This window comes from Opisthocomus hoazin, unplaced genomic scaffold (genome assembly GCF_030867145.1).
Source record: "Opisthocomus hoazin isolate bOpiHoa1 unplaced genomic scaffold, bOpiHoa1.hap1 HAP1_SCAFFOLD_192, whole genome shotgun sequence".
NCBI classification, from domain to species: Eukaryota; Metazoa; Chordata; class Aves; order Opisthocomiformes; family Opisthocomidae; genus Opisthocomus; species Opisthocomus hoazin.
This window is the reverse complement of record NW_027448873.1, coordinates 1-67,367: the sequence shown is the minus strand read 5'-3', so window position 1 is coordinate 67,367 and position 67,367 is coordinate 1. Positions and strand designations below refer to the sequence as shown.

At 60.6% G+C, this 67,367-nt stretch overlaps 4 protein-coding genes across 9 annotated transcripts; 2 read left to right on the top strand and 2 right to left on the bottom strand.

The window, feature by feature from the left end:
• Positions 1–28,888: 28,888 nt before the first annotated feature.
• LOC104337247 (ammonium transporter Rh type B-like) lies at positions 28,889–35,440 on the bottom strand. The gene is given in 13 exon segments (XM_075412091.1): positions 28,889–28,954; positions 29,222–29,295; positions 30,920–31,041; positions 31,245–31,378; positions 31,558–31,695; positions 31,917–32,083; positions 32,400–32,547; positions 32,683–32,833; positions 33,246–33,432; positions 34,745–34,952; positions 34,955–35,032; positions 35,035–35,197; positions 35,367–35,440. Coding segments are annotated over 13 exon segments (1,710 nt in total).
• A 2,015-nt stretch (positions 35,441–37,455) lies between these two features.
• HAPLN2 (hyaluronan and proteoglycan link protein 2) lies at positions 37,456–40,742 on the top strand. 2 transcript variants are annotated; one of them, XM_075412090.1, is made up of 6 exons: positions 37,456–37,791; positions 38,029–38,142; positions 38,397–38,747; positions 39,052–39,168; positions 39,294–39,479; positions 39,617–40,741. In XM_075412090.1, the coding sequence occupies exons 2-6, from the start codon at positions 38,055–38,057 to the stop codon at positions 39,898–39,900; spliced, it is 1,026 nt and encodes a 341-aa protein (XP_075268205.1). In that variant the 5' UTR covers positions 37,456–37,791; positions 38,029–38,054; the 3' UTR covers positions 39,901–40,741. The 2 variants fall into 2 exon arrangements, with proteins under 2 accessions (XP_075268205.1, XP_075268204.1); XM_075412089.1 differs by lacking the exon at positions 37,456–37,791 and adding an exon at positions 37,856–37,982 and having other exon boundaries at positions 38,078–38,142; positions 39,617–40,742.
• A 440-nt stretch (positions 40,743–41,182) lies between these two features.
• On the bottom strand, positions 41,183–60,260 carry BCAN (brevican). 5 transcript variants are annotated; one of them, XM_075412080.1, is made up of 15 exons: positions 60,178–60,260; positions 53,403–53,495; positions 52,898–53,290; positions 52,542–52,716; positions 52,314–52,441; positions 49,786–50,079; positions 48,021–48,278; positions 47,118–47,306; positions 46,515–46,946; positions 44,292–44,399; positions 43,505–43,663; positions 42,478–42,560; positions 41,971–42,115; positions 41,568–41,750; positions 41,186–41,475 (listed from the first exon to the last, which is right to left on the bottom strand). In XM_075412080.1, the coding sequence occupies exons 2-15, from the start codon at positions 53,485–53,487 to the stop codon at positions 41,450–41,452; spliced, it is 2,658 nt and encodes an 885-aa protein (XP_075268195.1). In that variant the 5' UTR covers positions 53,488–53,495; positions 60,178–60,260; the 3' UTR covers positions 41,186–41,449. The 5 variants fall into 5 exon arrangements, with proteins under 5 accessions (XP_075268196.1, XP_075268193.1, XP_075268197.1 ...); XM_075412078.1 differs by having other exon boundaries at positions 41,184–41,475; positions 46,515–47,306; XM_075412081.1 differs by lacking the exon at positions 48,021–48,278 and having other exon boundaries at positions 41,183–41,475; positions 46,515–47,306.
• Positions 60,261–65,229: 4,969 nt separating this feature from the next.
• Positions 65,230–67,088, top strand: LOC142359599 (tanabin-like; the record flags this gene model as incomplete). Its single annotated transcript, XM_075412077.1, has 2 exons — positions 65,230–66,110; positions 66,964–67,088. Coding segments are annotated over exons 1-2 (938 nt in total), but the record flags the coding sequence as incomplete, so codon positions are not given.
• Positions 67,089–67,367: the final 279 nt, after the last annotated feature.

The window sequence follows — 67,367 nt, the reverse complement described above, 5'->3', positions numbered from 1 at the left end:
TTCTTCCTTGTGTTGAGGGGATAAGCGTGCTCAGAAGCTGGGGAGAAATGGGGTTATACCTCTTCAAAGCAAGACTTATAATTTTATCTGTATTTGAGATATATTCCATAGCATTTTTGCTGCTGTTCAAGCTGGAAACCACCTATTCAACCTGGTTCTCTAAGGAAAGGGATGTGCGTGACCAAATACTCCTCGGCCCGCTTCTCCCTGGCTTCCAGAAAACCCCAATGGGACCCATTGGCTGCAGCCCTGGATCTAGCCCATGGCTGTCAGCAGCAGTGGGGAGGAACGGATGGAGAAGAGCAGGACAAGGGAGCAGGGAGGGCTTTACCCCCACAGTTTTCTCATATCTGCTTTTTTTTAATTTTAAAGAGCATTTTGATGCTTCCTCAGTGGTGTTTGGGGCCGTGGAGAGAGAGGAGGCCAGAAGGTGAGGGCTGGTGGGACACAGCAGTCCTTCCCAGGGTTGTGCCGCACTTGGGGAGGGGGGAGATGCAATTCCAAGTACAAAATGAACCAGAGAACGACCATCTCCTTGGACAGAGAAAGCGAAGGCACAGGCACAAAGGGGTGGGCTTTCTTCTTCCCCCTTTTTTTTTTTCTGGGGGAATACAATGTGATGAATTCAGCGCGAGGGCCAGCGCCACCCTTTAATATACTTTCAGCTAAACAGGGGTTTCTATGGCAGCCGGGAGAACCAGGCGAGCCCTGAAAAGATGTTTGTGCAGAGCTTTGCCAATGGCATTTGTGGCGAGGGGCACCGGTGCCAGACGGGTAACGCTGCGCAGCCACTCATCACGCGCTGACAGCCTCCCGGTCCCCCCACCACCACCACCCCCCCAACGCTGCTGGGGTTTTAATGCCCTCAGACAAAAGGGGCGGCTGAGTTCGCCCGGGATGCGGCTGGCATCGACCCGGCACCGTTGCCCGCGCCATTGTAGCGGCTGAAAATCTGCTGGGGAAGCGGCCGTGTGCCGGGGGGAGCAGGAGGCAGCGCTACCCCCAGGCAGGTGCCGGAGGGTGGGATGGAGAGGAGGAGCAGGGGATGGAGTCTGCCAGGGCTTGGCCATCCCTCCGGCTCTGTCCTGTTTTCTTTCCTACAGTCGGAAGCGTTATCCGAAAAAAGACAATCTGAAAGGGCTGGTGGGGATTTTTCCCTCCAGTTGGGTTGGGTGCCGGCGTGCCCGGTGCTGACTGCGCGTAGAGTGGTTGGTGTGGAAGACCAAGAGCCTCCCTTGTCCCCACTGCTTTCTGCTGAAAGGAGCTTTGATGTGAGAAGGTGGTGATGGCGGCTCTCTTCGGGGAAGGGAGAGCGAGCCTCACCTCTGCCCTCGGGGATGCCGCAGCATGACCGGCTGCGGGGCTCCGGGTCATTCCTCTTCGCCCTGTTTGGCAGCAGATCTCCAACATTTCGTGGCATCCTCCTGCGAGGGAGCGGGCTGGGAGCAGCCCCCGCTCAGCCACTGCAGGTTGGGTGGCTGCTCCATCTCATCCGCGAGCCCTTTCCTGCTGCTTTTCCTTGAGATGATGATTTTTTAGCGTAGAAAGGCTTTGAATTTGTTTTTTCCCTGGAGCAAAGCTGCCCACTCTGGCAGCATCGGCTCCCTGGACCGCAGGGCCAGAGCCTGTGCTCCTTGATGTAACCAGGGTCAGAAGTGCTGCTGGTGGGGCAGATCCTGGGCTGGTTTCGGTGGGGGAAATCGGGACCGCTCCCACTGAAATGGGTGCAGGGGAGGAGGTTGGGCGCAGCCTCAACGCGCTTCGTCTGGTGCCGCTCTCCATGATGTTGCGTTGGCTCCAACAAGGAGTTCCAGATGCTCCCTTCCCCCATCCCACGGGACCTTCTCGTGCTTGTCCCGCCCCAAAAGCTCCATCTCCCCAACCAAAAAAAGTGTTCTCAAACTTGCTCCTCTCCCATGGGCACTTCCAGTCCTAATCTTTTTCTGTCATGGTGGAGAAAACATTTCAAATGTGATTTTTCCTGAGTGGTGTTCCTATGAAATGAAGACTGATCTCATTAAGGCAGCCGGAAGGGGAACGGGATGTTTTAAATTCATTGGCAATTCTTGAGGTTTTTCTTCCCTTCTCCTTCCCCTTTTCTTCCACTTCTGAGGAAGAACAAGAGCCGAAACGTCAATGTTTTTCTAGGAGTGAAATTGCGAAATAAATTACGTTAGACTCTATAATGTGAAATATTAAAATGAAAAGTGATTTTTTTTTTAAACAAGCTCAGTGTTCCTTCTTGAAAAGCCCAAAGCAAAATGTGTTGATCTCATTTCAGTGCTTCTCCCCTCCCAATTTCTCTTTCAAAACAAACTCTTTGTAGAAATGGACTGTGTTTAGGCATGACAACCTGCTTTTTGATGAACTGTCATTTTCCATCAGAAAAATGTCCAGCCCGCTCCACCCACCGAGCCATGTGTTGGTGGTATCCCCAACTGCTTCAGTCTGTGCACAACTAGAGAGACGAGCTCTTCAGCCCCCCGGTGAAGGACGGCTTCCACCCCTGGGCTGGTCCAGAGGGTCCGATCCCCCCAGCTGACCCCAGCAAAAGCCAAGAGAATGCCAGGGCAGCTCTTCTGTGCCGAGGTTTGGCCAGGCTTGGGGTACTTGTGTGCAAACCCAGCTATTTTTACCCCTGAATCCAGGCTGTCCCTCGCTGTCCCCTCTCTTCTCCATCCGAGTGGGGCAGCCTGGGATGCTCAGCTTGCCCCAGGGTTGCGGGATATGGTTTTTCCCCCCTGCCTCTACCAAGGTTTGGGGAAAAGCTGAGCAGCTCAAGGAAGGTGATTTCTGAAGGTTTTTGTGCTGTTCTTCTTTCTCCGATGGGTAAATTGGTTACCTGGGTGTCGTGTCCCCCCCCAGCATGTGAGAGCCCCCCTGGGGCGAGCAATGCCTGTGGGGTTCGGGGTAGAAGGGCTGAGATGAGGCTGCACCCATTTTCTGCCTGTTCTGGCAGCTCTGAGCACCCATGGTGGGCAGAGGGGGCTCATTTGCCCACTCCAGCAAGAGAGGGCCCGGAGTGGTGTGTCCTCCTCACCACCCCCCCACCCCCCCCCCCCCCAAAAAAAAAAAAAACAAAACCCAAACCAAAACTGGACATGGAGGAGGTAAAAGCTGCAAATAAATCACCCGGCACCCCCAGAAATCAAACGGCAGCTCTCGGAAGGAAGGCCCTGTGCTCTTTACGCTGTTCTTGCCAAATGCTTGACTCGGCACAGAGAGGGGTTATTTTTTTAAAAGCATAATTGTTTGGGTTTTCCCCAGGAAAATCAGGTGGGGAACAGATGGGGTTGTGCAACAGCCCTGCCTTCCCCTGCCCTAATATTTGAGCCCTATGGCTGACGACAAGAGGTTGATGAAAAGAGCAAGGAGAAGCGCAGCAGTGGTGGCTTTGCCCCATCGAGGAAGAGGATGATGGATGCTCGTCCTGTGCTAGGCACGGGCAAGTTCCCCCACCCCAGGTGCACCCCTAGAGCCAAACCCGCTGGTTGCATGGGTTAGGTTAGGAGCAGAAAGCTGAGCAGGCAGGCGGCTTGATGGAGGAGGCGAACCCCTCCAGTGCCTTGGGGACTGGGAAGGTGCCGGAGCAGCTGGGAGCATCGGGCAGGGCTGAAAGCAGCTCCGGGAGCCTCTACCGGCACCGGCCCTGGAACTGCAGTGCAGCCCCGGCACCGCACCGAGAAGCGTTGCAGAAAATGCGAGAGAAAACGAATGCCAGCCTTGCGTGGTGGTGGGCCAGGCTGGCAGGGACGAACAGCCCCAGCTGGGACGCGGTGACACGGGGCAGGACGGGCAGCCATGCTCTTGGTGGAGCGATGGGCTGGGGGCCGGATCCTGCCCTCGCTGGGCTTGCTCAGCGCTAACCAGCACCCTGCTGCAACCCAGGAGAATGAATAGGGTTAAAATTGGAACTATTTTAATGGTTAAATGGCTTACAAAAAAGGGATTTGGTTTTGGGTTGTGATGCCTGGGTGGGAAAAGGGGACGCGCTGGCTCTGTGATGAGCATCCCCTGGGCAGGGCGGTGCAGGGCATCCCCGGGGCTGGGGGCTGCAAACCTTGGCCCTCCCCGTCCCCGTCCTCCACCAGCCGCTTCGCAAAAGCAGCAAAACCACCCCAAGCTGCTCCTTCCCCCTCACCCCTGGCCAGGGCCAAGAGGGAGAGTGGGAAGCGCCCTATGGCTCTGAACCAGCCAAGGGACCCTGGGGCTGCCCATCAGGACTCAAAATACTTTTAAATATATTTTATTTGCTTTGTTCTGGGCCCTTCAGTGAGGAGGGGGAGGACTCTGCTCAGCAGAGCCCGGCAATGGCTGCGGGAGGGCTGGTTCGTGTTTCGTGGTGGAATTGCTGAAATCCCTCACTCTGAGCAGGATGGCAGATCCCTGCAAAAAATTTTGGGGAAAAAATAAATGCCATAGAGGAGAGCGGGGATATCTGTTAAATTTTTTTTAAGGGAACATGTGAAATCTTTTAAACATTTGTCAAGCAGAAATCAATAGTTTCTTATATTTAAAGTGGGGAAAAAACCCATCTTTCAGTAAACTAGTTTTTTTTTAAACCGGAAAAAACCCTCTTTCAATGAACTAGATTTTTTTTTTTTGGTCATGAAATATCCATACAGTCACAGTTAGCATTTGACAAAAATATGGCAGAGACATCACCAAAAAAATATGCAAAAAATATGCTAAAAATATTTTTACCAGCTCTGAATTTAGCAAATTGCTCTGCAATTCCCTCTGTCCTATAGGTAGGACAATAAAAAAATCTAATTTTTAGATGTGAAGAAATATTAATAAACCATCAAGTTGAGTGTCACATAGTTCAGCTGGTCTTGAGGCTTAAATTTGTGGCACAGAGCGGTGTGATGCCTTGTCGTGATAATCCTGGTGCCCGTATCTGCGGCGGCGGCTGCCGCTGCCTGCCGTGGCCGTAATGTCAAATGGACCTCTCATAAATACACTATCGCAGAGTAAACGAGGAAATACATTTATTAAGGCAAAAATTACCCATCTCCCCTAAATGAAAATAAATCCCTTTTCAACTGTGCTGGCGTTTTTAAAAGGGAATATTTGTCAGAGCGGCTCAATGTTGTATTAACGTGGGGGGGGGAATGTAGCGGTTCAGCTGTGAAGAGACTGTTTATTTTCCATTTATTTTCTGGACGTTAATGGCAATAAAACGCCAGGCACCCCCGCTAATGGGCTGGGAGACAAAGGGCTGCTGTGCGGCAGCAGGTATGGAAAGTTGGGATGGGAGACGGGGCTGGGGCTGGGAACCACCCTGGGCATCGCCCTGCGAGCCAGCCGGGCTCGAGCGCCGGGGTTTTTGCTTGTTGGGGTTGCGGGGTGTTTCCTGATGCTTTCTGTCGCAGCTTGCGGCAAGCGAGTGGTGGATACTGGTCCCTGTATGAATTCCAAACTGGCCGGGAGGGTGCTGGCAGCTGCCTGTGGTACAGGTGAAGTGGGTTGGGGTAAGACCCGATGGACGCTGCTCCTGATCAGGCAGGGACATAAATCCCAATTTCTATAAAGCCCCGGTTGGGTACATCCTTAGCTAAAATCATAACTGAAGCCCCACGGCCTGCGTGCCAGTCTCCCTCGGGTCAGCTTTTATGAGAGACTTAGGCATATAAATAAATTTGGATTCCTCTTTTTTTTTTTTAGTCTTTTTGTGCCTGTGACTGGCGCGCATCCTGCGCCTGCCTCTCTCCTCTCTGAAACCTGTTCTGGGTGAGCGCTTTGTTAATTGGAACAATCTTATTTAAAGGAAGATGAATTAAAAAAAAAAAAGAAATCATAATCAGCAGCCAGCTGCCCCCATCGACCCCCCCCCCCAATAAATGTCATTGCTTCGGCGCTGCCTGGCAGCTGCTGCCTGCTTTTCTCCGTGGTGTGTGCCAGGGCACGAGCTCTCTGTTGGCACTGGGAAGCACTGGTGGGTTTTAGGGGGGAAGAAAATGGTTTAGGTGGGCTTTCAGGGTGGTGGCTGCTTCCCCTCTGTCTGGCTTTTGGGGTTTTCCTGGGGTGGGGACCGAAGGCTGCCCCGCTGTATGGATGGGACCTGGGGGACCTTGCTGCAGGGCCGGGTGTCCTTGTGGGGAGGGGGATGCAGGAGGGTCCCCCGGTGCTGGTCCCCAGGGTCAGGGTGCTGGTTTGGCTCAGGGCTCGGCACAGGACCCTCGGTGAGCCCCATCCCTGCCCGGTGGTGGCAGATCCAAATGAGAGGATGGATGGACTGACCCTGGGTTTTGGGGGTCACCGGACAACCCTCCACCCCACCCACTGACCCTGCTTGAGCCCTTCGCTCAGCTGAGCGTAGGGACCCGTCTGCGAACTCGTACCCAGGTCCCAGCCCGGGGGTCAGGGGAGCTTGGTGAGCCAGATTCGGGGCTGATCATCAGGGTGAGCACAAACGGGCTCCTCCGAGCTGAACACACGGGCGCGTCGCCTCTCCCAAGGTTTCGGGGTCACTGCTGCTGTGCGTGTCCCCCTCTCCTCGGCCCCGGGCAGCCGATGGCTTTACCCTGCCCGTTTGCCGAAGTGTAATGGGATTAGCGATCTCAGCAGCCCTTGTGCGCTAAATCCCGTAACTACTGCCGGAACCGGAGCGCTGAAGGAGGGGGGGGCAGGAAAAAAGCCCATGTAGCGAACGCTAAACAGATCCCTATGAAATCTCAGGTGAAACGCCACCCTGTTTGGTGTAAATTGTCAAAGGTTTGGCTTTATCCATCACCCAGCCGAGGTTCTGGCGCTGCCTCACGCCAGCGAGCTGCTGCAAGCCGGAGAAATCGCGTTCGCGGAGACCTCCCTCCGATGCCGGAGCGAGCGAGGGCGGGCGCAAGAATCCCGTCTGCCTCGTTGCTTAGCCGTGCCCGCACTCAAAAGCGCAGGTTTTGTCCGTTTTACTCGCGGCGATGCAAAGGAGGAAGGATCAGGCCTTGGCTGGTCCTGTGGCGGAAGGCGATGCCTTAGACACAGATTGAATAAAAGTTCTCAGGATTAGAAAGAAATGAAAAGCTGTGACAATGTCATCAGAAATTGTAGATATTAAAGGATATGCATGTATGACTTTATCATTTGGAAGCTGAAAATGGTTTTTTAATTTTCTTTCTGATGGGGGATTAGGAAGAAAACGGCGTACGGTGTACATAAAACGGGCGCCAGCAGAGGAGTCATCCGGTCTGCCGGACATGAGAACAATAACGTGGTGTTCTTGTGGTTTCTCAGGTAGTAGATGTTGGCCTGAAATCTTCCTCGCTGAACGTGGCGGGCTGAGAGGCGGCGTCTCGGCGGCGTGGTCCTGCTGCGGTAGCTGCGCCGGGGGCATCATTCTTTAGCACAAGGTCGAAACGCTTTCCTTTTTGAGGCAGCGTTTTATAGAAAGACAAACAGGGTTCAGGTTGACCAGGCTGTGTGCCCACGTAGCTCTGGGGATTTTTGTGTTCTGGGTTTTGGTGTTTTTAGGGAGAAATGTGGGCTCTGCTTTGGGGGGAGTGACACGACCCACCCCAACCTGGCTGAGCTCAGCTTGGCAGTGCTTGGCTTTGGAAGCCACTTCTCGGTTTTATTGGCTCGAACAAAGTTTCAAGCTCCTGAAGAAAATATTAAAATACATCCTTAAATTGCCAGAAGTTCTGGAGGTGCGTCCTTTCTGGTGCTCCCCTAAATGACACTTGCTGATTTCTCACTTCCAGTGCAACCCTCTTATTCTGAAAACAAACATTAAGTGTAATTTATAAGGGCTCTAAGACTTTTCTGTTGCAAAATTAGTCCTGTTGGGAGAGTGATCTCCCTACCTGGGAGACCGCTGGCATTGCTGGACCTGGAATATATCATTTATTAAATTTTTTCCCCCCTAAAATCTGCATATTGGTGACACAGAAGATGGGTTTGATTGCAGCAGGGAGAGTACAAGGGTTAGGCAAGGGCAGAGCGGGTAAAAACAGCATGCGGGGCTTGTGGCGGCTGCCGGAGCGCCGGGTCGCAACGCTGGCAGTGCCAAGGGGTGGTTCTGCGGCAGCGATGCCGTGCTGGGGTGGCACGAGGGGTGCAGGGAGCAAGCCGACGTGCTGGGACCTCTTACCCCTGCTGGGAGCTGAGGTTTCTGGGGAAAAATCTTCTCTTTTTTGCTGTTTGCAAGAGAGGAGTGAAAATAGGAGGGTCCTGGCTCTTGCCTGTGGCTCCTGGGGAAGGGGCAGCAATAATAAGCAGCAATTAATATATTTAGGAAGATATTTTCCACCCTGAAACACCTGGATTGTTGGTTAAAACTCTGAGTTGAAGATGAAAAGCTGTCCAAGCTTGACAGACGACTCGAGTCTGGGACAAATATAAAATACTGCAACGCGCCCTGTGCATGCGTGCGAGTGCGTGAGCATACGTGTGCGCATCCAGGGGGCCAGCGCGACCGCGTCCGCTTCAGCGAGGGTTTTATGCGGTGGGGGAAGAACTTTCCATCAAATTTAAACATCATTTATGCGATAGAAAATGTGTTAGCTTGTGCCCTGTTTACAATAAATCTAATCAAATAGTGACTGCCCCGTTTACAATAAATGTAATTAAAGAGTGAGTGAGTGTGCCAGCAGGTAAGAAGGAGAAATCTAAAGTTTAGAAAAAAAATAAAATGGTTGCAGTGCTTTAACAGAACCGTGGTGTAAATTAAAAAAAAAAATACAATATTTAAACTCTATGATTATAAATACAGGAGTTGTGTTTAGGTATGCAGAATAAAAAAAAAAAAAATCATTAAACCCCAAAAATTGATATTGGAGGATAAAGTGGAAAGCTTAAACTGCACAAATGACTTGGTCATTTTCCAGGATTTCCAGTACTTCTGTACCGCCGTAGCTGGACAAACTGGCAGCGCGCTCAGAAGTTGAATGCGTTTTGGTATTTTATTTTTTCAGACTCCAGGTTTTTTTGGGGGGCTGCGGTTGGGATGCAGCCTCGGGGGGGGATGGACGGACCCCTCTGCGCCCGCGCGGGCGGAGGCAGCTCTGGGGTCTCGCAGGTTTTGGGGCACTTTTTAAGCTGCCGGCGCTCGGACGTTGCTTTTCCTTTTGCTGTCTCTTCTGCGGAGCTGCGTCATGGGCTAAAATCCGTGGGTCTGTATTTTTTTATTTTAAAACAAGGACTCGTTTTTCATCTCCCAGCCATTCAAACCTCTCTTTTGTTCCATGGTGTGGGTTTTTTTTTTTTTGCTGGTTTTCTCCCCAGAAGCGATGGGGTGGCAGACAGGAGGGGGGAGCCCAGCTCGGGGCTGAGAAGGGGGGGACCCGTGGGGCGAGGGGGCCCTGACGGGACCCTCCATGCAGGGATTTCTCCACTCTTTTTTTTGCAAAGAGGTGCCCCAAACCTGCCCCTTCCCGGCTAAAACACAATGCAGACCAAACAAAAACCCGCCATGCTCGCTTTGGATATTTGCAATTTATTGACGATTAGCCCCAAATTTAGCAAAGATGACAGATTGCAGGGGGGAAAGCAATTCAATTAATTTGTAATCTTACATTTCATTAGAAAATGCAAGAATAATGATCTCATCCAGCAGGCGGGGGGGGGGGAATCATAAACGGAGATTTCCCCCTCCCAAATCAGATTATAAAATAAGCTTTTTTTAATTAAATTAGTTGATACGCAGTTGATCAGAGTAACCCCAGATTTCCGAGTGAAGCAAACAGATCTAACAAACAAATGGGAAGCACGAAGAGCATGAAGTTAACTCTTCTCCCTGTTCTTTCTCTTGTTCTTTGATGCCACCTCGGGGGGGGGGTCCCGAAGGGGGGCAGAGGGCTGGCAACAGCCGACCTGGGGCAATTAATTCGTTTGCAAACGGGGTTCTGCCGGCTGCTGGAAGCTCCGCGCCGAGCTTGCAGGTGCCAAGTTGTTTTAACCCGCGATTAAAGCCCCAAAATCTGCAAAAAAAAAAAAAAAAAAGTCATTGGGGGGGGGAAGCCGAAATCCCCCCTCTCCCCCCCCGCGGTTTCATCACCTCGGGCTAAAAGTGCAGAGCCCGGCTCGTCCCGCTGTTCCTCGTTTGGAAATATTTAATGACATTTCTTTTTTTCTCCCCCCTTTTGTTTTTCCCCATTTGGTCCCGGGTGGGTTTTGACCCCCCCTCTGCCCCCCTCGGCGGCTGGGCGGGGGCGTGGGAAAGCCCCCAAAAGCCCCGATTTCCCCCCATTCCCCCCCCCCCGCCAAACTTCATCTCCCTTTGCTTCAATTCCTCCCAACGTTTTTCCATCCCAGCAAACGGGCAAAAACCTCTTGAAATGGACTCGACTCATTTTTTCTTTTTTTTCCCCCCTTTCCTCTGAAAATCGTTGAATTCTCTCTTGAAAAGCCAGAAGTTTGGGGTAACATCGTGCATTTCTGGGTCCGGTCTCGGCTCCGTGCCGAAGTGTGAAATCTCGCCTGCCACACGTCCAGACAAAGCCGCGTTGTTACCCGGGATTTGTCGGGTCAGGCAGGATCCCGTTTTAAGCCAGTTACTAAATGGAATTCTCCCACTTCGCCTCTCAGTTTGGTAAAACGAAAAAACACTTTTCTGCTGGGGACAGAAATGGTAGCGATCATCTGCCCCTGTAAGTTAAAAAAGGGGATTTTAGCTATATTATAATTATTACTGCCACTAATATTTGTTCATTCATAGAATGAACAACATTTGAAAAACTTATGCACACACTAAAATGTCAGAATTTTATTAGAAATTGTTCTGATAAAATATTGTATTTTAAATTACAATTTTAAATGTCCTCATTAAAAAAAAAAAAGGGTTTTACAGGGTCCTGAGCCAGTGGGAACTAATTCAGCTCTATTGTGTAGCATCATCCCAGGGTATTTCCTATTATTCTTGGGAATTTGGATTGATCCTTTGTTACAGACTAAACATTTTCTTAGTGTTCCCTTTCTTTTCCTGCAAAAAAAAAAATTATAAAATATTAAAAACTCTGAAGGAAAATGTATCAAAACAAGAGTGTGTGTTTTCTGCCACATTCAATGCATCCACAGAAATATGAAGTCCCAGGTGTGCGGCTAAGCAAGAGTTTTTAAACTTGGGTCAATCCTGCTCAAAACTAGTTTTGATTGAAAAAACAGTCCTTGAGCCTATCAGGTATAAAATCTCCATTGGTTACAAAGCTGGCTGAAATTTTCAGACTTCTGATTAAAGCAAAAGAACAACGAGTGCGGTGAGTTTTCACTTATTAAAGATAAATAGTGTCTTTTCACCTTCCCTGCTTGGAGGCATTCAGAGCCAGCGCGGCTCGCGCAGCAAAGCATTTGCAGCTCCAGCATTCCCTTCTTGCAGCGGAGCTGTTAAAATTGCAAACACTTTTATTTCTTGTTAAGACAAGAGGGGGGAGCAAAAAACAAAAAAAAAAAAGGTTTTGAGAAAGCTCCTTAGAAAAATGCAGGTATTTCTGGGGATTCGGTTGGGTCCTCACTCCAGCTAGAACTAGCTGCCTAGAATAAGAAAAATACTTGATTTATATCGCACACCCTGGCACCATGGAGGGGCTTTGGAAGGGATGGGTGGCTTTGGAAGGGATGGGTGCTGGTGCCCGCTCCCATGGGCAGGGTCTCGGAGGCTGCAGCCCTTTTTCCTCTACAGGCTTTTTAACCAAATTCCAGGTCACTCTCCTGGTGTTTCGCAGCTTGTTGGGTTTTACCGTTGCAAAAGGTTCTCAAAGCTTCAGTGGGCTTTGGGCAGAGGCTGGTGGCTTCCAGTTGTCTCTGGGTTTGTGTTTTACCTGGCACAAAGGGTCCCCATGGCGGCTGCGGCCATGGGACAGCAGCAAAGCTGCTATTGCCACTGCCGAGGATGAGGATGCTTGTGAAAAATCTCTCTGGCTAGGTGCAAGCGCCCCAGCTTCGCACGCAAGCAAGGCTGAAGGATCGTTAATGCATTTATTATTATTTTTTTTTAATGTGGAAGGCGGAGGTGTCCTTAAAAGCCACCCTGCTCCCCCCTGCCCGCCTCGATCCCCCACCCTTGCGCGTGGTACCGGCGACCGAGCATTGTGCGCCGCTCTCCAGCCCCGCTCGGCCTTTTGTCAGCCCCCTTTTCTGTGTCAATCAGATGGCTTTTGTCAGGTCCCAGACATGTTGTGTCCACACGCACACAAATATCTGTGCGGGGAATGCGGCGCACATTCAGATCACGGCGCTGCACCCTCCCCGGGTGCGGACGCCCGCCCGCGGGGTGCAGATGCACGCTGAACAGCCGCCATGTCCTCCCCGGGGCAGCCAGGGCTGGAGCTCGGGGGTGGCTGGAGCGGGAGCCATGAGGGTGCTGGTTCCCCAGTGCTGCAGCCGGTGTCCGTGTGTCCTCGGGCGCTGCCTGTCCCGCTGCCGGCACCTCTCTCCCTGGCTTTGAGTTTTTCTCCATCCGTTGCTTTGAGCTGTTTTTCTTCATTTTTCCCCCACGTTTCTCAAGCATGGGGTGAGTTTGATCAAGTCCTTGAGCTGTGGCTACAGAATATACTTTTTTTTGGTGCTGTTTTTATGATTTCTTGTGTAACTAGTGACACCGGGTGACAGAGAAACCATAGCTTAGGCTCAGGGTGGGGAGGATGCCACCCATCCCGTGTCTCTTCTCTCACAGACTCCTGGGCTCCTCTCCCTCCCCAGCCGCCCCAAGCCCCCCCCGCCTCGTAGTTGCTGTTGGGACCCCAGCTTGCTGCAGCTCCGAGCCCGGCTTTGGGTTAAAACCCATCCCTTTGGCGACTCTGGCAGCCTCTGCAGAGTAGGGCTGGGGTCCCACACAGAGGTGGCGGCTCCGTTGCTCGGCTGCTGGGATGGGGCCGTTTTCCAGCTGGCTCCTCATAGTGTGGTCCCTGCCAACTCCCCGGCTGAGAGGAGGCTTTTACCCCATCCCCGTGGTGCTGCCATAACCCCAGGCCGGACTGGGCCTGGTGCAGCCATAACCGCAGGCCGGGTTAGGCCTGGCCAGGCTGCTTGGTTTCTTAGCCACTGCTCAGGCCTTGATGGCGCCCGCAGGCCTCGGTGGCACCTGCAGGCCCTGCTGGCCCCGCAGGCCTGGCAGAGGGAAAGGGGGGATGAAGAGGAGGCAGGAGGACGACATGGCCACAGGCTCTACGCGTGGAAGAGCCCGCAGCAGCAGCCGCCCTCCCCGGGCATCAACAAAATGGCGGCAGGGCTCCCAAATGGCGGCGCCCGTCCTCTGGGGCCTGGCGGGGAAGGCTCCGGCGCGGTGCCAGGGCCGCTCCGGAGGGCACAATGACTGGCACATAACGGCCCCTCGCCGCGGCCGCCCCTCCGCTGCGGCGGTGCCAGCTGTAGCCCCCCTCCCTCTGCCTTGGCACGGGCAGGCGGCCCCGCCATGGCCGCCTCTGAGGAGGATTAAGGCCGCAGTTGTGTCTCCCTCTTTCTTTCCCCCTCAGTGGCTGAGAACAGGAAACATGAACCTATCTGAGACTAATTGACTTGCAAATTAATCGTTTGTCCCTGTGCCTGATAATTAGTGCTAACGATTTTTACACACAGCCCCCCCCCCTTTTGCTTTCTCCTCCTCCTCTTTATTTTAAAGGGGGCTGTTTTCCCTTTCTTTTTCTTCCCCTGCTCCTTTTTTTTTTAAATCCAGTTCTTCCCTGAGCCTCCCCAGCTGCACCCCGCCATGGGGTGGGGATGGCACCGGCTCTGGGGGCGAAGGGGCCTGGCAGGGCGGACGCCCGGCTCCGGCACCCACAGCTGCTCGTTTGCTTCCCACGACTTGATGCCAGCCTCCGTGTCTGCCCTTGAAGGACAATAAACGGGGCTGGGAGCAGGGGGACAGGGCTTGGGGAGCAGGGGGGGCTGCGAGGCAGGGAAGCGGGGCTGCCTAGAAATGTGGCATCGCTTCGGAGGTGGCGGCAGCCGAACCCATGTTTCTGAACTTTCCCAATACCCAGAAAACAGGTTTAAAAAAAAATTAAAAAAGAAGCAAAACTTGGGAGCTGTTTTCTTCAGCCTTCCCTCTTCCTCTGTCTTTATCCCAGGGATAAATCTCATTTTTACAAGTCGGAAGAGGTGTTTCTCCTAAAGGAGGGCAGCTGAAGGTGGATATTTGAGGCTGGTGACTGAAATCATGAGCCTTGGCTGCTGTGGCTTTGTCCAAAAGCCTCACCTGAAACCAAGGGGCTGCTGGAGTGCGAGGTGAATGTGGGAGACGGGGGGTAAAAGTGGGGTTTTGTGATGGTTTCTGGGGTCTCTGGGCAAAGTCCAGTGGGCCACGTTTGTGCCTGAGCCTGGGAGCAGCTGAAGGAGAGGACGCGTTCAGTGCGTTGGCGATAGATCAACAGGAAAATGCAGTGTTGTTGAAGTCAACACGTTTTACAGGAACGTGTCCCTGTCAGCAGCAGAACAACCTCACCAATACGTTATTCCGATGCTTTTAATGAGGGCTGGTAACACAAAACACCACAAAGTACCTTTCATTTGGTTGTTTCATTTCGGTAAACTTCTGCCATGCATCGTGGTGTTGTCCCAGCAGTATCTCTAGTGACTACTGTGTAAATAATTGAAAATTCTGCACGCAGTTACCACGTTTTGATGCATTTCAAACCAAAATTCTTTGTTCCTACACTGGAATTCTTGAGAAATTCCACATGGCAAATTTATTTTTATTTCCCTCCCTGGTTTTTAGGAGGAAAAGATGTCACTTGGGGGGGGTGGAAATGCACTGGGGGGGGGACGGGACCCTTTGTCGTGTTGAGCTCTCCTTTTCCTCCTGGCTGGCTGGGGTTTGCATCCTTCCAGGGCCAGGCAGGGCAGGAGGTAAAACTGCCCCTCTGTGCCCGTGCTCAGCCAAGGGCTGTCCACCCTCACCATTCCTGACCATGAGCCAGGCTGTCCCATGTCCAGCTGTCCCACTGCTCCCCTCCAGCTGCGAGATGCTTCTTCCTCTGGTGCCCAACCGTTGATAATTAAACGGATCCTCTCCTTTGCATCTTTTCTCCCCAAACGCTTCTGGTGCCTGACATAATTTGTCAGCTGTACCCCTGCTCTAATCCTATTTTTGCCCCCCTCCCTGCCCTGCTTTGTGTCCAGAGCTCTCTTTGCCTCTCGTTTTGCAGCTCCTGCTGCTCAGGCGTTGCTGGTCCCCCTTCCCTTGGAGCCGGGAGTCTATAAACCCCAACGATGCTCTTAAACTCCATGCTCATGAACTCAGTCTGTTTGGTTTGACCAGAGTTAATTGCGCACAAACTCCAGCCCGTCAGCACACAGGGGCTCTTTGTTCCCACAAGAATCACTTGCCCTTCGGGGTCGCTGCGGCCGCGACCTGCCGTCCCCGAGGGTCACCCGGCCGCCATGCACTGTCAATTTGATCCCCGCACCATGGCAGAGGGTGGAAGGGTGCAGGTTGCTGTGGGGAAAGAGCCGAAATGGGGATGGGGTGGGAGGAGGCATTGGCAGAGGCTTTTGGGTCAGGCTCATTGAAATAACATGATGATTAGCAATGATCGTTGAGCTTTATGGCTGGGGAGGGGGAGAGAGGGTGAAAGAGATGTTAGGGGTGGATTAACCCCCGTCAGACCTGTACAAGAGGTTTCCCAGATTAAATACAAGTTCAGTGGTCTGTAAACGTTCCCCTTTTGCCGGGGTGCCTCGCCAGAGCAACTCTGGAGTTAATGAAAGCTCTGCAGCTTGTGTTCAGGGACCAGACTTTCATGGCATCTCAGTTCCCACTTGCACTCTCTGGGCCCATGTCCTTTCAAAGGGAGGTCGGGCTTAACTCCCCGGAATTAACACCGCTGTGTCTTTAGAGACCTGAGCCCCCAAGTGCCAGATTAACCTGGGTGCTTTGTTCCCATTAGCTTTCCAAGCTGCTCAGAAGCATCCAGGGAACTTCTGTCAGGCTCGTGGTCCCCCCAGCAGGCTTTGGGTGAAGGTCCCATCTATATGGCGCTGGCACCTTGGGGCGAGGGGCTGCAGCAGACGTGGTTGCAATGTGCCTGGCACTCCACGGCAGCAGAGGCCCTGCGGTTCTGGGTGAAATCTGGTGCTGCTCAGAGCCAAGAAAAACAGCCAGGGACAAGTCACTTTGCTCTCCTGCCAGCTCAGACCTCCATGAAGACCCTTTCTAACCTGCTTCCCACCCAGCCATGTCCTTCTCTGCTGCTGCTGGGGAAGGTAACCCCTTTTCTCTTCAGCATCCTTCAGGCTCCATCAGAGTGAGAGCAAGAGATGAGCTATAACTTGTTTCAGAGGGTGAAGGGGATGATAGCTGGCAGCAGCAGTGGGCAAGATGCCCCTAGAAGCTCTCCAGAGGGGCTGGGCGCTCGGCAGCACTGGAGGGGAGGCTTCCACCGAGCATCTCATCCCTGGGTCCAGGCTGTGGCCTTGGGCAGGTGGGAACCGTCCTGGAGGTGGTCGGCTCTGTGCAGACCCCTCTGTGCTGAGCTGGGCGGGCTGGCGAGACGCTGCCTTGAGGCGGTTTCCCAATCCTGCGCACCTGGTACTCTGTCAATGCAGCCACTTGGCTAAATGTGGGTCATTGTAGGAGGGTGCAGCCACTCGAGCAAACAAGCCTCAATTGCCCACTGATTGGGGTGGCTGAGAGCACCATCACTGAAATTTCTGAGGGGGGAGGCATTAATAATCCCCATTCTGTCTCTGCAGCCCTTGCCCCCTTGTTATTTCCCTCTTTGTGTCTTAATTTGGCCCATTATTATTATTTTATAAAAGGGCCTTTTCTCCACCCCCTCCCTCTTGAAGACACTCCTTAGACCGATGGGAAAATGGCAAGGAATAATTATGAAAAACATCAGTGGAGAGAGGGCCATCTGAGAGGGATTAAAGGATTACAATTAAAACTCATTTTAGGGAGGTGATGTGACATTAGCGTTTTCATTCTTCCCCCCTACCCCCCTTCCCCAAACACCCTCCAGGCTATCTGGGTCTAAGTTGATTAAATGACAAACTCCAGCTCAGAGGGAAACAACAACAAATTAAAAATAGAGTAAAATGGAAAAACAACAACCCAAAAATGATTTACAAAATTAAGTGAAAATGAGGTCACTGAGAATTACTGAAAGTCTAGCAGCAGCTGGAAAAGGGGTGAACAAAGCTCCTGCTGCTAAGAGCAGGTTTCTGAGGGTGGGAGCATCTCTCCTCTGCCTGGTCCAGCAGGCAGGTGAAGATGTCCGAGGTCTCTCCTCTGGGATACGACTTGAGTTTTAGTTGGGCTTTTGGCAGCTTGCGTTGCAGGGTTGGTGCTCGCCATCATGTTCGTTAGCCCTGCGCTCTGCCAAGGCGACACGGGGCCTTGGGAAGGGAGAGCAGACCCTGTGCTCGCTGCGCTCTTCCTCCGACAGCCTAAAGCAGATTTGCAGCGGGAGAGCACAAACCCGGGAGGAGCACCGGTGCAAAACTAACGAAGCCACGCTAGCCCTCGTTTCTGCCTCGGCGCATCCCTTGCTGGCATGGCTTTGTGGCCCATTTTCTCAGGTTTTTATTGCTGCTCAGACTCACACTTTGCAGCTCCTACTAGTGGCTGGAGCCAGCCAGACCCTGCCTTGCTGCTCGGACAGGCTTCGTGCTGGTTGCGGCACGATTCCCAGGGCTGGAGGTGTGCTCCGGCTCTCCCCGACTAGAGCAAAGCAGAGGGTGATGCCTGTGAGACCTTCCCTCTCTCCTCCTCATCCATCAGGGCTCACAAAGGTTTCTGCCCGTTCCTCCTCTGGCACGGAGAATCCTGACGGGGCTCCCGAGGATGGGAGCTGCTTATCGTGTCGTTAAAATTCAGTGCCGTCATAAATCAGGGGCGGTGGGAAAGGCAGCGGGCTGCTGTGGGGAGCTGGAATTTCCAAATGGAAATGCTCACTGAGCTGGGGCTTTATTTCGGTAAGGAAAACAAATTATAGGATGATTGCTGGCCATTTCAGCTAATGGTTATGACGCTTGGGATGGGGGATTTCCCTTTGTAAAAGTAAAATATCTGTAAATCAAATTATTCTGATGATTTGGACACCTAGACCCCTGATGACAGCTGTGTTTCAAGGGAGGAAGACGGGAAGACGTGGAGGCAGAGGTGTGCGGCTCAGACTCTTCAATTTGCGGTGCTCAGGAAGTTTTGGCTAACGGTGTCCAATCTATCAGGGCCCCGATAGTGACAGTGGGATGGAGTCTGTGTCCTGCTTTGAAAGCACCGATCTTACTGCCTAAACTAAACCACGAAATCCTGTGAGCATGCAGCCTGGGAAGGATTCCCCCCCCTAGTGCGTGCGTTTTGGCAGAGCACGGAGCTTTGGCTGCACAGGTCGGGAGCAGAGAGGGAGCTTCTCTTTCCGGCATTCCCCCTGTTCCTGCGGCCAAGGGGCTCGGGCTGCGAACCCAGCCTCTCCGCTCTCACCTCCGTCCTGCAGCCTGGCATAGCTGGGCATCCCATCACGTGGCCGTGCACGTGGCCACGAGCGCTCGTCATGTGAGATGCCATATCGTGTCTCATATTGGGAGAGCTGCAAAAAGCTTAACGGAAGGGAAACTCCCCCTCCTCCCCTTCCCTCCCCCCCCCCCCCCCAGATCCAGCCTATTTTCTTCCCTTTCCTTTTGTTCCTGATTTCCGGAACTATGCGGCAAAGCAAAGCGTGGGGAGAAGAAAGAGGCTGAAGAGAGCTGGCATCTGGCAGGGAAAAGAACAAAATAGCAGGGCAGGGCTTTTCTAGGCAGGAGCAGCGAGGGCGGATGGTTTGAACCGGTGCTTGAATTTTAGCCTGCTCGTGGGCATCTTCCTGGCTCCCCCTGTTCACGGCGTCTATCCCTTGGTCTCCCTCCCACCACGAGCTCCATCCACCAGAGCATCCCCAGGCCCGCCTGTCCCAGCAGTTAATTCCCCAAGGAGATGTGCCGCACCTCCGGCACAGCAGCGAGAGTCCGGCGTGCAGGAATACGGCCCCGTCCTGTGCTCTACTCCCAAAAGAGAGGAGGTCGAGGCAGAGGCGGTTCTCCCGCAGCCGCTTTGTCCGTGCCCCAAATGATCAGAGCAGCGCATTCCTTTCTGCGATGTCCCTTTTACAGTCAGGGCTGGGAGATGCCTGAATATATTTTATTCCTGTTTTTTTTTCCCTCTGTCCCGGCCAGTACAGAAAGAGGTCTTTGCATACAGACCCAATGAAGATAATGTTAATTAGGTAAATTAATTAGGACCAAGATGCAGTGTTTTCCCCCTGAGGAAGAAATACAGTAAACTCCATTTTTGTGAGCTGTTTACTCAGCCAGGGGGGTCGAAGGAGAATAGCGGTGTCAAAGAAGCTGCCATTTTCAAGGTCCTTGTGTCCCTTCTGCGCCGCCCTAGAAAGGGAACAAAACTCTGTTGACAGCAAAATCTCAGCAGGAGCCCCTGGGCTGAGGGGCACGGGGAAGCGAAGTGGAAAGGGTGCCAGGTTTCCGAGTGCCTGGAGGGAACAGGCTTTGGTCTCCGGCGTTTCAATGGGCCGGGGAAAGCAAATCAGCCCTTTCAAGGCCAGTCATGCTGTTCTGGAAGGCAATGTGCCGTTGGCAGCCGGGCGGGGGGAAAGGGACTGGGTGGCTATGGCAAGGGTGAGGGGAGCAGAGCTGCATCCGTCCCACCTCCTCGGAGCACTTGGAGAGGTGCTGGGACCTCCTTAGCCCAACGCATCGGGAATAGCCTGAGGAGGTTGTTGGGCTGGGGGAGAGGGGGCACCCGTGGGTGTTTCTCACTATAATTTCTGTGTCCTTTGAGATGCCCGCGGCTCTTCCCTCTCCACCAGCACGGTCGCATCTTGCATGGTGAAGGAGTGCTAACGCACCATGCTTGCTCGCTGACCCTCAGCCCGCTCCAACCTTTGGTTTCACACCTTTTAATTCCTTCCACCCTGAAAGCCTGTGAGCGGGAGAGCCTGATCCCAGCCCACGCGCTCGGTCCGGTGTCTTTCCCGGACGCGGTGTGTTTTTGGGTAGGTCAATACCCTCCCTGAGACACGGTGTGGGACAGATGGGTTCACGGCTGCCATTGAGCGTCGGTGGGTTGGGGTATTTTCATGCCGGGTGCTGCCGTGTCTCCTTGAGAGGAGCAGGGCTGATTTTTCCAGCTCTTTTGCAGCCTCTCCCAGCCCAGCGCTCTGCCCACAGCACCATCTCCCGTCGGCATCGCTCCGGCTCGCAGGTGCAGTGCATCCTGGGAATTTCCTTCCCCAGTGCCAGGATACCTTCACCCCAAGCCCGATCGTGCAGAGGATCTTCCATCGTCATATTTAACCCCCCCTCCCCATCACTGACCAAAGCCAGGATGAAAGCGGCGGGGTTTTTTCCCCTCTTTCTTTCTTTTTTTTTAATGGCGTTTCATTAGCCTCCAAATCAGACAGGCTAAACAATGGTGTTCTGTCAGCGATGGGCTTTCGTGCTGATTTCATCTCCTCTCTCATCCGTATGCAAACCAGCCTCCAGCAGGCTTTGGCCATGCCATGGAAACCGAGGTGCAGGCCCGGAATGGGGGTTCTCGGAGTGAGAAATCTCCTGTTCGCTTTTTCCCATTTGCATAATGCAACTTTTCTTCCCCCAGACACTGAGGCGCTTTGTTTGTAGAGAGCCGAGAGAAAGGGGGATGCTGGGGACAGAGGAGGACCGCGGGGAGGGGGGAAGCGCCCGGTGGGAGTGGGGAAGAGGAGGGCAGCTCTTGCAAAAGAAGAACGCGCCGAGAAAAAGCGCGGGGTGACTGGAAGGGAATATATATGAGGATGGGGACTGGGAAATGGGGCTGGGCCAGTTCCCCGTGATCCTGGGACCCGTGCGCTCCTTTGGCCTCTCCGTGCCAGCCGAAGGGTGTCGGGGGGACTTGGCGTGGCAGAGGATCCAGCTGGGAGCCTGGATCTGCCCTGAATTCAAGCCGGTTGTCATGAGAATGCATCCCAGAGGAAGCAGGAGCCTTTTCAAGCCCCACATGAAATACCTCAAAGGGTTTTGTGCGAGGAGCCCCTAAGAACCTGAAGTGATGGAAACCGAGGGTTGTTTGGGGGAATAGTGACCCGCAGGGTAAGCGGGAAGGTGGCTAAGTGACAGCCAGCCAGGCGTAAGGACCCCGTGTCCTGGGAGGTGGGGAGAGAAACTGAGGAGGGGGGAGTGTGTGAAATCATCCCAGATTTATTCACAAGGGGGTGTGGGGCTGGGAGGGTGAGGAGGCTGGAAAATTGCAATCCGTTTCTCTCCTTTGAAACGTTGCAGACTCCGAGGTTGCACGGAGAGGCGTGAGGACGAAGGGAGCAGACAGCCCAGTCCCCACCAGTGCCCCCAGTTTATTGGAGTCACTGGTGGCGAATGACCCTCCCGCCTCGTACCTCTCCTCCTCCAAACTGGTGATCCGGTTCTCTTATGCAAACCAGTCTGAGATCTACTGGTGGAGGAGGTAAGGGGTTGCTCTTACAAGCCCCATCATCTCCGATGGCTGCAGCTCCCGCAAGCGAACCCTGGTTATTGCTGGCTCCGTCCTCGTCATCAGGGTGCCTGATTCACGAATTAGATGGCTGCACATTTCATAGTAATAATAACAATAACAGCAATGAAATGTATTAATCAGTGACAGATGCCAGGCACGAAACCTGCAGTTAAAAGTATTTTGGGATATGTAAAAATCCCTGTAAATGATTTGCAAATGAGGTACAGACAGTAAAGCAGGCGGCAATTTATTGTTTTATTTTTGGGTTTTGCCTCAAAGTGGGGCCGCTCCGTTTTTCAGGTGCTTTAGTGCGTGTCGGGTGTACGGGCGTCTGCTACCAGGTGAACGTCTCCTGTTGGTACCGTAAAAATGTCATCAGTGCTCCGAAGCGTGGGACGCCTTGCCAGAGCCGGCGAAGTCCTGCGGGATGGGCTGCAAGGGCAGGGCCGGCAAAACCATGGGCTGGAGCCTCGCTGATTTACGGGCTTTTGCCTGCACGTGAAAATTGCACGGGTTTAGACTGGAAATGGTCAAAGCCCCACTTGTGCCATTTGTGCTTTGGGGCTCTGGTTGCACGTGGGACCAGACATTACTCCATCCCCTTTAGGGAGCAGCTGGGATTCATCTTGGATGCTCTACAGAACCTATAATATTAAATATCTACCTGTGGGCAGGAAAATTCTGCAGTCTGATCGCAGGGTCTGACGATTACGGTGTTCTGGGATGGGGAGGAAAGTGAAGGGAAAAGATTTGCGCTCTGGAGGATGGTGCTGTGGCTCCGCAGAGTCCCGTCAGCCAGCAGCAGTGCCCACCTGGACGTGCAGCTCGGGTGCAGAGGTACCTTCGTGTAGCGCAGCTCTGCAGCGCTGACGGACGGCGCGGGGCGGCTGGGAGGCTGCTGACGCTCTGTAAAAGGGATGGGGATTTTGAGGCGGCTGACTGGGGGCTTTTTCCTCTTTGTTTTCAGTCTGGTTTCCGCAGAAAATGAGATTTCCGCGATCACAAGGGTGGTCTGTCATTTCGCACCTCTCTCCCAGGAACTGCTGAAATGGGACAACTTCAGCCCCATTTGGCTTAATGTCAGTTTTTGATCCCCAGTCTGTGGAAACTGCTTGGAGGCTTTAGTTATATTTGTTTTTCCAAAGCTCGTTTCTACTATTGGCTCCAAAAAAGCAGTTTTTACTTAAAGACAAAAGACTGGTGAAGGGCCGCGACCCTTCCCTTTGGACAGGGAGAGGGGTCTGCGTGGTGGGGGCTCGCCAGGGAGCAAACTACAAACACCTCTGCCTGGGGCTAACGAGCTCTGTGATGAAGGAAGCATCAGAACATCTCAGTCCAGGGAAACTTCAGCCCAAACGGGCTTTTCTGCAGGATCCTCGCGCATCTGCAGGCAGCACCCGTGTTGAGGCAGGGCTGCTTGTGGAGCCGGACAGTTGCCTGCCCAGAGCCCATCGCAGCAGCCTTTGGGCAGTGGCATGGGAGGAGGGGAAGGAGCAGGCTGGGATTAAAGCACTGGACTTGGGTGTAAACTGCTTTGCCGGGACGGGAAGAGGCAGTGGGCAGCGGGTCGGTCTCTATCGGAGCGGGGAAAGGGCTTGCCGGCATCGCTTCCCCGCTCGCCCTCCCACCCTCCGGCCCGCTGGTCATGCCAATTTGTCACCGAGTTGGGATTTCAATTAAACCCCAAAAGGAAGGGTCAGGGGTTATGCAAACACGGTGGTAAAGGCCACTCGCCTGGAGGGCTGTCCCGGGGCCGCTGGTGCCGGCCCCTCGCTTTACACAGTCCCGATTGACCTGGGCCGAGGGCCGGCTTTGTTCCCCGCGCTCCATTCAAGAGGCGGCTTGTCAATAAAATTGACCTCTCGGCTCGCAGGGATGCTGCCGCCTCCTCTTCCTCCCTCTCCCGCCGGGTTGGCCGGAGCTGAGCTAACGGTCCCACCATGGTCTTCGCGCCCCTGGACGTGCCGAGGACGGGAGCCAAAGGGCCACGTGCTGCGGGGCACAGCAGCCATCGCGGCGGCTGCCTCTCCCCGTGTTGGGGTTTGGTTTCTGGCTGGTCTCTGCCCTGTGGTCTTTCGCGTCCAAGGGCGGTTTCCAGCCAGGACCACTCCGAAACATCGCGAGTGCTGGGTTCACTCCTCCTCTGCAGATCTCGTTCCCCTTTCATGGCAATTAGCCGTCACTCTCGCTGCTGCTCCCGTGAGCACCCCGTGATGGTTTGCTGCTCGTCACCGCGCGGGTGGGGTTGAGGCAGGGACCTGGAGAGCTCCTCCAGCAGAACCGAGCCGCGTTGTCCCTCCCCATCACACAACCGGCTCTGAAGCCCCACCAAGGGCAGCACCTCTCCCTACCAAGCCACGTGCCCGCCGGCACACCCACCCACTCCGGACACGGCTTTTTGGGGTGGCGTGAGCTTTCTCGGCGGGTTTGGGTGGTGGGACTGCATCGGCCGCGGCTCCTGCGTGCTAATTGTGCCGGGCAGCGTCGCAAAACAAGCAGTGCTTGAACCCGCAAGCCTGAGGAGGCCATTTCAGCTGCAAGATAAATGGATATTGCGGAGCAAGTGGCAATTAGCGTGGGTAAAGAGCCCCTTAGTGACTGTCCCTTACATAACACCTTTGTTCCAGGCCCTTCACTTCATATTCAGTTTGTAAATAAACTTGACTCGCAGTTTTACTGGGGCCTTTATTCCCTCTTTATGTTATTTTATTATTCTTTTTAAGAAGGAGCCGATTGTTTGCCCGCAGGGAGACGTGGTGCTTTGAGGCGCTGCCCGGCGTTGCCCGCTTGCCCCGAAACGGGCGCCGGCAGCGGCGGACAACAGAGCCACCCACACGGCCTCCATGCCAGTGATTTTAATTGCTTTGCCCCCACCGATGATGCCCGGAGGCTCATTACGCTGCTGGTGATGAATGGGGGACTGAAAATGGGGCTTTGTAATTGCAGTGGGTTGAAGGCGGTGGGGGCTTTCGTTGGGGGGTGGCTTGGCAGAGGGGCTGGGCTCTGCCCCCCAAGTTTGGGGTCGGGAGGGAGCCTGGGGGCCTCTGGATCAGCCTCAACGCAGGGACCCGTCTCTAATTCACGCCGTGTCCTCCCCGTCACTGTGTAACCTGTGGGTCTCGGGAGGCTTTGTCTGTGCCCGCCGGTGGCCTCTGCCTGGCCGGAGGATGCTCCGAGGCAGAGCGGGATTCAGGGTGCTGGTCCCCAGCCTCGGGCACGCCGCGGGGACCAGGGCTCGATGGCTCTTGTGCCATTAACCTCTGCGCTCAAGCTGCCGTTTGCTTTTGTCGGGTCCTTTTCCAAAGGGCAGGGGCTGCTCGGGGAGTTACGGAGATGTTTGGCACCACCAGCAGCGGCTCTTCCTCCGCCGCCGGCGCTGCCTGGGCGCTTCCCTTGCTGTGGCACCGCGCTGCTGGGCTCCGAAACGGCCTGGTGCTGGTGCTGGGGATGCTGTGCCACCAAGGGAAGCCGTCGGGAGCTGCTCTTTGTTTGGTGCGGGGACAGTCGGGCCCCTGCTCCTCTCCCGAGCCTCCCCTCTCCCATATGGTGCCCATTATTAGACGCACGCACCAGTCTCGTCTGACAAGGAGCTTTACAGGTGTCGCTCGGATAACGATTCACACTCTAACGAAGGTGGGAAAGATGATTAGCTGGCTTTCTGTCAAACAGCACCCGGCATCAGCTGTTCCGGGGAGGGGGGAGGTGGTGGGGGCTGCGGATGTGTAAGGACACGTATGCCGGGAGCCCGGGCTTTGTCCTGCCGCTAATTCCAATGGACTCTTGGGCGCCTCTTTGTGTGCCTTAGTTTCCCCAGCTGTAAGAGAGAGACGTTGTTATTGCTTTGCCTTGTAAAACACCCTCTGAGCAGCTGATTGAGCCCCTGCATTAGCAAGAGGTGATTTAGGCAGGTCTCTTGGCAGCTGGGTTGTCGCGGGAGAGCTGTCAGAGTCGGGGGCTCTCGGGGGACAAGGCTGGCGAGGGGGGGGAAATGTGAATTAAAGGAACCCCCTGGAAGCAGGGATGCGGCATGGTGTGACCGGAGCATGTCGCGCGGGCTGTGAGACCCCCGCAGTGTGGGGAAGGGGTCCCCGATGCCAGTGTGGCATGGGCAGGGCTTGCTTCACGCAGATGTGTCTGTGCCCTCCCCTGCCCGTGTGGTGTTGGCGGGGCCTTGGTGTTTTTCCTGCTGATGTATTTTAAAGAAAGTCTTGTTTAGCAGGCAGTTCCCAGCTTCCCTGAGCCTGACACACGCACACCGAGCACCCAACCCCTGCAAGCTGGCAGAACTTCTTCTCCAGCTCTTTCCACGTCTTGAATATCGTTGGAGAGAGAAGCGAAATAGGAAAATGAGAATAAAATGAGCTCAGTATCACAGAATCACAGAATGGTAGGGATTGGAAGGGACCTCTGTGGGTCGCCCAGTCCAACCCCCTGCCCAAGCAGGGTCACCCAGAGCAGGCTGCACAGCGCCACGGCCAGGGGGCTTGGAATATCTCCAGAGAAGGAGACTCCCCAGCCTCCCTGGGCAGCCTGGGCCAGGGCTCCGGCACCCTCAGAGGGAAGAAGTTCTTCCTCGGGTTCAGCTGGAGCTTCCTCTGCTCCAGTTTGTGCCCGTTGCCCCTTGTCCTGTCGCTGGGCACCACTGGAAAGAGCCTGGCCCCATCCTCCTGACACCCACCCTTGAGATATTTGTAAGCATTTATTAGGTCCTTAGCTCCTGCGCAGGGAAAGCGGTGCCGTCTTGCGGTGCCTCTCCCCACGTCGGGCCGCGATCGGAGGGCGAGCCCTGCTTTGAAAAGCGATGGAGCAGAGAGCTCCCTGCAGGGCTGGGGAAACCGAGGCACGAGCGGCGTCTGGCACCCAACCCACCCTCAAAGCAGAAGAGGCGTGAAGGCGGGGTGCTTGCCCGAGCTCCTCATGCCTCGTCGGGGTGCGATTGTCACCCGGCCACCGCCACGACCCGGCTGTCCCGGGACGGGTCCCCGGAGCTGCGGGCAGAGCCGGTGCTGCTTCTCCCCGAGCTAGCGGGGATTATCTGCTTAGCTGCACCATCTGTTCGCCAAACTGCCATCATTATGTTCAACTTGGGGAAGAAAACGGCCCCTACAGAGAAGCAATTTGTTCGCTGACTAAACCTTTCAGGCTCTCGCCGTCCGAACCTACGCTCGCCGCCGCACGGGCGAGCTCTCCGCTCGCGTCCGGCTCGCTTAAACAATCTGCGGGGAGAGTGGCGGCACGCAAGCTGGTAAATGGGAGCGGGGAGGGCGCAGGGCTCCCCTAATCCGATTACAAAACATAACAGCCTTTCAGAGGGGCCAGGGGGGCCGGGCGAGGGGAGGAGGAGGAGGAGGGAGGTCCGTTTCACACCCGACCCCTACGTCTGGGGGTCTCGCAATGATCTCACTGGAGGGGCTTTTCTTCCCGTCGCAGTGGGTCGCTTTTGAAACGTGCTGCGAGGAGATCAAAAAGGGGAAAGGGGCTGCCTGGGAAAAGAGGAGGAGAGGGCTGGGAAGGAGGTGAGGTGGGAGGGGGTGGCGTGGGGCTGGGGGTGACCCCTGCACCCTGGGCTGGGGGTGCTGGCTGCAGCTTGACCCCCCCGCCTTGCTGGGGCTTCGGCCCTTGTGCTTCTTCCCTCTTGCATCCCTCCTCTGCGACGTGGCGCTGGGGAGCAGTACGTGCCACGGGGATGTGGGCACGTGGGCCACATCCTGCCCTGCGACCCGAGCATGGAGTGGGGCTGGGGTCTCTGCGCAGGGAGGGGATTGCACAAACCCTCCCCAGCAGGAACAGAGCTGCGGGGGCTGCTTCCCCGTGTTTTGTCCTGGAAATTCAGTGGCCACGAAGCATGGAGGGAAGGTGTTGGTTTCACCAGGTTTTCTGTAATGAACGACTGAAACTGGAAAAGTTGAAGTGATGGTTTGACTTCTATACCAGGGTGAGAAGTTTTGAATTTCCGCTGTGGAGCAATGCTTCAGACTCCAAATTTTCTCTATTTTCATTTTATTCCTTTTAGAAAGGATCAAGAGCCCTCTTTAAAAGTGGTGGTTTATGGTCAGCCTGTAACCAAATGTGGTTTTTTATTTTATTTTGCAGCTTTGATGTAATCATTTTAAAAAAATCCACGCTTTTTGACAGCGGCAGGTATTAAACCACGTCCCGAACGTGGCCGCTTTGGCTGGGTAGCAAACCGCTCACCCCAAACCTCGCTGCGCTGGTCCTGAACCCCCTGGCCCCTCTGCGTGGGCTGGGGTCGTGGCCCCCTCCCCGGGGAGTGGTGCTGGCAGCTGGGGACGCCTGCGGGAACCCCACATGGCAAGCAATGGAGTCTGGCACTGGAGGTGTGAAAGCATCTGGCAGCCGCCCCCGGGCTCGTGGGATGTGGGTCCCCCCAGGCGTCCTCCCGCAGGGGACCCCCACCATCACGCCTCTGGGGCTGTGGCCCGGCTCCGGGTGCTGCAGGACCCCCCTCGGCTTCGCTCGAGCTGCCACGGCCCCAGGGTGCTCGAAGCTGCGGTGCAGGGTGGGAGATCCGGGGGCTGCTGCCCGCTGCTGGGGTAGGCAGGGTAAGAGCCTTTCTGCGAGGGGCATATGGAGATGGGGTGCTGGATGCTGCCGGGGGTCCTGGGAAGCGGGGGAGACCCGGGGGCTGCAATGGCCGGGGGAGCATCCCCCTCCCAAAGGGGCTCAGTACCCTGGGGGGCACTTTCCTCTTTTGGGAATGGGGGCTTTTTCTTGGCCCCAGTCCCTGGTGCAAGGTGATGAGTGGTGACAGGAGGGAAGGGGTCACCTGTGCTGGGGACCGCTGTGTCACCCTGGTCTTCCCCCCCTGGGTGTTGGCTGCCCTGAGCTGTCGCACTCTCTGGTGGCCAACGCTTTGGGAGGGGATAATGGGAATGGAGCAATCCCTGCAACCCCCAGTGTGGGCATCGGTCTTTAGGGTGAAAGGGGGTCCCGGGGGCTTTGCTTTCCCCCCTGGAAAGAAACTTGAAGGAAACTCAGCCAGCAAAGCCGGGCAGGTGCTGTGTGAATTCACTGGCAAATCTCAAAGCTATACAAGTTCTGTGTGTTTTAATTGTTGTGTGCAAAAGTGTCTGTAGAAAGTCATTTTACTTTCTGTGGTGCCTGGTACCCCCCTTCCCCGACACAGCAACCCTTCCTCTCTTCGGAGAGCAGTAGGTGGGGAAACTGAGTCACGGAGCAGAGAGGGGAAGTGACTGAGCCAAGTCTGGACACCCTGAGGTGTCCCTGGAGCAAGCCGAGTCGCTCCCACAGCAGGCACCCACATCTCTCCAGCATCTCATCACCCTGCAAAGGCCTGCAGGCACCCGGCTGCTCCCAAAACCTTTGGGACCAGGAGCTGGTTCCCACATGGGGACAAGCCAGGCTGTCTCCGGAGCCGGCTGCTGGGAAATCCAGGCTGCCAGAAGCTGCCAGCACTGGCGATGCTGGCAGAGGGTTGAGCCTGGTGGTGCAGGACCTCACCAGGGGTCGGGGCCGTTAGACCAAGGTGCTGGTGGCCGGCTGCTTTCTGCTCGCCCCACGGTCGCATCCTTCCTCGGCCACCTGTACCAATGCAGAGAGGGGCAGAAATGAGCCCTGCTCGGGGCAAAAGGGGACTGGGAGGGGAGAAGTGGGGACCTGGGGGAGGGCTTTAATGAAGCTGTCTCCCACCCTACACCCTTCTGCAGGAGGATGAAGGGTGTTGGCAGCCGGGGAAGCAGCATCCAACCCCTGCTGCTGCCTGAATTCCGTAACCCCCTTTATTTCATATTTTTGTTTGTTTTGTTTTGGGGTTTTTTTGTTGTTTTAGCAGCAAACCCCCAGCTTTACCTCGCAGAGGACCTCCTTTTCCAAGTACGGCTTGTCCGGAGGAGATCTCAACCCCTTCATTTTCAGGACGCCTCCTAAAGATGCCGAAAGCCGGGCGAGGGCGTGTGAGAGCCGGGCGAGCTGCCCCAGCCCGGCTCCTCTCGCCGGGCTTCCCCTGACATCTAGCGGCAACGCCGGGTTGGCTGCACCGGGCTCCGGTCCCCCGGGCAGCCCCGGGCCCGGCTCCGGTCCCCGGGGGGAGCTCCGGTCCCCCGGGGCAGCCCCAGCCCCGGTCTTTGGGGGGGTTTGCGCAGCGCCGAGCACCGCCGGGTTCTGCCCGACTTTTCCCCAAAATCAGAGAATCGCCGAATCATGAAGGTTGGAAAAGACCTCTCAACCTTCATGATTCGGCGATTCTCTGATTCTAAGATCATCATGTCCAACCATCAACCCAACACCCCCATGCCTGCTAAACCATGTCCCCAAGTCCCACATCTACGTGTTCTTTGAACCCCTTCAGGGATGGGGACTCCACCACCGCCCTGGGCAGCCTGGTCCAAGGCCTGACCACTCTTCCAGCAAAGAATTTTTCCCCAATATCCAATCTGAACCTCCCCTGACACAACTTGAGGCCATTTCCTCTCGTCCTGTCACTGGTTACTTGGGAGAAGAGACCAAGCCCCACTCCTGTCAGGGAGCTGTAGAGAGCGATGAGGTCCCCCCTCAGCCTCCTCCACACTGAATAGCCCCAGCTCCCTCAGCCGCTCCTCATCGGACTTGTTCTCCAGACCCCTCCCCAGCCTCGCTGTCCTGCTCTGGACATGCTCCAGCCCCTCCATGTCCTGCTTGGAGTGAGGCCTCACCAGTGCCAAGCACAGGGGCACGATCCCTGCCCTGCTCCTGCTGGCCACACCATTTCTGATCCAAGTCAGGATGCCGTTGGCCTTCTTGGCCACCTGGGCACACTGCTGGCCCATGTTCAGCCGGCTCTCGACCAGCACCCCAGGTCCTTTTCCGTGGAGCAGCTCTCCAGTCACTCTCCCCAAGCCTGGAGCGTTGCATGGGGTTGTTGTGACCCAAGGGCAGGACAGAATCACAGAATGTTAGGGTTTGGGAGGGACCTCTGTGGGTCACCCAGTCCAACCCCCTGCCCAAGCAGGGTCACCCAGGGCAGGCTGCACAGGACTGTGTCCAGGGGGGGTTGGAATATCTCCAGAGAAGGAGACTCCACAGCCTCCCTGGGCAGCCTGAGCCAGGGCTCCGTCACCCTCAGAGGGAAGAAGTTCTTCCTCGGGTTCAGCTGGAGCTTCCTCTGCTCCAGTTTGTGCCCGTTGCCCCTTGTCCTGTCGCTGGGCACCATTGCAAAGAGCCTGGCCCCGTCCTCCTGACCCCCCCCTGCAGATATTGATCGGCATTTCTAAGGTCCCCTCGCAGCCTTCTCTTCTCCACGCTGAACAAGCCCAGCTCCCTCAGCCTCTCCTCGGAGGAGAGATGCTCCAGTCCCCTCATCATCCTCTTAGCCCTGCACTGGGCTCCCTCCAGTAGCTCCTCATCTTTCTTTAACTGGGGAGCCCAGAACTGGACGCAGTACTCCAGGACCTGGCACTTCACCCCGTTGAACCTCCTACGATTGACCTCGGCCCATCGATCCAGCCTGCAATCCATCGCTTCCCCTGCCTCTCTCGCCCTCTGTCCCATCCCACTGGGGACAAAACTCACCGGTGAGGCAGCCCCCGAGCATGGCGAGCAGCAGGGTGACGGGCAGGGCGCAGAGCTGGCTGAGTGCCTGGTCGGTGGGCGTCCGGCTGCCCTGGGCCACCAGCGGGAATACGAGCTCCAGCCTGCAAGTTGGAGTGGGGATGGGTTTTTGGGGAGCTTGGTATCCCCAGATGGGAAACGGGGGGCTCCGTTCATTGCTCTGGGTGATGTGCTATGAGGGGGTGCTGTAACAGAGAGTGCATGGGGCATCCTTGTTTTCAGTGGCCGTGGTGGCCCCAGGTGTGTGCATGGAGCCACTGGCCCCTCTAAAAGTGGCTCTTCTCACCTGTCACCGTAAGCGTCCGCAGTGGCCAGTGCCGTCAGCAGCGTCCCCAGCAAGGTGCCCACGATCCCCGGCAGCCCGTGGACGTTGTGGACCCCACACGTGTCCTGGATTTTCAGCCTGGAGCGCAGGGTGGGCTGGGGAGAGCATTACAGAAGAGCTGGGGTTCGGATGGGGCATGCTGGCCCAGGGAGGCTGCGCCCACAGCTCGGTGTCTGCAGGTTTGGGAGCTGCAGGTTGGCAATGCAGCCTCCTCCAGAGACGGGTGGTCCCCTGACCTGGGGCCAGTGTCCTTGGCTGTCCCGAGGCGACCTACCGTGAGGAACTTGAAGCCAAGCGGGGGGATCACGCCGGCCAGAAACCCCGCGATGAGGGCCCCGAAGGGGGTGACCAGCATCTCCCCAGCCATACCCATAATGACCGCACCAGCCAAGGTGGCATCCTGGATCTGAACCTGATGAGGTAGGACGTGGTCAGGGGAATTGGCTCCTTGGAGGACATCAGTGTGGGGCTGGAGGGATTTGGGCTTCCTCAGGGATCAAACTGGGTCTTAATGAACCTAAGAAAACCTAACGGGCATCCCCTTTTGCCCCGGGTATATTCGTGCTCTCCATCCCTGTGAGAAGGGATGTGGGCAGTGCATGAGACTTGGGTTTGTCCCAGGAGAGGACCTACCACCCGCAGTGTGCCCTCCTCGTGGAGGATGGGCCAGAGGACAAAGGTGGCCAGGGTGCTTGCTGCCAGCGAGAAGTAGGTGTTGAGCACTGCCCAGGGCTCGGCGTTGTCACGGACCATGGTGGCCGAGGTGAAGCTGGGCCAGAAGATCCACAAGTAGATGGTTCCTGCAGTGAAGGGGAACAGGCAGGTTTTGATGTTGGGGTTGATCCCTTGTAGGAAAGAAACTTCTTGCTAGTGCCAAGAGATTCAAGTGGTCACAGCTTGCAGCATGGGAGATTCAGGTTGGACACGAGGAAAAGGTTTTTCCTGGCGAGGATGGTGCAGCCCCAGGACAGGTCCCCAGAGAGGCGGAGGACCTCTGTCCTTGATGGCTTTCAGGACTCTGCTGATCAAAGCTACAGCCACGCTGTCCTAAAGTTGGTGATGGTCCTTCCACCACCATCTCTACGACTCCAGTGCTGTAGGATTTGAGCTCCGTACCAACCACAGCAAAGAAATCTGGCTGATGCCCTGTGTCCTGCTGCTCTTTCCTCTTCTCCATATGGGGCTGGTACAAGATCCGGGAAACTATCAAGCCAAAATAAGCACCGAAGGTGTGGATGGTCAAGGAGCCCCCGCTGTCACTTACCTGGTGGGTACAGAAAAACACCGTACAGGAAGGGAGGGAGTGGGATTTGTCTCTACAGGCAGGGCAGGTCTTGACATGAGGAGCCCAAACCTGTAGTCACCCCTTTCTGGTGGGCCCCCCCAATCGGTGACTCACCCCCATGAGACTGAGCAGGACATATTCATTGAGAGTGAAGAGGACAACTCCCAGCAGGGTCAGCAGCAACATCTGGACGGGGTTTACCCTGCCCAGAACGGCTCCGGTGGAGATCAGCACGGCTGCGGTGCAGAAGTCGGCACTGACCATGCTGGGAAGGAGAAGGAAGGCGTGGGGGTGAGGCTGGGTCTGGCGCTGCCGAGGGGCGAGCGCGGGCGCTGGGGAGAGCAGGGTGGGGAGGACGGGAGCTGAGCCTGCAGCCCTGCGTCCCACCGCTCCTGCAAGCCGAACGGGCAGCCCGAGCTTCGCCACGTTGGTGACAAAGGGACAGCCGGGCTCGAGGCAGGCGGGGGCCGGTGTGCCCCTCTGAGTGCCTGGCTGTGACATTGGCAGTACTTACGTGGCCCTTACTAGTATGGCACTCAAATAACCCAGAAGTCCTACTTGTCCTCATAATCCTCCTCCAAAGCAGAGCTGTGAGTTTTACAGAGGAGGGAGCCAGCGTGCCAGGGCTGGACCTGGGGCGAGTGTGGCCAGGCAGTGGCAGCCCCCTTCTGCCTTACCTCTGAGCTCCCACATAAATTTTGCCGTTCAGGAAGAAAAAGAAAAACCCCTGGATCAGTACAGCCCACTGGATGGCGAAGGCCACGACGAGGATGTTGATGGCCACGCTGCCTGGGCCGTAGCGGCTGAGGAAAGACATGAGGAGCCCGAAGCCCAGGAGAGCTTGGAGGTGGACATCCCAGAAACCTGGAGGAGGAGAGGCAGAAGGACGGGTCTGCTGCCTGCTGGTCCCCCTGGGGGGGCTTAAACACCCTCTGTTCTACCAGGTTTTGAGGCGCTGAAGGCTTCAGCCAATGTAAATCAGCCTTGCTCCACCTGCGTGCTTCTGGAACCGTGGTGGATCTGGCCTTGGATCTCCTTTGGAGATCTCCAGCAGTGAGCGTGACCCGTTGTAGCTTGTGCTAGTGACAGGTAACGCCATCCTCGCCTGACGTGGCCCTGCCACCCTGTTTGCAACCGAGGCCGTACCTGCACGTGGCTCACTCCACAGCCCAGAAACATCTTGAGGTGGCTGAGAGCCGTCTACGCCCATTACACCAGCACAGAGTTGGGTCTGAGATGTCAGCCACCCCCGCAGGGACCTCTTTGCTGCCCCTGGAAACATCACGTCCCACTTCATGGAACGAGAGGACCAGAAGGGTGAACAGCAAACTGGGACCAGTCAGAGGAGAGGGGACGGGATTCTCACTTGGGCTAAACGCCCTTTGCACCCCTTGGCCATGCCCCGGAGCCGTGAGTCACTGCCTGCGCTGGGTGGGGTAACGTGGGCTGGTGAAACTGGGAGAACCTGCCTGCTGCCTGCTCCCCGCTGGGCTCGGCTCAGCTCCTGTCCCTCGGCCAGGGCCCTCCGGAGGCTCCCTGCCCGTCGCCTGCCTTGCCTTTGCCTCGGGAAAGCCGGGGTCAGTCCCTCGTCCCCCAGCCCGGGATGAGCTCCGCAGCAATGCCCGGCGTGCAGGAGGATGCTCCTGGTGGGATGGACCCCCAGCCCCGCGTTGGACGCCGCGGCAGCACTGAGGGAGCCGAATCCTCAGGGAAAGGGGCTCGGTGAGAGCCCCTCGGCACTGCAAAACCCGGCAGGTCGGTGGGAAGCTTTGCAGAGCCCGAAGTGCCAGGAGCAGCTCCCTCTCTGGGGACAGGGGGACAATCCCAGGTTTCCCACTGCACTGAGCGATCCCTCTGCTCTCCAGCTGCTGACACGCGCGTCCTAGACCCAAATACCCCTGTTTTAGCCCTGGCTTTGTCCAAGCGTGTGGGAAATCCTCGCAGCGCGGCTGCTTTCCACCCGCTGACCCCTGCTCGGTGGGATGTGCTGATACCCCAACCCTGCAGCCTGATGTTCCCCCTCCTCTGCTTTATTCTGGAGTCCGATGCGGAGCTGGACGGTGCGACAGGTCTGCAGCCCGGAGCGAGCGTAGTGACATCCCCTGCCACCCCCTCAACAGCGCCTGGGGACCAGCTCGAGCCGCTCCCTGCACCCACCCGGGGCCGGGGTACTCACGGGGGTGCTGAGAACCCGGGTCCTGGTTTCTCCAGCTGCAGTTCAGCTGCTGGGAGCAGAGGCTGGAGCCGCTCTCGGGGCTGTACCGGACAAAGACGGCGAAGAGGATGATGGTGAGGATTTGGAGGAGAAAGCACAGCCCGGAGAGCTGGAGCCTCGAGGCATTGGACATGTTGCGGGGTGGCGGGGCCAAGAAAACCCCCCGAAACTGGGGAGACAAGAGGAGAAACGCGCTGGGGCTTCAAACTCCGCCCGCCAGGGTGGCTGCCAGGTCCTGCCCTCGCCTCGGTGCTTCCCAAGGGCGGAAGAGCTGGTCGGGAGCGGGACGGAGCTGCCAACACGGAAACCCCAGGCCAGCCGCCCCGGCACGCCTCGGCATCTGGTTTTGTCCCGTCAGACGGCTCGGGCCACTGTGCTGGGGAAGCATGCGGGGCTGGCGGTGTCAGCGTCCGTCTCGGCTGGGTGCCAGGGGGTCAGGATGGGATTTGGGGTGGGGGGAGCCGTGAATGGGGGGAGCCCCCGAGGTTTCAGCCGCTCTGGGGGTTCAGCATAGGAGAACTGTGATGGTTTGGGGCGATTGGGTCAGTTGGAGGTTGGAGTGGTGAGTGCGGCGGGGACTGACCCGCTGCAGAGGTGCTGGGCTCCGGCAAGCTCAGCAAAGCCAGGTTTAAACCCCCCCAGGTCAGTAGGAAACATGGTGGTCCTGGGGGACTTTGGTGGGGAGGTTGCCCATGGGGCTGCGTGGGGAGGAGGAGAAGCTCAGCAAAGCCCCGTCTTAAGCCCCCTGATCAGTAGGAAAAATGATGGTCCTGGGGGGCTTTGGTGGGGAGGTTGCCCGTGGGGAGGAGGAGAAGCTCAGCAAAGCCAGGTTTAAGCTTCCTGGTCAGTAGGAAAAATGATGGTCCTGGGGGGCTTTGGTGGGGAGGTTGCCCGTGGGGAGGAGGAGAAGCTCAGCAAAGCCAGGTTTAGGCCCCCTGGTCAGTAGGAAAAATGATGGTCCTGGGGGGCTTTGGTGGGGAGGTTGCCCGTGGCGGGGAGGAGAAGCTCAGCAAAGCCAGGTTTAGGCCCCCTGGTCAGTAGGAAAAATGATGGTCCTGGGGGGCTTTGGTGGGGAGGTTGCCCGTGGGGAGGAGGAGAAGCTCAGCAAAGCCAGGTTTAAGCCTCTTGGTCAGTAGGAAAAATGATGGTCCTGGGGGCTTTGGGGGAGAGGTTGCCTGTGGGGCTGCGTGGGGAGGAGGAGAAGCTGAGCCTTGAAAAACAAGGGCGAGGAGCGGAGTCAGAGGCTGCCAGGAGAGGTGGGGGGGGAGCTGAAACATGAGGGTTTGCTTTTCTTTGGCCGCTTCTGCCATTGCAGAGAGGTGTTTGTGCCGCAGCGAGAGCGGGGATGAAGCCCAAAAAGGGAGAGGAAGAGAAAAGGAGCCGAGAAGTAAAACACAGCGTGTGTTTGGGAAGTGACTCGGGTAAATCCTTTCCATCGCGCCGGGCCAAAGTATGATCTCAGATGAGCAGCGTCGGGCGGGGGTCGTGCCCTGACGCCAACGGGATGGAGAAGGGGAATGAGTCACTTCTGGAGGCCCCGGCGAGCGTCCTGCTTTGGGCTGCGGCTTTGCGAGAGCCGAAGGGTGTAGTTATCGCCTTCACTTGGGAAAGACACAAGAATTTGTTCGTGGGACCGCGGAGCCGGGAAACGGCATCCTCTGCCGCGGAGCAGGCTCCGCTTTTGCAGCCGTGGGCAGGGGAAGGAGCGGGGATGTGATGGAGGGAGACCATGGGCACTCTCCGAACCTCGACGGGCCCGCAAAATGCCGGTGGGGAGACGCGGGAGAGGAGCGTGCAGTGCTGCTGTGGTTTAGCCTTCCTCTGCCTGAGGGTAGCACAGCTCTGGACACCTTTTTCTCCTTAAAATGACCCCAGGCCCTGACCAGAGCCTCGGAGGCTTCCAGCCCAGCCTGCTGGCATCGAAGTCACGCAGGTTATTGCATTCACCCCTCCGCAGAAGCAGCCGAATCTGAACAGGGGCAGGGGACCCAGCGCCCACCCCGGTGCCGCTTCCCCCCGGGGAAGCGCCGTGCGTGCCACGGCGAAGCCGGGACGGCCGCGTCCTTTGGTGCTGGGGACAGACGCTGCTTGTCTTGCGTTCCCTTTGAGCGGAGCTTCCTCTGCCCCTGGAGATGGACCCTGGGGGAGGGAGAAGATGCGGGAGCCCAGAACACAGCCCCATTGTGTGGCCTTGTTTTGCTCCCGGCAGTGTCCCGGCCCCACGGCGATGACGGGGAAGCCTCCCCAGCGCCTTTTCACGGGGCAGGGTGAGGCCGGTGGGACGCAGGAGCAGTGGGACCCCCCCTGCGTGACCCGTGGGAGCCCCAAAGGATGGGAGCAGCATCCTCCCGTTGAATATGTGGTGGGGGGGCATTAAATTAACCATTGCACAGCCATCTACAGGAGCAAAGATCACTGTCCTGGTGCTGGGGGCCGATGCCGAGGGGAGGTTTTGCTGGCCCGAGGGGCTGCCAGAGCCGTTTTCCCTGAATTCCCCGCCACTGTAGCCTGCAAATAAAGGGATGTTTGTTAGCCGAGCGCGCTGTGTTTTGCCGAGCAGAACAATAACGAGAAAGATGCTCACAATGGGAAATTGTGCTTCCTCCTCCCCGTGCGTTCCTCGGGGAGGTGTTGGGGCGAGAATAAAAAAAGCGAGAAGAAAGCGGGAAGAGACGGCGACAGGGCAGGGAGCGAGGGCACGGCCGGCACTCGCCGCGCCCGCGCACCATGGGAGCAAGTGCCAAGGGACCGGGGCGACGCGGGGCTGCCGGGACGCTGCCCGCCCCGGGACGGTGACAGAGCAGGGCCTGGCCGGGAGCACCCGCTCGCCGCGTCCCCGTGTCCCCTCTTCCTGGCAGCACCGTGACGCAGGTTTGACCTTCCCAGAGCCTTCGGCCCCGCGATGGGGCGGCTGTGACGGAGACGGGACGCGGCGGGCGCCGGGGCAGGACCCGTGCCGGAGGCTTTGGATGGGACCGGTGGCTCTCCAAAGGAGGTGGCTGGGGACGGTAAGAGGTGTGGGGCGCCGGGGAGGAGAGCTGGCACAGTTTGTTGGCTCGGTGTCCTGAGAGGGGACATCCCCTTCACGCACTGGTGAGCCCTCGACGGAGCAGGGCCATCCATCGGCCCCACAGCATCCCCAGCAGCAAGCGCTGCAGATGCCCCCCGCCACGTCCTCCGGTCCCTACCAAACCCCAGGGTATGTCCCGCTGCGCACCCCTGACCCCTGTGCCCCCCACCCCCAGGCACTGTCCTGTCCCCAGCTCTGAGGATGCTCCGGCTTCTCCTGCTCAGCTCCCTCGGGTTCTTGGCAGCACCTTTGGCATCGAGCATCATCCAGCGGCCGACGGGGAGCCCGGGTAGGGAGCAGGGCCCGGGGGGAGGACGGGGTGCTGGTGTTTGGGGTCGGTGCTGGAGGAGGGAGGTGATGCTGGGGGGGTCCAGCCAGGGCAGGGGGTTGCAGGAGGGGGGAAAGGAGCCAGGCTGGGTGGTGGAAACCAGGCTGGAGGTGCCGACGGGGCTCGAGGGGCATCGGGAGGTATTGAAGGAGTGGTGGGACCACGGCAACGCTCCGCGGAGAGCTGATGCTGAGGCAGCCCCGGGGGTGCCGCAGCCCCCCCACACCTGCAGTACCTGCTGGAGCCCCTCCACGCTGCGGTGCACACGCAGCGGGGTGCCACGGCCACCCTGCCCTGCGTCCTGCGTGCCCTGCCCCGCAACTACCGCGTGAAGTGGAGCAAGGTGGAGCCGGCCAACTACCGGGAGAGCATCATCATCATCACCAACGGGTTGTACCACAAGAACTACGGGCCACTGAGCCCCCGGGTGCGCCTGCGGCACAGCCACCGCTATGACGCCTCGCTCACCATCACCGACGTGGCTCTGGAAGACGAGGGACGCTACCGCTGCCAGCTCGTCAACGGGCTGGAGGACGAGAGCGTCTCGCTGACGTTGCACCTTGAAGGTGAGGCCGGGCTCCCGAGGGGACGTGGGGGGGAGCGGAGAGGGGACCCTGGCTGGACTGGGGGGTCTGCGGCTGGGTGCCTCCACGTCTTGTGTCCCCTGTTGCAATGCCCTCTGAAGTTTTACCTTCAACACAGAATCCCTGGGGACGATCATAGAATCATTCAGGCTGGAAAAGACCTTGATGATCATCAAGTCCGACCGTCAAGCCATCACCGCCATGCCTACTAAATGATAAGCCAAAGCCTCCTCGGGGAGAGCATCTGCTTCACCCTCCCTCCCTGTCTCTGTCCCTGTCCCCACAGGCGTCGTCTTCCCCTACCAGCCCAGCAACGGGCGCTACAAATTCAACTACCACGAAGCCAAGCGAGCCTGCGAGCAGCAGGACTCCCGCCTCGCCACCTACCAGCAGCTCTACAAAGGTGAAGCATCCAAAAAAAAAACCAACCCCAAAACGACCCAAAAACCTCCTCATCTGCCCCAAAACATGCCTCGCTGGGTGTGGGAGGAGGGAAGCGCCGGCGCTGAGCCGCCTCTCGCTCCGCAGCCTGGACGGAGGGTCTGGACTGGTGCAACGCGGGCTGGATCCTCGACGGGACCGTCCACTACCCCATCATCAACTCTCGGGAGCCGTGCGGCGGCCGGCTCCTCCTGCCAGGCGTCCGGACCTACGGGGCCAGGGACAAGCAGAAGGACCGCTACGACGCTTTCTGCTTCACCTCCGCTCTTCAAGGTAGCGCTGGGGTCCCCAGTCCCTCCCACGGCGGCATTCAACCCTGACACCCACCCAGCTTTGCGTCTGGGCTGGGGTTGTTCCCAGGACACCATCCGTGGCGGCCGCTTGCCCACCGTGTCCCCGTCCATCCCCAGGCCAGGTCTACTTCATCCGGGGCCACCTGAACTTCAAGGAGGCCGGGCAAGCGTGCCGCAACCACGGGGCCGCCATTGCCAAAGTGGGGCAGCTCTACTCTGCCTGGAAGTTTTCCCAGCTGGATCGCTGCGACGGGGGGTGGCTGGCAGACGGCAGCGTGCGGTACCCCATCACCGCCCCCCGCGAGCGCTGCGGGGGGCTGCCGGACCCCGGTGTCCGCAGCTTCGGCTTTCCCAGCAAGGAGCTGCGGACCTACGGCACCTACTGCTTCACGGAGAAATAGGAACGCCGGGAGGTGAGGCGGGCTGAGCGGAGGGGACGGCGGTGGGACGCTGGCCCTCGTCCCCCGGGCAGAGAGCTTGAGGGGGGTGTCCCGGGGATTTCGGGTGGTTCACGCATCCTCCGATGGAGCGATAGAGCTGGGTTTGGGTGCTCGGGGCATCCTCTGACGGAGCTGCTCCCCACACTCCAGCCTGCTTTGGGGCTTGTGGGGTGTCTGGGGCTTGGTGGAGAAGCCAGACCCGTTGCTGGGCCGGGAAGGGGGTTGGATCCAGCCTCCCCAGCTGGCAGCGCAGGCTGCTTGTTCCCCAGACCCAGTGCATCCCTCGCTCCCTGCAGCCACGAGGACTCTGCCTGGTGCAAGCGCGCCGGAGCGCTGGGCATTAACGAGCGTGACTAATGGCGTTTCGCCTTCTCGATTAATAAAGTGACGGTAAAGCTGCGCGGCAAAGCCGCGCTCTTGCCTGGCCTCTGCCCCCTGGGACTGTCTGGCCTCTCAAGGAGGGGAATTTCACAAGGATTTTCCACCTCCAGCAGCGGGGCAGCCAGTACGGCCCCCCCAGCCGCCCTGTCCCGAGGGTTATCGGTGTTCCTGGCACTGCGCGCCGGGGGTTTCTGAGTTTTGCTGCTCGACACAGCCAGGGAGAGCTATAAAAAGCACCGGAGCTGGCACGGCGCAGGGGGAAAGACGGCGCGGGGAGATGCCAGCATCCCCTGGCACTGGCGATGTGCCCCCCAAGCCCCACATCCTCGCCGGGAGCAGCATCCCAGCCCTGACCAGACCCTGGGATGCGGGGAGCACTTTGGGCTGTGCCCCCCTCTTTCTGCGGTCCCTGGGGACGTCGGTGTGCCCAGGCTGTGCCAGGGGGTCTCCAGCTCTGTGGGGCTGGTGGGTGCTGCCACCCTCCCCAGTTTGGGGCTGGGCAGCCCTGCTTTTCCCACTCCTGTGCTGGGGCTGCCCCAAATGACCAGGCCACCGCTCCATGCCACCCGTTTACTGGTTTTTGACCAGGCCACTGCTCCACGCCGCCCGTTTACTGGTTTTAACAACCCACAGCAGCTCAGAGGGGGGTTTGGGAGACGCGTACCCACTCCGAGTCTGCAGAAATGCCTTCCGCCTTTCCTGGGCAATGCAAAAGCCCCACCCTGCACCCCGGGCCGGGTGCTGAGCTGCGGCACAGCTCGGATGTCCCAGTGTCACCCCCCACCAGGGTGTCACATGATGAGGACCCTTGGGCCAGAGGTGGGAGAAAGCAGCTGGAGGTGATGCTGGGACTTCAATGCCACCCCCTGCCTGCGGTCCCCCCGCCTTGATCTCAACTTCAGGAACAAAACACCCCTTGCGCTACGTTTTTGGGTCTCCATCGGTTCCTTTCGAAGGGAGCTTTAGTTATTACGATTTCTTTGTACAGATACAAAACAAACAAGCAGGTGGACCCCCAGCAGCGAGGTTTCGTGCCGCGCCGGGGTCCGTGCTGGTGTCCCAGTGCTGTCCCCATCCGCACCGGCTCCAGGGCCCCGGGGAAGTGGTGGCTTCTGCCCTGGGGACTCCCTCAGTCATCCGGGGGCTGAGCCAGGCCTGGGGGGGACACGAGAAGCCCCAGGTGAAGGGAAAGCCCCAAAGGCAGATGCTGGGGGGGCTGGGGGGGTCCGGGGGATCCCCACACTCACCGGGGCGGCAGGCCAGCTGTGGGGGCTCCCACGTCCCATCCTCCCGGCACCGAATGACAGGCGAGCGGCGCTGGACGAAGCCGTGGCGGCACTGGTACCGCGCGATGGAGCCGATCTCGTAGCGCTGCTTTGGTTTGCCGAAGGCGCGGGCGTTGCTGATGGCGGGGGGTGGCCCGCACTGCACTGGGAGGGGGGGGCACGGGGTCATAGCAGCCAGCTGCGGATGGGTACCCCCAAACCGGAGCACGCCACCCCCCAGTACACCCCAAACAAGCTGAGGGTCTCATGCACAGGACCCGTTTGCCCACTGCGGGGATGGTGAGGAATCCCCACTTCGGGGTCACGGAGGGGTGCAGCCCCAGCCCCCAGCAGAGGGGTGCGGGGAGGGGGGGTCACGGCTTACCAAGTCCCATCTTGCAGGTGTAGGAGAGGTGGTAGTTGCAGGGCACGTCACTCCACTGGCCCCCGTCGTGCCACACGATGACCACGCAGTTCTCCCCGGAGAGGAAGTAGCTGTCGGGCTGCCCGGGGTGCCAGTTCTCGTAGAGCTGGGGGGGACAGCCAGGGTGGGGGGCACGGGGCACCCCAGAACACCCTTTGAGGTGGGGGCTGCACCAGTATGCACCCACCGGCAGCCTCCTGGCTGTGACACCCCATCAGGAACAATGTCCCATCTCCATGCCCCTCGGCGTGGACGTGGGACCCCAAACCCTGGGGTTCGCTCACCCCTAGGACCCCCGAGGACGCTCAGCCTGGCCAAGGCGAGCGGCTCTTGAGGGGCAGGTGGGGCTTCAAAGCCTGGTCCCAGGGTCAGACCCATCCCATGGGCACGTTCCCAAGAGATGGAGAAGGGTAATGAGGTGCCTGGCTGGGGGGGGGTCTTCTCCTGGGGGGGGACATGAGGACTTACCAAGGGGCTCCCATCGGACCACTGGAAATCCCCCTCGATGGTCCGGTCGTTCAGGCCGATCCACTGGTACTCTCGGTACTGGTCTGGGGGGGGCATGGGGGGTGTTGGGTTGGGGGGAGGAACCACAGCCAGGGTCCCTGTCAGGAGGGGGGGTCGAGGGAGCTGGAGGCTGAATTTGAGGAAATTTGGGGTCTGGGGGTGTCCGGGGGAGAGGTGGGAGGGGGCTGGCCGGGAGAGGGCGGCAGAGCCCTGTGTCCCTGTCTGTCCCTGCCTGTTCCTGCCAGTCCCTGCCTGACCCTGAAACTCCCTGCCTGCTCTTGCCTATCCCTGCCTGTCCCTACCAGTCCCTACCAGTCCCTACCAGTCCATGCCTGTCCTTGCCTGGCCCTACCTGTTCCTGCCTGGCCCTGCGGGTCCCTGCCTGCCCTTTTCTGGTCCGCCCGGTCCCTGCCTGTCCCTGAAACTCCCTGCCTGGCCCTGCCTGGCCCTGCCAGGTCTCTCCCTGCCCCTTCGCCCTTCACCCTCACGTCCCTCCTGGCCTCTTTGCTCTCTGCCCCAGCCCCCCACTGCTGTCCCGGTCCTGCTCTGCCTTCCCCTGCTCTCCCTTCACATCTGCTTCCAGGCGGCTGATCGCTCTGCCTGCCGACGTACTTGTGCGTGTCCAACCCTCTTCGGGTCCCTCCACCCATCGTGCATCCACCCGTCTGCTCCCGTGTCTGTCCATGCGTCCCTCTGTCCGTCCATCCGTCCATCCTGCTGTCTGCTGCGCTTCCCCCACCCCTCGCGAGCCGAGAGGCCAGCGAGCATCTGACCACCGTCCTGTCGACCCATCATATCAGCTATTTCCTTCACTCTTTATTTCCTCTGCCTTCCCTCGGCACAGCGGGGAAGGGCTCTGCCTCGGCGCTCGGCCGCTTCTTGACTTAGGGTTTCAAACCCGAAGCCCAGCACCGAGGGATGCTGCGGGTCCCGTCGGCAGAGGGCCGGGGCGGGGGGATGCAGCGGGGTCCGGGGCGGTGCCACGTACCGTTGATGAAGTCCTGCTCTTCGGGGGTCAGGACGGTGGCCAGGTGCCCCCCGTAATGCCGGCACTGTGTCTCCGCGTCCTCCCAGCTCCTCCGAGTGGAGAAGTGCTTGTAGCAGGCTCCCTGGAAGCTCTCCCAGCCGGGGCGGCACTCCTCCAGCGCTGAGCCGGGGGGGCAAGGAGGGAGAGAGGACAGGGTCAGGGTGATGGAGCCCAGCTCACCGGCGAGAGAGCCCAGCGCAGGGCTACGAGGATGAGGAGGGGACTGGAGCATCTCTCCTGCGAGGAGAGGCTGAGGGAGCTGGGCTTGTTCAGCCTGGAGAAGAGAAGGCTGAGAGGGGACCTTAGAAATGCCGATCAATATCTGCAGGGGGAGGTCAGGAGGACGGGGCCAGGCTCTTTCCAGTGGTGCCCAGCGACAGGACAAGGGGCAACGGGCACAAACTGAAGCAGAGGAAGCTCCAGCTGAAGCCGAGGAAGAACTTCTTCCCTCTGAGGGTGACAGAGCCCTGGCCCAGGCTGCCCAGAGGGTTGGGGAGTCTCCTTCTCTGGAGATATTCCAGCCCCCCTGGCCGCGGTGCTGTGCAGCCTGCTGTGGGTGACCCTGCTTGGGCAGGGGGTTGGGCTGGGAGACCCACAGAGGCCCCTCCCAACCCTGACCATGCTGGGATTCTGTGAAAACCCCCCGAAAACCTGATTTCCCCACGTTTCTGTCTCCTGGGCCGCTGGTGCAGCAGCCGAGGCTGCAGCCGGAGCCCGGCGCGGCCGTGCTGGGAGCGGGGGGACTCACGTTGTTCGCAGCTGCTGCCTCCGTAGCCGGGCAGGCACAGGCAGGCGAGGTGGGCATCATCCTCCGTGCAGGTCCCTCCGTTCAGGCAGGGGTTGGGGACGCAGCCACCTGCAAGGCACATGAAGCCTTCCTCACCGCGGGAGCTCGGGGACCTCATTAGCGCCCGGTGTCATTAAAGCCTCGTCTCTGCAGCGAGCACCCTGACTGGGATCAGACGCCTGAGCTGGCACCAAGCCTGGGGTGGGGGGACTCAAGGGGACCGTGATGTGCCCAAAGCCATCCCGCCTGCCCACGCCATGGGAAGCTCCCGGCTCAGCCATCCCGGCCAAGAGCGGGCTGGGCTTGAGGCTCTGTCCTCCCCGTGGGACACGGGGACGTGAGCTGGATGCTCTCGTCCTCCGCAGCAGTGGGCTCGCTGCCGTGCCAGCCCCTGGCCTGCTCCCACCGCTCCGGGGACGGCTCCTGCTTTCCCCTGGAGTGATGCAGCCAACGGGAGGAGGAACGTGACAAGGATAAACCCTTCGGCATGTCCCGGCCGCACGTCCCCAGTCTGGCAGCAAGGTGAGCCTCGCGCCTGTCCCTCTGTTGTCACCTTCAGCATGGCCAGGGTTGATCAACTCCGCCGGCGCCGTCCCTGACCCGCTCGTCCCCACCAGCCTGTTACGGTCATTAAGGCGCCCAGAGCACATCGCGTGCTCCCGCTCCCGGCTCAGGAAGATGATTAAGGACTGGTGCCGGCCGAGCGGAGACCGAACGTCCTCGACACCCTCCAGCCTAATGCTGCCCCATTTCACGGTCCTTGGCTTGGTGGAGCCGCACCAAGGGCGATGCCACCACCCTCGCCTGTGCCCAGACACCGTCACGTCCCTGTGAGGAGCCGGCAGCTCGTGGGGACACCGCGCTCGTCCCCTGCAGACGGGGGCATGGGGCGGGAGGAGCTGTTTGGAGCCCCAGCACCCCCCAGCCAGCTCTTCCTGAGCATCTCCCCTCGCCGGGGCACCGGCAGCCGGTCCCGCCAGGGCTGGCCACCCACCACCGAGGGTTCTCCACGCCATGGGAGCGGGGGGGGCACTGCCAGACCAGGGAGCGAGGACCCCGCGCGGTCCCCTCCGCTTGCGGGGGGCTGGGAGGGCGGATGGGGCAGGGGTTTGGCTGCCGTAAGCGGCGTCAGAGCCGGGAGCACCCCAGGGTGGGGGCCGGAGGGTGGGTCTGGGTGGGTGTGAGGCCCCTCACGTGCCCACTGCTCGTCCATCTCAACCCCGATGTGGGGGGAGCAGGGCTGCAAGGGGGGGGCTACGCTCCCCGGGGGGGCTAAGGCGACATCGAGGGCTGTTCGAGTTGGGGTGCCCTCAGCGGGGCTCTGCACCCCCCGACCCCCCGATGCCCCATGGCTCCAGGGGTGAGGACCCCCCACCCTACTCACGCCATGCAGCTTCCAGCCCTTGTCCCTCCGCCCGGGGGACAAGGGGGGGGGGGGGGGGTGGTGTGTCGCCAGCCCTGGGGGGGCCGCAGGGAGGGAGCGAAGCAGCCGTACCCCCCGCCTGCACCTCACGCTGGGGCCCGTCCGCCCCACTGCCGGGGGTCCCGCGGGAACGGGGGGCCGGGGGATTAGTTCGTCAGTGGGGGGGGGCGCGCGGGCGGTGAGCGAGGCAGCGGGCGCGAGGACGAAGGGAAGAGCTAGCCGAGATGTTTGTTCTAGAAAGCTTTTAATTCCCTTTATTAGTATCACTGTTAGTCGGAGGAGGGTTTGGGGCCTTCTTTTGCTTATTGTTTTTGTTTTTTGTTTTTTGTTTTTTTCATGGAAACAGTCATTAAAACACTTCACAGAAGTAGAAGAGATTAAAGTGCATGCAGAGCTCGGACCAATTTGTTTGACAAATATCTGCTTCTCCGGACCTGTGACCTTCCCTTACCCAGCTGAGGAGGAGAGAGAGAGGAGAGACGGACGGACGGACGGACAGACAGAGGGAAGCGCAGCGTGAAGGAAAGGCTTTGGCTCGCTCTAGTGCCAGGGAGCAGCCAGGAGGGCTGCCCCGAGGGCGAGGGCGGCGAGGTGGGGACCCCCGGCCGAGCAGGCGCCTGCCCCGATGCTGGCCCGCTCGGTGGGGAGGGCGGGCAGGGGGGCGGCCGTGCTGGGGACCGGGTCCCCCAGTGGGGTCCCTGCCGGGGCCACCCCGAAGCTGCCGGTGTGAGGAGAGGTGAGGCCATCCCTGAGGGTCCCACCTGGTTCTCCGGGTACGGCTGCAAGGAAACCCTCCACGGTTGCAACGGAGGGAGCGCGTTGCTCTTCCTCCTCCTCCTCCTCCTCTTCTTCCTCCTCCTCCGAAGGTGCAGCGGGCATCCCGCGGTCAGTGCCCGGGGGTCGCGACGCAGTCTCCTCGCCTCCCACGTCCGCGTGCCACGGCGTGACCGCCGTCGCCTCCGCCACGGGGCCGGTGGTCCCGTCCCCAGGGGCCGAGGGCGAGGGGAGCCACAGGGCCCCCGACTGCTCCTCACCCTCCTCCTGCGGCTGCGAGGGTGCAGGGGGCAGCGGGGACGCCCCGGGGCTTTCGGCCACGTCTCCCGAGAGCTCGGAATCTTCAGCAGGGGGGATGGGGGTGCTCGCCCCGCCAGAGTCGTGGCCGCCTTGGGGGGTCCCACCTGGCTCTCGGCTATCTGTCGAGGTGGCGGAAGCGGCGCTGGTGGGCGACGTCACCCGGTGCCCGGGTGTCCCAGGGCTGGCGGCGTGGGCCGGCCGCCCCATGGCATCCCATGGGCGCTCGGGGCTGAACGTGGGGACGACAGGGCTGGGCGGCCGGGGAAAGCCCTCGGGAGGCTCCGTGTCACCTGCTGCACCCCACGCCGGGGACGGGGCACCGGTGGGTCCCTCTGCGCCCGCCCGCGGGGCCACGGAGAACATCTGCGTGCCGGTGGCTCCGTCTGGCTCCATGGGGTGGCCGGGGTCTCGCCCTCCGGCCGGGGTCTCCGCCGACGTGCTGCCAGGGTCCCTGCCCAGCACCGCTCCCCGTTCCTCCTCTGCAAAGGGCAAGGCAGAAAGGCGGTGAGACGCCGGCACCGGCACCAGCCAGACCGCGGGGCCGCGGGCACCGGCATCGCCCACCAGCGATGGTGGGCAGAGCTGCGGGGTGATGCCAGCATGAGGATGCGCAGGGAGACAGAACGATGCCCCGAGCCCGTGCGACGTTGTCCCCTCCGAACCAGCACGGCAGAGCGAGCTCTGGCTCGGCCGCTGCCAAGCCCAGCCCTGGCACAGGGTTCCCTGCAGCAGGGACCATGCTCAGCCCCTCACCGCTGCTCCTGGCCTCCTCTCCCGCTGCCAGCCAGCACCCGTCTCCGGCTCTTTGCTTTGCTACACCGCGGTCCGGCACCGACGCCGCGCGCCGGACCCCGGCCGAGGGAGGGACAAGATGGGTGTCCCCACGCACAGCCCTACGCCAAGACCCCGGTGCCCTGGCCGTGGGTGCGGGAGGGACGGGGATGGCTGAGGCGACCCGAGCACCCGTGGGTGCCCCCAACCTCTCCTCCATCCCTGCGGCTCCTCTCTGCATCCCAGCCCTGGCATCGCCGCGGCGGCTGCACCACCTACACCCGTCCACTCCCCAACTGCCCCTGTCACCCCGTCCTCCTCCGCGGGGGACGGGCTCCCCGGTTTTACGCCACAGCTAAGCGGGACGCCTGCCTCGGGGACGGCCGGGGCCGTGGGGAAAGGGGAGGCGGAGGTGGGGTGACCTGAGGACACGGAGGTATCTAGCGGGGGGTGCCGGGCCCCTGGCCCCGGTGCGTCTTCGGGGGATGGGCTCGGCTTTTCCAGCTCAGTGTCCTTAAAGAAAGGGACGGCGTATATAGCCCCTCGCGACTCAATCTCCACTTGCGCTCTGGGCAGCTGCAGCTCCTCCAGCTTTTCTGCCACTGTAACAATCTCCTGGAGGCCCTCGGGCTCTCTGGCTCGGTATTTTCCTGCGGCCTCAGGGAAAGAGTTTGTCCCTTCTGTGGGCAGAAAGAAAGTGGGATATTACTGCCCCGTCCTGGCCCCGCGGCAGGCAGAGATGCCCTCGCCCCGGCGCAGGGCTGGAGCCCTGGGGACAGCCTGGCACCCCGCTGGGGACCCAGTTCTCCGCCACCTCCCCTTTTCCCTCTACCCAGAGTCAGCGCGGGGCAGAATCGGGCCCTCCCCTGGGGCTGCCGGAGCCGGCAGAGCCGACAGCCCCGGCGGGAGCCGTGGGGCTTTGCAGCGTTCAGGGGGACCCGATCCTGAGCCCCGTTTCCCCGAGGCGATGCTGATTTACACCGCCCCGGTGCCGGGCTCCAGCCTGGCTCTCCCCGCAGCTGCCCGGCCAAGGCTCGTGGTGTCGGCACGCGTCCAGGCAGCGCCGAATTTTTACACTCGCAGCATTTTCTACTCATCCTTGCCCTTCCTGCCAGCGGCCATCCCCGCTTCTCCTCCTCCCCCTCCAGTGAACCCTAAACCTCGGTGCACACCGGCAGCCCCGCCGCGGGGTGGGTCCTTCTCCTCGCCCCCATCCCCACCCGGGGAGCGCAGACGTGCGTGGGGAGTTAGTGGGTTACGGGGGTCACGGATTTGTGGGACGGGTCCATCCTGCCTAACCCACGGGTTTCCCTGCCGAGAGATGGGGAAACTGAGGCACGGAGACGCGCAGCATCCGGTTGATCGGGGGGAGAGCGTCCCCGTCCCGCGAGCCCCCGTGGCCCCGAGGGGATGCACAGAGATGCGGGACCGGGAAAGGGGAGCGGAGGGGCGGCTTTTCCTCCCTCCGTTCCTGTTCTCCCCGCCAGCCTCCATCCTCGCCTGTCCCCTCCTGGCCCGTCGCCCGCGTCCCCCGGCAGGCAGGCTGTCCCCAGCAGCACGGGCGGCTCAGCCCCGCTGCCCGCCGGTCTCGTGTCCCATTCACCGTCACGAGATATTGCCTGCAAGCAGCCCGCGGGGACGCAGTGACGCCTCCACCCATCCCAGCTCTGTACCCACGCAGCTCACGCAGACCGACCGTGCCACGCAGGACATCCCCGTTCTCCTCGCGACGTCGTGGTGTGCAGCATTGGGGACATGCAGGGCAGCCCTACTCTGTCGCGATATATCAGCATGCACTATTGAGACTGTGCAGAGCATCCCTCCTCTATCATGACGTATCGGGACCATGCAGGTTACCCCTCCGCTATCACGACATATTGGCATGCAACACGGAGACCACGCAAGGCGTCTCTATCCTACCACGCACGGTTGAGGCAGTACAAAGCACCCCTGCTCTATCGCGATACGGCAGCATGGGCAGCACGCAGGGATCCCGACGCCTTCCCGACCCTGCAGGACATCCCGGCTCTGCTGCACCCAGCGCGTGGGTGGGCCGGAGCCGGCACCGGGCACCCACAAGGCATCGGCACCCTTGCCCGGAGGCTTCCCGAAAGCTGGCGCTGGTCCCTGCCCGGGAGCGCCCGTGGGTTCGCCCCCCATAAAGTGGGGGGGTTCGCCCCTCTTTACCTCGAAAGCAGTACGCATCGTATCTGCTCTGGGCATCGGGGAATCCCGTCTGGTTGCGGAAGAGGAAGATGGTTTTGACGCCGGGCAGGGCCCCGCCGCAGCGTTCCCGGGGGGTGACGATGGGGTAGCGGACGCTGCCGTCGCCCAGCCAGCCGGGGCTGCAGGCGTCCAGCCCCGCGCTCCAGGCCGCGTAGAGCTGCCCCGTGCTCGCCAGCTCCGCGCCCAGCGCCCGGCAGCGCGCCCGCGCCTCCTCCAGTGTGAATTTGTCTGGGGACGTCTCCAAAAAGATCTCCCCTGCGAAGAGAGGGAAGGAGACGGGCGTCAGAGCTGGGGGGGGGGGGGGGGCACAGGCTCCGGGAGCCCCCTCGCCTGCTCTGCTCTCTGCGTGACCCCAGGAGCTGGCGTGGGGAGGGGGACCTCCAGCATGGTCCTCGTGAGCTGGATCAGGGGCTGGAGGGCTCTGCCTGCTTCCCTGCCCGCTTCCCTACCTGCATCCCTGCCTGCATCCCTGCCTGCATCCTTGTCTTCATCCCTGCCTGCATCCCTGCCTTCTTCCCTGCCTGAATCCCTGCCTGCTTCCCTGCCTTCTTCCCTGCCTGCATCCCTGCCTGCATCCTTGTCTTCATCCCTGCCTACATCCCTTCCTGCTTCCCTGCCCGCTTCCCTACCTGCATCCCTGCCTGCATCCCTGCCTGCATCCTTGTCTTCATCCCTGCCTGCATCCCTGCCTGCTTCCCTGCCTGAATCCCTGCCTGCTTCCCTGCCTTCTTCCCTGCCTGCATCCCTGCCTGCATCCTTGTCTTCATCCCTGCCTGCATCCCTGCCTGCTTCCCTGCTTCCCTGCCTGCATCCCTGCCTGTTTCCCTGCCTTCTTCCCTGCCTGCATCCCTGCCTGCATACTTGTCTTCATCCCTGCCTGCATCCCTGCCTTCTTCCCTGCCTGTCTCCCTGCCTGCATCCCTGCCTGCAGCTCTGCCTGTCTCCCTGCGAAGAGAGGGAGTTGGGGGGGGGGGGGCACAGGCTCGGGGAGCCCCCTCGCCTGCTCTGCTCTCTGCGTGACCCCAGGAGCTGGCTTGGGGAGAGGGACCTCCAGCATGGTCCTCGTGAGCTGGATCAGGGGCTGGAGGGCTCTGCCTGCTTCCCTGCCTGCATCCTTGTCTTCATCCCTGCCTACATCCCTGCCTGTATCCCTGCCTGTTTCTCTGTCTGCTTCCCTGCCTGCATCCCTGCCTGCTTCCCTGCCTGCTTCCCTGTTGCATCCCTGCCTGCATCCCCGCCTGTCTCCGTGCCTGCATCGCTGCCCTTATTGCTGCCTACCTCCATGCCTGCATCCCTGTCTGCTTCCCTGCTTGCTTCCCTGCCTGCATCGCTGCCTGTATCGCTGCCTGCATCGCTGCCTGTATCGCTGCCTTCCTCCCTGCCTGCCTCCCTGTCTGCCTCCCTGCCTGCATCCCTGCCTGCATCCCTGCCTGCATCCTTGTCTTCATCTCTGTCTTCATCCCTGCCTGCATCCCTGTCTCCTTCCCTGCCTGCTTCCCTGCTTGCTTCCCTGCCTGCATCGCTGCCTGTATCACTGCCTGCATCCCTGTCTCCTTCCCTGTTGCATCCCTGCCTGCATCCCCGCCTGTGTCCCTGCCTGCATTGCTGCCCGTATTGCTACCTACCTCCATGCCTGTATCCCTGCCTGCATCCCTGCTTGCATCCCTGCCTGTCTCCCTACCTACCTCCCTGCCTGCATCCCTGCTTGCATCCCTGCCTGTATCCCTGCCCGTATCACTGCCTCCCTGCCTGTATCCCTGCCTGCATCCCTGTCTCCTTCCCTGACTGCATCCCTGCCTGTATCCCTGCCTGCACCCCTGCCTGTCTCCCGTCTCCCTGCACATGCACGCGTGGCGCGGGCACGGCTGGAGCCCTGCCCGACGGAGCTGAGCCTTTGAAGCGCAGTCCGCGCCTGGGCCGTTTCCCAGGGGACCCGCGAGCCCGGCGGGCGCCGCGCTGGGCGTCGTGCTGAGCAGCTCTGGAGACGCCGCCTGCCCGCCCCCACCACCGCGCCGGTGTCCCCGTCCCAGCGCCTTGCGCCCCGCACACCAGCAACCCGCGCCGCATCCCTGCCGCCTGCCTGCCGTCGCCCCAACCAACCCCACGGAGCCGCCTCGGGGTGCGAAGGAGCAACCGGTCACCCCCCCCAGCACACCCGAGCCGCGGGACCAGCAGCACCCAGCGTGCACCCCCGGACCCCGGGGCGAGATCACCCCGGACACCCTCCAGCCCCGAGGCCAGCGACGGGCACCGGCTGCTACGAGGGGAGAGAGCCCCTCGCCCCCCGAAACCGACCCAGCGACGCTTCGGGGAGCGGCGCAGCAGGACCCCACGCTCGCGCGCGTCAGAGCACCCGAAGCTTGGCGCAGCTCGGAGGTTTCGGAGCCGGCTCCCGCGGTTCGGGGCGGCTTTTCCGCTCGGGTTTGCGGTGGGTTACGGGGGCGAGTTAGCAGGGGAGGGCAGGATGAGGCCGGCGGCACCGCGGGCACCTGGGAGGTCCTCGGCGTAGCAGTACACGTCGTACATGTCCTCGGGGTCCACCACCCCGTAGTTCCTCACCCCGGGGAAGCCGTTCATGTCTCCGTAACAGGCCTCGCGGGGCGTGTGGATGGGGTACCTGGGGCAGGAAAGCACAGGGGAGGGCTGGCGACTCGCGATGGCAGGGGGGGTGAAGGGGGAGGCGGTGGGCTCGGTACCCGGGCGGCGGCGATGCCCACCTGACGGTCTGGTCGGCGATCCAGCCGGCATCGCACTGCTCGTAGCCGCCGAGGTAGGCAGCGTACAGCTGCTCGGGGGTGGCAATGCGGGCACCGATCCTGGCACAGGCTTCCCGCGCCTCGGCGAAGGTGTAGGCATAGCGCATGGAGCCCTCCCGGTAGTGAAACACCACCCCTGCGGCAGGGGGGGACACGGACATGGGCATGGGCAAGGGGCTCCATGGCAGCCCCCCACCCTCATGGGTGCATCTGCACCGGGATGCAGGAGAAGTTTGCTGAGCCAGGAGAAGGCACCCAGGCAGGGTGGACCTCTGCTTCCCACCCCGAATCCCACCCCGCTCCCCACCTCGAGGTACCTTTGACCTTGACGTCGAGGATGTCGTGGCCGTCCTCGATGCCGTGCTGCACGTCGCAGCGGTAGATCCCCGAGTCGTTGGGCCGCAGCTCGGTGAGCAGCAGCGAGGCGTTGGTGTAGCGCTGGTGGAAGATGGGCAGGGAGGCGCGGAGGCGATAGTCCTCGCTTACCTTCACCCTGTCCCCCCGGGCTACCAAGATCTCCACCTCCCTGCCCTCAGAGATGAAGGTCCACTTGACCCGGGGGGTTCCCAGGACCGCCCGGCGCCCGGCCGTGCCGGCGGTGGGCTGGGGACCGAGGTAGGTGATGAGGCAGGGGATGGTGACGTCGCCCGCCAGCACGGCGTCGAGGGCTGGGTGGCGTGGGATGGAGACCTGCAGAGCCTTGAGGTCCTCTGGGTGGGAAAAGAGGGGAGTCATGAGCCGGCCCGGCATGGGGTGCCCCCCCCAAGAGCCCCGCCGCAGGGGCAGGGAGCGGCGCGGGCGCGGCTGAGGATGCCGAGTTACCTGTGCCATCTGCAGGGCCAAAATCCTCCGGGACCACCGCGGGGGCAAACACCCAGAGCAGCAGCAGCGGGAGGGCTGAGGCCATCCTCTGCCCTGCGAGGGAGGAGGAAAAGCCACCAGTGGTGCTTCAAACCCAAAGAAAGTGTTGAAAATATCCCTTCCTCACACGAGAGACCCCAGCCCACGTGCGCGGGGCTGGGGGGTGCGTGCGGCTTCGGGGCGCAGAGGGAGAGGCCGGCGCTGGCACGGCCATGGGGTAACCGAGACCTTTGGATGGTGGAGAGGGAAGAGAAAGAAATGAGCCCTGGTTAACAGGGGGAAGGAGAGAGCCCGAACAAGCGGGACCGTTGGCTGGGTGCCGCTGGGTCCCATCCACCCCCCCCAGCCTTCCCAGGGAGCCGGGTCCCCTGGGGACAGCGGAGCCCAGCCTGGCCCCGACGGCACGGAGAGTCTGAGCCCAAACCCCGGCTCTGGCGGGGACGGAGGCGATGCCAGAGCCGGGACCGCGCCTTCGCGGGGGAAAAACCCTCAGCGGGGTTTATTTCACAGCTGATGTTCAGCGGGGAAGAGGCAGCGAGTCCCGCCGCGCTTCCGCACGCGTGTGGGTGCGCACATGCGTGTGCGCTGCGGGCTGGGGGGGGTGAGGTCAGCGAGCTGCCCGGGGAGGGGACGGCCGAGGGCCCTCAAAGCGCGGGGTGGAGGGGGAGGGAAGGAGCAGGAGGGTTTCTCGTTGCCATTCAGCTCACGCCGGAGGTTCCCCGCGCGCGGGCTGGGAAAACCGGGGCCGACCAAAGCAGCCATTATGTCCCCGGCCTCTCTCAAGGCTGCCTGGCACAAAAGGCTGGGGACCGGCGCTGAAAGGAGAGCCCAGTGGCTAGCGGTGCTGTCGCTGGCCCCCAGCCATCCCTGGGGGACCGCTGGGGACACTAGGCATGTCACCAAGGGGCTCCGGCTGCCCACCGCAGCCGTCCAGAGAGGAGGCTGATGCTGGGGATGGAGGGAGACATCGCTGCATGGTGCTGGGGAGCACAGCCCCGATACCCCCTCACATCTCTGCAGAGGGTACTTGGGGGGCTGGGGGTCTCCTCAGCCCCCTGTGCTGGGGATGCGTCACGGCGGGTCCCCGGGGATGCACCGTGCTGGTCCCCAGGGATGCACGGCGCTGGTCCCCGGCACAGGAGCACGGTGACCCTGAGACTCGGAGCAGCTTTTTAAGTGATGAGCTCTTTGTGCTGCATTGATTTCGGCAGCCACAGAAGCGGATTTGGCACCTCCGCGGCACTCCCCGGGCCAGGTCGCTGGCTGCCAGGGCCAGCCTGACGGGAGGCCGTCCTCGTCGCCTGCATCCCTCTGCTCCCGGGGTTTACCCGTGGGGCCAATGCACCAGGGGGATGGTGTGAACACAGCCCTTGGAACCACGCACCGGGTATGTCACAGCCCCTGGCACCATGGACATCGAGCCCCTGGCACCATGCACCACACATGCACAGCCCCTGGCACCATGGACATACAACCTCTGGGACCACACACCACGGATGCACAGCCCCTGGCACCATGCACCATGGACATAGAGCCGCTGGCACCACGCACCGTGTATGTACAGCCCTTAGCACCACACAGCATGGACAAACGGCCCCTGGCACCACTTGCAATGGATCTACGGCACCACGCAGCCCACACTATGGACATACGGCCCCTAGCACCATGCATCATGGATGCACAGCCCCTAGCACCACGCACCCATGGATGCACAGCCCCTAGCACCACGCAACCATGGACATCCAGCCCCTAGCACCATGCACAACACGTGCAGCCCCTGGCACCATGCACCATGGATATACAGCCCCTGGCACCATGCACCATGCATGTGCAGCCTGTAGCATCATGGATGCACAGCTGGTAGCACCATACAACCGTGGACATACAGCCCCTGGCACCATACATGTACAGCCCCTGGCACCATGCACCGTGCACGTACAGCCCGTAGCACCACGCAGCCATGGACATACAGCCCCCAGGACCACACGCTATGGACGTACAGCCCCTGGCACCGTGCACAGCAGATGTACAGCCCCTAGCACCATGCACCATGGATGTACAGCCCCTAGGACCACTCACCACGCACATACAGCCCCTGGCACCATGCACCATGGATGTACAGCCCCTAGGACCACTCACCATGCACATACAGCCCCTGGCACCATGCACCGTGCATGTACAGCCCATAGCACCATGCAGCCATGGACATACAGCCCCCAGGACCACACGCTATGGACATACAGCCCCTAGCACCATGCACAGCAGATGCACAGCCCCTAGAACCATGAACTATGGACATACAGCCCCTGACACCATGCACCGCATGGCCGTGGACATACAGCCCCTGGCACCATGCACATACAGACCCTAGCACCACGCACCGTGCACGTGCAGCCCGTAGCACCATGCAGCCATGCACTTACAGCCCCCAGGACCGCACGTTATGGACATACAGCCCATAGCACCATGTACCGTGGATGTACAGCCCCTAGGACCACTCACCATGTATGTACAGCTCCTGGCACCATGTGCCATGCATGTACAGCCCCCAGGACCACACGTTATGGACATACAGCCCATAGTACCATGTACCGTGGATGTACAGCCCCTAGAACCACTCACCATGTATGTACAGCTCCTGGCACCATGCACCATGCATGTACAGCCCGTAGCACCACACAGCCATGGACATACAGCCCCTAGGACCACACGCTATGGACGTACAGCCCCTGGCGCCATGCACAGCAGATGTACAGCCCCTGGCACCATGCACCATGGATGTACAGCCCCTAGGACCACTCACCACGCACATACAGCCCCTGGCACCACGCACCGTGGACATACAGCCCATAGCACCCTGTACCATGGGCGTACAGCCCATAGCACCATGGACATACAGCCCCTGGCACCATGGACGTACAGCCCCTGGCACCATGGACGTACAGCCCCTGGCACCATGCACCGTGGATGTACAGCCCGTAGCACCACGGACCATGACATACAGCCCATAGCACTACTCACCGTGTATGTACAGCTCCTAGCACCATGGACTCGCACCCCGTAGCACCATGCACATACAGCCCCTGGCACCATGCACCATGGACATACAGCCCCTGGCACCATGCACCATGGACGTACAGCCCCTGGCACCATGCACCGTGGATGTACAGCCCGTAGCACCACGGACCATGACATACAGCCCATAGCACTACTCACCGTGTATGTACAGCTCCTAGCACCATGGACTCGCACCCCGTAGCACCATGCACATACAGCCCCTGGCACCATGCACCATGGACATACAGCCCCTGGCACCATGCACCATGGACGTACAGCCCCTGGCACCATGCACCATGGGCTTACAGCCCGTAGCACCACGCACCATGAACATACAGCCCCTGGCACCATGCACCGTGGACATACAGCCTGTAGCACCATGCACCGTGGACGTACAGCCCCAAGCACCAAGCACAGTGGACATCGACCACCACGTGCAGACCACGACCCACCCCTTTCCCGGCAGGAGCTCAGCGCCGGCGGCCAAAGCCTGATCGCCCAGCGCCCGGCCGGCGGTGCCAGACCCAAGCCGGGGGCTTTCTCTGCTCCGGCCGGACCATTGGAATTCAGCCCCACGGCTCTGGAGCGAGGGACAAAACCCTCCTGCTCGGCGGCTGTGGCTGGGCTCCAGCGCGGGGGCTGGCTGCCGTCCCCCCGGGCGGCCAAGCGAGGAAGGCTTTTGTCGCTGGCACCTTTTCTTCCCGTTCCCAAGGCACCGCGGTGCGTGAGCCGTGGCCGGCAGCGGCCGTGAAGACTCCAGGGAGGAAATTCAAGTGATAAAACTCTGCAGGAATGGGGAGAGCTGGGGAGAGCTGGTGTCTGCTCCCCCCCATGCCCATCCCCGGCTGGGACCAGGGTGCCAGCACCGGGAACGGGACGCAGAGAGGGTTAAACCGAGTTTCACCATACCCACGGGCGATGCCCTGAGGTCCTGGAGTCCCGTGATGGCAACAGATTCTCAGACGTCATGTTTGGGGTTTGGGGTTGGATTTTTGGGGTTGGTTTTTTTTCCTATTTGCCACAAATGGAAAATCTTTCAGCCAGCACGTCGGGAGGGAAAAGCTGGGAGCAGGATCAGGCAAAGGTAGCCAGAAAGCTCAGAGGGGGAGGGGGATGGCGGCGGCTCCTGGGGCTCGATCGCCTCCGAGACCTCGGAGCTCAGGGGCTGTCGGGGACGGAGCGAGACTCAGGCACGCATGCGAGCGGCAGGGCCGCTTAACCTCCATTTCCGTGGGAAACCAGGTGGAAAATGGAGCTGAGGTCTATTTTGGGACGGGACCGATCTTTCTTTCTCCCCTGAGCTCGACCCTGCTTCCAGAAGCGGCTCCTTGACCACGGGAGCCGGAGCGATTTGGGGCTGCAGCACCCGGTCCGGGGTGAAAGGCGGGAGACGCTGCGAGGGGACGGCGGAGGGCCCGATCCTCCCGGCCCCCTCGTCCCCTCCACGTGACGGTTGCTCATCCCGGCTCACAAGGTGCCCTGCCAGCCCGCAGCGAGCCGGGAGGGGGGTTGGGGGGGGGGGGCAGGCAGCGGAGCGGTGGCTTTCCAGGGATGCTCAGCTGCAGAATGAGTCAGCAGCCACGGGCAGAGCCTGGCCCCGCTCCAGGCACAAGCGGGCAGCCCCGTCCCCACCGACCAAGGGTTTCGGACACCCCGCTGCCGGCACCGCCATCGCCATCCACGCACGCAACCGGCCCGGCACGCACGTGGCTGCCACCGTATCGGTGCTCCCCGCCGCGTTGCTGCATCCAGGATCGGTCCCCATCCCCAGGATGCGCCTCGGAGCGGGGCGATGCTGGGGGACACGGTGGGTCCCCTGGGAGGGGGCTTGGGCAGGGGATGCAGCGGGAAGCAGCTGGCAGCCTCTTGGCAGGAGCCGCTGGCAGAGCTTAAAAGGCCGGAAGGAGGTGGGGAGAATGGGGGGGTCCCTCCGGCTGCCAGCACCACTCGGCCCCCCCATCGCGGCGGGGAGAAAGGGGCTCCTTGTTGCAGGGCTGGGACGCGGGGATGTGCCCCCCCCCCCGCAGCAGGAGGTCCCTGGCGGGGGTGGGGGGGTGTCCCTGGGGAGATGCAGTCCTGCACGGAGGGGTAGGGGTGGGAGCAGACCCCGTAGGGACCCCCCCCCAGGGACACGCCGGGGTGAGCGTGTCGCACGCACATGTGAAGGTTTGCACCCCCCCCATCCCTGCCTTTCCCGGCTGCGGGGCCGTGGTGGGGAAACTGAGGCATGGGGTGGGGCAGGAGAAGTGTGAGGTGGAGGATGGGGATGGGGGTCCCAGATTTCAGCTCTGCTGCTCGGGTGGGACCTGGCGCTCCCCGGCCCCCCCCTGCATCCTCACCAGCAGACTCGCAGCTCCTCACTCCCAGCAGAAGACGCCCCAGTCTCCCAGTTTCCCCAGTCTAAACCCATTCCCTCAAAAGCAGCCCTAAAGTGTCCCGATCCCCCTCCCACTGCCGTGCACGCACCCAGCAGCTGGAAAAGGCTCCGGGCTGGGGCAGAGGGGGGGCTTTTCCCACCCCTCCGGCAGCCGAAAGGAAGAGCAACAGGTTCTGGGTTGGACTGGGACGGGAGAAGTCAGCGGGGTGGGAGCGAAGGTGGCTTTGGCCAAAAGTGGTCCCTGGGGGGGGGATGCTCAAGTGCAGCCCCTTCATCCCGGCAATGAAATGCTCTGGCTGGGGGGGGGGGGGGGGGAAGGGGGCCCAGGGCACCCCACGGGGAATCTGGGGTTCACACTGGGTTTGCTCGGCAGGGAAAAGCAGTGAAAATCCTGCAAAATGTTTCTGTTTTCCCCCAGCCCCTCCTGTCCCCCCCTCACTGGGACACCGGTGGAGCTGAGAGAGCTGGGGGAGGACGGGGAGATCCGGCGGAACCCTGCAGCCCCCCCAAACCCAGCCCCTCCGGGACGGGGCAGCTTTGCCCCTGAAAATCTCCCCATGGAAAGCAGCGACGCAGCCGGGTGGGAGAGGGGGGAGCCGAACCCCCGGGGTCTCTGTGCCAGCCCTCCGTGCCTCAGTTTCCCTTTCCACTGCTACCCTGACTGCAGCCTCCTTAGGACAAAGACCTGTCCACAGACTCTGCAGGACGGGTGGGGGGGCTCCCCCCTGACAGGACACCTCAGACCCATGCTGGACCCCCAACCCCTCTCCCAAAACGAGCGTCCCGTGGACGCAGCGGCTGAAACAGCCCCCAAAACCCCCCTTCTCCCCAACGCCTTCAAGCCCGAGCGCCGGCCGGGCAGCGGAACAGGCTGGGCTTTGGGCAGCCCCAAAGTCCTTTTTCCATCCAACTTCACGAGAAACCCCCCCTTCAGCCCCCGCTCTGCCTCCAGTGCTGCAGAGCCAGCGCCGGTACAAGCTGATCCATTAAAAAAAAAAAAAAATAAAGAACTTGCAGAGCGATGCTGTCCTCCCGGGGAGGGGGTTGGTGACAAGGACAAACGTCCCCGAAGCGGGACCGTGGGGCCAGCCAGCTGCAGGGCAGGAGGATGCCGTGTCCCTGCATCCCACGGCGGGGGGGGGAAAGATGCTCGGCATCCCCACGCCGGCTCAGCTCTCCGCTTACTTTCCGCCGGCGCGGAGGTGAAATGAGATATTGAAATTAATAGCGCAGTACGGCAGCTGGCCCGGCCGGCCACCGCGTCGTCCCGCGGCCGAGCCCAACGCGCTCCCCGCGTCCCACCTTGCTCGGCGCGTGGCGGCAGCCCCGTGGCAGCCCCTCTTCGCGGCGGGGGGAACGGGGGTGCTGAGGGGGGGTCCCCTTCGCCGGGACCCCGGTGTGGGGCTGAGCTGTGGCTTCTCCCGGGCGGCGCAGGCAGCGGTGGGCAGCAGGTTGGCAGGACGGCTGGGAACCAGCTCCGCCAGGCATAAGGGCAGGCACCGAGAGGAGAGGAGTCCTCTGCGTGTGTCCCTGTCCTCCTCGCTTTTTTCTCCTTTTCTTTTTTTTTTTTTTCAGCCTTCCCCTTTCCCTCCTCCTTTTATATTTATTCCTTCCCCTAATTAAGGAGGGGAGAAAAAAAAAAAATTATTACCGTGTTGGCAGGCACTTTGTCCCTCCCCTTCCCTCCCTCCTGGCAGCTGGCAAACCCAGCACGCGATGCCGAGCGCGGGGAGAGGAGGGTGCTCAGCCCGGGCTCGTTATTTAACCCAAGTGGAGAAGCAGCCGGCTCCAGAACCCCCAGACCCAGCTGGAGAAGCGGGTCCCCCCACCATGGCCCCCCGCCACGGCACGGGAATGCCCTTTGCGTGGTTATTTCTAATATTTGGCAGCTTCAGCTGGATGGGAAGGGGGCCACGGGCGGGGGTCCCGGTAGCCAGCGTAGGCTTTGTCATGCAAAACCCCATTCGCTGGCGGGGCTGCGGCCAGTGGAGGAACCAGCGGGGGGCTGGAGGGACCCAGGGGCTTCGCCAGCCCCCCAAAAGTGGTGGGGGCAGCCAGACCTGACCCCCCGGCACGGCACTTGCAGCCAAGCTCAGACCCATGGAGAGCACGTGCCGTGCCTCAGTTTACCCACTCTCCTCCGTGTCACGGCGACCAGGGATAATTAATGCATCCTCAGGCTGGACGGCTTGCAGATTGCTCCTGGAGGGACGTGTCAGGACCCGGGTGACCTGGGCACGCAGTGGGGTCCGGGGTGCAGCCGGGGACCCTCTTTTGCAAAGCTCAGCTCCCCGGGAGAAGGGCAGCACCCGCGAGCTGGCGTCGGGGCTTTTTTTAACCAGATCTCGCTCCAACTTTCTCTGGCGAGGAGCATCGTCCGCCCGGGGGGGCCGGCGCGGAGCCTGCCAGATAATTGCTGGGGTGAGTTTGCAGAAAGCCGCAGCTCCTGAGCGGAATTAATCACTCGTCGCCCTGGGAAATAATTACGGGCGGCGGAGAAGGTCTCGTTAGCGGTGCAGGCCGGCGGTTGCTGTGCGCACGCTCTGCCCTCGAGGCAGCCGCATCGTGGCGTGGGGCTGGGATGGACACCAGGACGGATGCCAGGATGGACACTGGAATGTACGCTGGGATGGATGCCGGGATGGACGCTGGGATGGACGCTGGGATGGACACTGGGATGGATGCTGGGATGGACACCAGGACGGATGTCAGGATGGACACTGGAATGGACGCCGGGATGGACGCCGGGATGGACGCTGGGATGGATGCTGGGATGGATGCTGGGATGGACGCTGGGATGGATGCTGGGATGGATGCTGGGATGGACACCAGGATGGATGCCAGGATGGACACTGGAATGGACGCCGGGATGGACGCTGGGATGGATGCTGGGATGGATGCTGGGATGGGCACCAGGACAGATGTCGGGATGGACGCCAGAATGGACGCCAGGATGGACGCTGGGATGGATGCTGGGATGGACACCAGGATGGATGCCAGGATGGACACTGGGATGGACACCAGGATGGATGCCAGGATGGACGCTGGGATGGACACTGGGATGGACGCTGGGATGAACGCTGGGATGGACACCAGGATGGGCACCGGGACGGGCAGGGGTGAAAGCCACAGGCTGCCCCAGCCTCTGCCCCCCCGTACCCGACCCATGAGGTCACATCCTGCGCCCGGCACTTTTGCGGCGAAAGGCTCGGGGCCGGGGGAAGCGCAGAGTGCCTGCTCAGCAAGGAGCATCCCCCATCCTAATTGGGAACAAATGTTCCCAGCCTGGCTGGGGTTTCCTTGCTGGCTCAGAGCGAATCGCCCAGGGCTGCCGCTCTGCCTGCCCCTTCTCTGAGCACCTCCTCGTCCCTCCTGCCCAGCGGCATCGGTGGGGCAAAGCCCTTGGGCTATTCAGCTCCTGGAAGGGGCAGGGGATGAGGGAGAAGAGCAAGGCGGCACAAGGGCACAACCCTTATTAGACATCAGAGAATCCCCATCCCTGCCTGCAGCCCCCCCCCCAGAAATGCTGGGGGCCTCCCAGCCCTTCCCATTGCTCCAGGTCCAGCCCCAGCAGCCGAGGGCACGGGAAGGGGTCCGGCCCCACAGGGACTTCGTCCAGCAATCGCAGCACCCGGCTGCAGGCAATGCCCAGCTGTGTCAAGGCTGGAAGGGCTCCAATGCCCAGCTGTGCTTCCTCCTCCTCCTCCTCCTCCTCCTCCTCCTCCTTCCCCCTCCAGCCCTGCTCAAAGCCACGTAGCAGCATTGGCTGTGCACTCCGAGCTCACCAGCACCCCGCCGGGCCCCCACCCTGGGGCGGCATGAATCACCGGGGGCTGTGGAACCCTCAAATCTGCTCCCCCCCGCCCCAACCTCTGCTGTTGATGAAAGGTCACCCCCCAGGACCCCACGGGGACAGGGGAGCACAGACGTCCCCATCCCAGGGGGTTCTGACCCCAAGCATCCCCCAGGGACATGGACATCCCCTCCTGAGAGGGTCCAGATCCTGAGCATCCATCCCCCAGGGACGTGAATGTCCCTGTCGCAGGGGGTTCCGATCCCGAGCATCCCCCAGGGATGTGGATGTCCCCATCACAGGGGATCCTGACCCTGAGTATCCCCCCGGGGCCTGGATGTCCCCATCCCAGGGGCTCTGACCCCGAGTATCCCCCAGGGACACGGACAGCTGCATCCCAGCATGGGTCTCAACCCCGAGCATCCCCCAGGGACACGGATGTCCCCATCCCAGGGAATCCTGACCCCAAGCGTCCCCCATGGATACGGACATCCCCATCCCAGGGGTTCTGACCCCCAGCATCCCCCAGGGACAGTGATGTCCCTATCCCAAGTGACTCCCCACAGACATGCAGGACTTGGGGTGTCCCGCCAAGTCCCGGTGTTGGTCAGGGGAGAGGGGACGGGGCACGGTGGGGAAAGTCAAAGCAAAGGCATGAGGAGGAAGAGGGGAGCGAGGCCAGGGAGGAAGGAAACCCTCCCTGGGCACTTTCCTGGCACAGCTGCAAACACCGAGGGCTGCCTTGCGGCAGACACCAGTACTGGGGGTTGGCGGCCTTTGGGTAGCCCTGGGGCACCCAGTGACCCCCCGGGCACCCAACGGGAAGGGAGAAATCGGGAGCTGGTGGAAGAGCCAAGCAGCATGGGTGGATGACTCCAGAGCAGATGCCCTATGGAAAGAAGGAGGAGGAGGAGGACGAAGGCACATGGCAAGGCTCCATCGCCCCGGAGCTCCGGGGACCCGGAGATGAATTACTCGACCTCGGCGCTCTCTGCGCTGCTTAATGGGATTTCAGTCCTGGCTGCGAGCGGCAAACCAGAGCCGGGGCTGGGGAGGCAGACAGGATGTCTGGCCGGAGGTGAGCTGGGAAGCCGATGCCTTTGGGGACCCCCAAGCCAGGGCATCCCCCCCCTCTGCACCGACCAGGCACCAAGACGGGACGCGGCAGCACCCGGGAGAAAACCCGCTCCCTGCCACGGCAAATGGGGCTGGGACCCCTCGTATTGCTGCTCCCAGATGTGGGCGAAGCGGGGACCCCACCAGCTCCTGGGCAAGGCTGGAAGGAGCTCGGGGACGGCTCTGGGTGGCTTTGCCAGCAGAGGGGACTGTTGCTTGTCTCTCTGGAGGAGCTCGCCTGGAGCCTGCCCCATGGGACAGCTGGAAGGGACATTTGATCTTCTCCTCCTTGCCCTGGCGAGGACAGAGTGGGGACCCTCTCGTGGGAGAAGCATCATCTCTCTGGGAGAGGGAGGACCGGCAGAAAAAGCTGGCAACGGGTCTCTCCCCAAATGATGTTTTCCTGCCTCTTTTGTTCGCAGAAACTTCCCGAGTTTGAATTTTCCAACCTCCTCTCCTCGCCAGCCCACTGCCCTCCCCCCAGATAAATCAGCTGGGGGGTGAAAAAAAGAAAAATAATAATCCCCAAAAGCTCCCCGCGAAGCGATTCATAACCCCACCGTGACAGCTCGGCCGCGCGGGTGACAGCTGTGAGCGAAACCAAATGGCGAGCCGGCGCTTGCCAAGTTTCGGAGGCTGCCGGCGGAACCGGCGTCCAGCCGCAGCCGCGAATCCCCGTCGGGCTCCCAGCTCTGCTCAGCACCCCCCGCCGCGCACATCTGGAGAGAAAGCGGGTTGCAGCTGGACGCAGCTGGATGCGGCACCCCAAGGGGGGGGGTTGGCTGGGGGGATGTCCTGTGTCCCCCGCCGTCCCCCTCCAAGGGTCTCCTCTGCAAAGGGATGCCTGTATGGCCAGATCCAGGGCACTGGAGCTGGAAAATCAGGAGACACCAGTGTCCCCAGTGCAGCCATCGCCTCCCTGGGACGGGGAGACCCTCGACGGGCTCCATCGGGGCTCCGTTGCCCCCCGGGTTATGGAGTGGCGTGGGGCTGGTCAGCTGCCACGGAGGTATACCCACAGCCAAGCCCTCGAGGACGGGCATCCACCAACCCACCCTGGGACACCCCCCAAACCCCATGCCAAGCCCCACGGCAGCCCTCCAGCACCCTGGCACAGCCCTCAGGCTTTGGGGGGAGGGGGTGGGGGGGTGGGGGGGTGGATTTTTCTCAGCCAAGCCATGGTGTGGGAGGGACCCAACCCCCTCCAGCCACCCTCCCAAAGGGCAAAGCAACACCTCGCCCTTCCCCAGGGCTGGGAAATCACGGCTGGGGTGGGCTCAGCCCTCCCACGGCAGGCGTGAAGCCCACGGCGGCTGGAGCCAGCCCGGCTGCGGAAGAGTTAAGCCCTGCTGCTCGCCCGGGTCTCAGGGGCCTCCCACTCGCCCGGCGTGGAGTATGAATAGCTGCGCTCCCCTCCGCTCCCAGCCACTCGCTTCCCTCCCCGCATTCCCTCTCCTCCGGAGAGCTCCGGCATCCTCCCCGGCATCCTCCCCGGCATCCCCCGGCAGCGCCGATGCTGAGTGCAGAAAGTTTGACGGGGGCGAGAGCCCTGGGCGAGGAGTCGCTGCAGATGTGGGACCTCAACAAGCGGCTGGAGGCGTACCTGGCCCGCGTGAAGTTCCTGGAGGAGGAGAACGAGGTGCTGCGAGCCGAAATCCAGACCGCCAAGGGCAGCCCGGCCGGGGACTCGTGGCGGGCAAAGTACGAGGAGGAGCTGCGAGCCCTTCGCGATGCGCTGGATGATGCCTTCAGGGAGAAGTGCACGGCTGAGCTGGCCAGGGACAACCTCTACGAGGAGGTCCAGCAGGTGAAAAGCAGGTGCCAGAAGGAGCAGGCAGCCCGAGAAGAAGCCAAGAGGCAGCTGTCCTTGAGCAGGAAGGAGCTGGAGGAGGAGAGGAGAGCGCAGATCTGGCTGAAGGAGAGAGCCGTGCAGCTGGAGAAGGAGGTGGAAGCCTTGCTGGAGGTGCACGAGGAGGAGAAAGCGGGGCTGGACCAGGAGATCGCGAGCTTCTCGCAGAGCCTGGAGAGCTTCCGCTGCGCGCCGGTGGCTTTCCAGCCGGTGGAGGTGGAGGACTACTCCAAGAGGCTCTCGGAGATCTGGAAAGGGGCGGTGGAGACCTACAAGACAGAGGTGTCGCAGCTGGAAGGGTCTCTCTGCCAGGCCAAGGAGAACCTCTGGAAGGCGGTGGAGGACAACCAGCAGAGCCAGCTGCAGCTGCAGCACCTGGAGAAGGACCTGGCTGGGCTGAAGGCGCGGAAGGAGATGCTGGAGGAGACCCTGGCCCGGCAGTGGCAGGAGCAGCGTGGGGAGGCAGAGAAGTTCCAGGTGGGCGAAGGCGGTGGTCCCCTGGGGAGGGGGAGAGCGGGGTGCTGTGGGTGTCAGTGGGGTGCTCAGCACACCCACCCCCCCGCAATGGGATGGGGGAGATGTGGAGGAGAAGGCAAGATGGACGGATGGTGGCCCTGGACGAGCTGGAGATGGCGAGGAAGCTGGGGAGGGTGGGAGGAAGAGCAGAGCGGGTCGGGGACATCCTTGTCCCCATCACAACGGGGACCCGGGGCCACCCCGCTGCAGGGGAGCAGCTCCCAGACAGAGGGTCCTCCCCCACCGCCCTGCCCCACGTTCCCACTGGGGTTTTCGGGGGGAACGGCAGCCCCTGCTCGCTGCCCCCCCAGCTCTGGGTGCGGGCAGCGGGGGGGCTGCGGGGAGGATAAACTCCAACCCACTTTGCCGCAGCTGCAACCCAACAGCTGCGAAAGTCATAGAGTGGCGGGAGGCGGCGGGGGGAGAAATGGGGCTGGCAGGGCCGGGGACGGTGCGGACGCCGCCCGGGGAAGGGTCCCTCTTTGTTCCAGGTCTGGGGACCGTCCGCGGGTGCCACGGAGCAGAGGGTGCCGCGGCCTCGGCCTCTCGCCCGAAAGATGCTTCGCTCCCAGGCTGGCGTCCCGCAGCCCCAAATCCTCCTCGCTTTTCCCTCCCTCCTCTCCTGACCCCCTCTCCCCACCCTCAGCCCCCCCCGTGCTAAAATTGAGAGCCCAGGACCCCTCTCCCCGCAGCATCCCGCAGGGTGCTGGGTGGGAGTGAGAGCCACCGGCACGGTGCCACGTCCGGCAGGGACGGGGAGGGTTCGGGCAGGGTTGGGGTGTCCCTGACCTCCCCCTCCCCGTGCTGCCCGCAGCTGGCGATGGAGGCCCTGGAGCAGGAGCAGCAGAGCCTGCGGGCGCAGATCGCCCAGGTCCTGGAGGACAGGCAGCAGCTGATGCACCTCAAGATGTCCCTCAGCCTGGAAGTGGCGACCTACAGGTGAGGTCCCCAAAAGGGACGTGGCTGGGGAGCGGCCGTCTGCAGGGAGATGGGGACGAACCCCACGCTGGAGGGGTCTGGGGCACATGGGGGGTCTTGGGTATGAGGGGCAGCCCCATGCCCTTCTTCCAGCCCTTCCAGATGGCCCCAGACAAAGGCAGGCTGCCAGGGGACTGGGGGGGACAATTAGCATCAGAATAGGGGCTGTCCCCAGCGAGGGGCGAGGGGCCTCCCCGGCAGAGCATGATGTCACCCGGCGTGGACAAAAATCCTGGGGTC

Bases quoted from the DNA above. Each gene is read 5' to 3' on its own strand.
- BCAN (XM_075412078.1), bottom strand. From the start codon at position 53,487: ATGGCCTCAGCCCTCCCGCTGCTGCTGCTCTGGGTGTTTGCCCCCGCG. The intron at 41,751-41,970 runs GTAAGCCGTGAC...CCCCCCTCCCAG, and splicing joins CACCTGCAAGATGGGACTTG to TGCAGTGCGGGCCACCCCCC. The intron at 41,476-41,567 runs GTGAGTGTGGGG...TGTCCCCCCCAG, and splicing joins ACAGCTGGCCTGCCGCCCCG to GCCTGGCTCAGCCCCCGGAT.
- HAPLN2 (XM_075412089.1), top strand. From the start codon at position 37,942: ATGCCCCCCGCCACGTCCTCCGGTCCCTACCAAACCCCAGG. The intron at 39,169-39,293 runs GTGAAGCATCCA...CTCGCTCCGCAG, and splicing joins CTACCAGCAGCTCTACAAAG to CCTGGACGGAGGGTCTGGAC. The intron at 39,480-39,616 runs GTAGCGCTGGGG...GTCCATCCCCAG, and splicing joins CTTCACCTCCGCTCTTCAAG to GCCAGGTCTACTTCATCCGG.